A 53,531-nucleotide genomic window follows, 5' to 3' on the forward strand; every position below is an offset into this window, starting at 1 on the left:
CACGCAAAGTGACAAAACATTTGAGTCACCTGAAATGCATGTGCCCAGCTGAGGTTGTACACCACCGCATTCGGCCTTCTTCTTTCATCTCTGATACTGTCAACAAATCTGTTGCATGCCATGTTTTTCACATGTTTGTGCTTTTTGATGGCGATTTCACGTTTCAATGGTCCCCAAGTAAGTGCAAAGTGCTGTCTAGTGTTCCTAAATGCAATTACGGAGAAAATGTGTGTGTTAGATAAGCTTTGTTCAGACATGAGTTATAGTGAGGTTGGCAGGGGGCTCAATGTTAATGAATCAAATAGTATATATATAATATAGTACATATACGATATTATACACACTATAATACATATATTATACTATGTATACTTTACTATCATACGTATATTATTTATATTGTATACTATATATTATATATACTATGTCACATAGTAATCCTGTATATATACTAAATATAGTACATAATATATAGTATTTAATATATTTAATATAGTATTGGTTATATACTATATATGCTATGTAATATATACTATGTAATGTATATATAGTATATAATATAAATAATATATAGTATTAATTATATACTATACATACAGTATATAATACTACAATACTAATTATATATAGAATAATTATATACTATATTGTAACAGTATCTATAGAATATAATAATATATAGTAAATAATATATAAACAATACATAAAATGATATAAATATATGTATTATAGTATATAATATAATACATATTATATATCATATATTTTATAAATAATGTCTTTAAACAGAAACACTTATAAAGGAAGGTTATATATTGATAGATTGATGAAATTGTGACTAGAAGCTCACAGGAACTGAGCCTAGTATTTCCACTAGGAGCCATGGCTCAGTATTCCCTAACTCAGTGTGTGTGTGGCAACTTTGTAGAAGCTAACTACTGCAAGTAACGGGAATCAGCTACTTCTCATATCCTCTACTCACAGGTTTGAAATTGAGCTATTCCTTCTCTGCTCATCACTCATTAGCAATCCATCCCCTGGATGAACACACATACACACACACACACACACACCCCTACCCAGAGATGGTTACAAAGTTTTCAGGATTCAAAGCAAAATGAAAATGCAAGACCCCTTGTTCAATAGTTCCTAAGAATTTCAGATGGCAGGAGCAGAGGATTAAAGAAGGTATTGGGCTTCGTATTCAGGTCGCATGCCCCAGAAGCCAGCCCAGTTTTTCCCTCCACCTAATCAGTCGTGTCTTCACTTCAGCACTTGTGCCTCTTTTTTCCCTGGGATCAAGAAATAGGATCATTGTTTACCTTGCCTCATTTGAGATAAGGAGTTTACCAAACCATTCGTATCTCTGGGGAAGAGGATAATGAGCTCACAGACGCACATTCTGTGACCTGGTGGCGGAAGGGTTGGTTTGGCCTTTGGCCTCCTGGAGTCCAGTGACTTGGAGGGGTTTCATTTTCTCACTGACAACCAGCCAGAGACACATGGGCTTGCATGTCAGAGCCAAACAGAGCTGCAGAGCTCTCCTCGGCCTCTCATGAGTCTCCTGGGCCACATTCTCTGAAAGAAGTCTCCTGCCTGATTTGGGAGGTCCCAGTTTAGCCTCCTTGAAGTTCCTGGACAATGCACAGGTCTTGGCAGCCTCTCGCAAGCAGCCTTTGTTCAGGGACTGTGGACTCTCCAGCCGGAAGGCGAGACTTCCAGGACAGAAGCAGAGGGAGGGCATGGCAACAGAGTCCTGAAGAGGATTCGCTTGGCTCATGCCTTTTACAAAAGTTGGGGCTCGAGTTTTCAGCAAGGAAAGGACAGGAAGGGAAGAGTAGACATCAAAAAGCAACTCACTGAAGACAGATCCTGGAGTCAATTTCCTTATCTCAGCTTCCCTCACTCCTGCTCTTTCTCTGACCAACTAGGAGTGGTACGAAGCGGGGAAATGCCTTGCAGGCTTTCGAGGAAGCAGTCTTGGCTTCCTTTTGGAAGGGAGGATGCAGGCCAGTTTGCTGGGCTTATTAATTGTTCCCTTGCTGTTTGCAGCTGTCTTCATCTCTTTCTCTGCATAGGCACATCTCACACAGCCTTCAGAGCTACCTTTCCTCTAGAAAGCCTTCTGAGCCTTGGTCAGGTCAGGGGCTGCATTTGTTTCCCAGGGCTGCTGTTATGAAGCCCCGCATACTGGGTGCCCTAGAAAACAGGCATTTATTGTCTCACAGTTCTGGAGGCCAGAATTCTGAGATCAAGGTGTCAGTGGGGTTGATTCCTTCTGCAGGCTGTGAGGGAGGATCTGTTCCACGTCTCTGGTGATTTGCTGGCCATCTTTGGCCATCTTGAGTTTTCCTTGGCTTGTAGATCTATCACTCAGATCTTTGCTTTGAGGACCATGTGGTGGTCACCTTGTGTCTCTGGTTTCAACTTTCCCCTTTTTATGAGGACACTTGTAAGGCCCACCCTACTCCCAAATGACCTCATCTTAGCTTCACTAATAACATCTGCAATGAACCTATTTCCAAATAAGGCCATATTCCAAGGTATTGGGGGTTCAGACTTCAACATATGAATTTTGGGGAGGGGACAAAATTCAACCTGTAACAGAAGCCATGGTGGAAGTGAACAACACAGGTGAGATTTAGCAAGGTCGGTGCTAATGGAGATGGGCCAGACCAGAGTGCCCAGAGTAGATCTGGAAGGGATGGGACCTGGAGTTTGACAGAAGCTATGGAGGCAGACTGTGATTATTTTTAAAGCCAAGCACAGCAAATTCAGACTTGGTGTGGAAGGCAAGTCAGAGCCACCGTAGGTTTTTGAATTGCATTGTAATACTGTAAAAATGGCATTTTGGGACAATGACACAGACAGTATCATAGAGGATGGATTGAAAGAAGATGTCAGTAGAGTCAGGGAAAGTAATTGGAATCTGGGCTATAGTGAGAGTGGAATAGAAAGGTTGGGAGAGTTTTTAAAGGAAGAGAAGATGGTAGGATTTGATGACAACTGGATTCAGAAGATGACAGCATTAACAGTGGGGACCCGGATTGACAGTAAAGTTCAGAAGGGAAAGGTGGGGATCGAGGGGTCTGTGTGTGCATGTGCATGTGCATGTACACACAGGAGGAGATGGAAGTCTTAGTTTGGGATGTGCTGAGTTTAAAATGATGTATATAGCATATAAGAGGACATGTGCTCTATGGTCAGCAAATTCTTTCTATAAAGCGCCAGTTGGTAAATATTTTAGGCTTTGCAGGCCATGTCAGCTCTGTTGTAACTATCCAAGCTTGCTGTTATATTAAGAACGCAGCCACAGACAATGTGTAAGTGAGTGAGCATGGTTGTATTCCAATAAAACTTTATTTACAAAAACAGGCAGCACTCTGGATTTGGCTCAAGGGCTGTAGTTTGCTTATTCCTACACTACATAATGGGAAATGTGATATAATCATAGGTTATAAGGAGGGAGAACATAAGTCCTTTAATGGCTGGTTTTGTGAGGTGTTTTTTTTTTTTTTTTTTTTTTTTTTGAGACAGAATCTTACTCTGTCAACCAGGCTGGAGTGCAGTGGCATGATCTCGGCTCAATGCAGCCCCACCTCCTGGGTTCAAGTGAGTCTTCTGCCTCAGCCTCCCAAGTAGCTGGGAGTACAGGTGCATGCCACCACGCCCAGCTAATTTTTGTATTTTTAGTAGAGACGGGATTTTACCATATTGGCCAGTCTGGTCTCGAACTCCTGACCTTGTGATCCACCCGCCTCGGCCTCCCAAAGTGCTGGGATTACAGGCGTGAGCCACCGTGCCCGGCCTGTGAGGTTTTTAGAATGATGAATATTCAACCTTCAGTGGGAATCTATAATACCAATGGGAACTTATTCATGCTTGTAACAAACATGTTATTGAGAATGAAGGAGGGGCCAAGTGTGCTCAAATGTTATCACAATCACTCTCCACTGACCACTTTGTGAGTGGGTAATTCTTATTCCCTTTTGACAGATGAGATAATGGAGTAAACCCTCAGTAAGGTAACTTGAGGCTGTTAAACTTTCCTCCTGACTAGGAAGTTTAGTCAATCTCTAAGTGGAGGACTTCCACTCAGGCAGGAAGGCTTTAATAGTTTGCATGAGTCAATGTCAAATTTAATATCTGCTTATATGTTGTCAAAGTTTTAACTCTGAACTCAACAGTTTTCAGGATAACTGCCCTCTGTGTTCTTGCTAGAGAGTAAGGTCTTGAAATTGTGTAATAGCTACAACCTGTCAAGTACCTGGAAGAGAGGAAAATTGAGAGAAGATAATTTAAGGCTCATGTAATCTCCTCATTTCTCTAGATTACCTATTTTTTTAAATTGATCAAGTTGATTGCTGGGTCCCCCACAGAATAGTCATCATGTAATTTAAGACAAAGCATTGATCTCTTTGTTATAATTGAAAATGCTTTATAGATTTTGCTGTTTTAGCTGAGAATTATTATTGAAAATATTATTTATTACATCCCCCTATATATTGTTTCTTATGAGAAAATTATCTCAGAATTTGACAGAAGAATAATTCTTTTCTCCTGAGAAGATATGATTCTGTTCTTCAGCTAGACAGAACTGTGCAACTAATTGTGTTTCCCTTTTTGATTGGATTTCCAGGAAGCTCAGAGCTAGGTTTAAGGCGTGAAGATAATAGCTATAGTCACTTACCATCAAAGTACTTTCTTATGTTTTCCAGGCTGCATCACCTTTTTAGTTCCAATTTTATTAATTTTTCTTTTCCTCCCATAAGCTGCTTCAAATACTCCTTGGAGAGAGATGAGTAATTTTTTTTTTTTTTTTTTTTTTGAGATGGAGTCTCACTCTTGTAACCCAGGCTGGAGCACAATGGTGTGATCTCGGCTCACTGCAACCTCCACCTCCTGGGTTCAAAGGATTCTCCTGCCTCAGCCTCCTGAGTAGCTGGGATTACAAACACCCACCACCTGGCTAATTTTTGTACTTTTAATAGTGATGGGGTTTCACCTTGTTGGCCAGGCAGTTCTCAAACTCCTGACCTCAGATAATCCGCCCGTCTTGGCCCCCCAAAGCGCTGAGAGTACAGGCGTGAGCTATTGTGCCTGGCCAGAGATGAGTATTTTTTAAAATTAAATTTAATTGATTCAGAATCAAGATAGAGAGTATTTCAGTCAATCAAGATTGTTACTTAAGTTTCCTTAGACTTGGGGAAAAATGTTGAAAAAGAGTTTATGATTAAGAGCAGATATTTGCTTGGGTGACCGTTAGAGGACATTGACATTTGCTCAATAATGACCAATTATTTCATATCTGTTGAGGGATCTTCCTAAATGGACTATTATACACATTTGCCTTACTATTAGGCAAGCATTGAGGAGCTGAGGGCATCAAGCAAGCATAAGATTTGGAGTTAGAAGATGAGGACTTGTTTTGATTCCGCCACTAAGTACTCAGGTGACTCCGCATAGGACACACAACCTCCGCTGGATAATTTTGAATGTCCCTTCAAATGTAGCTTTCTATAGGAATCTGTTGTCTACCTTCCTGCAGCTGTCTGCCAATCACTCCCTTGCATATTTCCTCAAGTAAGTAAGTCTTATTTTTCTAGGAAGACTCTAAGCATCAGGGGGGCAGGAGCTATATGAATATGAATATAAGGCATATAAATTTATTTTTATATTCATTGAATCGTAATACCACCTTATTCCAAATAGATTCAAGGTGGCTTGCAAAGATAAATGCAATAAAATAAGATAAAAATTTAAACTAAAGAAAAAGTGTTCATGTGGAAGGAAAACAGATTAAGACTAGAAAGATGAGCAGGTAGGTAGGTAGGTATTAGGCAGGCACCTGTAGAAAAAACCAGTCTCCATCTGTCTCCAGAGGGCACATTTGGTTTCTGCACAAACACAAATTGCCTTGGAAACTGAAGCAAAATGGAATGAGTGTGAAGAAATCTCTTTGTTTTAAATTAAATTTAACCATCACATGATGGAAACATAGTGCATCTTGATTGAGTGTTAAAAATCAGGTGCCGAGTCACTGATCACTAAAGGTATTTACTGGATGTGGTAAATGGAAATTCCTTCAGACAAAAAGAGCACTACAGAAGTTCGGGAGAGATTTGCTACAGTGGGACAATGGAAAAGAAAGATTTTGCTTTAGAAGGAAAGTGTTTCATGAGGAAAAAGTCTTGGTTCATTGATGCCTTCCTGTGGTTTCCAAAGTATGAGGGGCTGCTTTGGGAGCAAAACAGATAGCAGTGAAAGTGCAAAACAAGGCAAAAGCAGGGTGGAGGAATTTAGCAAACAGCACTTCTTATGAAATTAGTGAGTAATAAGGTAATATAGGGGGCTGTTCCTTTTTATGGGAAATATTCTCTGGTGAGTTCTTCAAATGAAATATTCTCAAGTACTGTAATGCACTGATATGAAAGATTTATGTAGCAAGAGGCCTTAACCGATAGCAGAAGAAATTTGAGGCTATGAAAGTTGGCAGTACTGTCATTAATACTTCATTCATTTAACAAATATTTATAGAGCCCTTACCATGTACTAGATACTGTGCCAATCACTTTAGGGAGTGAGGGCAAAGGAGCAAATAATGAGTAATTCACCATATTTGTCTTAGAGAAGCTCACATCCTAAGAGGGAGATGACATCAAATGCATCCGATTAATTCATTAAAAGCACTTATTGAGCACCTATGCTATACCAAAACTAGTTCCAAGTGCTAGGTATGTAATGCGGAAGTAACAGAAACAGGATCTGTTTTGAAGTATTATGTTAGAAATCAGCAGGGTTTTTTTTTTTTCTTTTCCTGCTCAACAGAGAATTAACACAAAGATTTTGACTGCTGAGAACTGCAGAGATTAAACAGAATTAGAGAGAGTGCAAATAGTATATAATAAAGCAATAGAAAAAGAAACAGGCCACAACTTACAGGTTCCCTTTCACTCCTGAGCAATTTCTTGGTAGACTTATTACTAATACATATTTATCTACATTTAAATACATAGTAAGATTTTCTTGCTTCTGAAGATTGAGGTCATTGGTTACCTAAAATAATGATCTTGTACCTTATCTAGTGGCGGAGCCTGGAAAAATGATCTGAGATCCAGAAGAGAATCCAGAGATAGCTGTTATATAGTAAATGTCACTAGACCCTGTGCTGCATGTCTGTGGCAGACATTACTAATAGATCACAGCACTTCTTCCTGCTATGCCTGGATGTAGCCTCAACATTCTCCCTTTGAGAGAGTACCAGGTGGCCAGAACTCGTCTTGGCACGTAAGACGAAACCTTCATGCCCTCTGAAGGCCCTTCACTCCTTTAAATATGTTCCAACCCTTTTTAATGTAAGAAACAACTGAATACTTTGGGTTTCTTTGGGGCTTCTTCCTTAACTCTCTGTTACATTCTTGTTTCAAAGTTTGGTTGAGATTGCTGTCTGATAGTTGTTAAAAGGTGATGACAATATATTATTACTCAGGACTTTCATAGCTTTAGGAAATAATAACAATTTTTATTTTTTATAATATGGAGTAATTTAAATAATTTTATGTAATTATAACATTTATTATTGTCATAATCCGTGGCATGAATTAAACATATATAACCTCCCATGCACTATATTATGTGCTTTACCTGCACATTTTATTTGATCCTCACAGTAACCCTGTGAGGTAGGTGCTGGTAGTGTCTTCTGAAAAGAACTTGCCCGAGGTCCCACCAATAGTAAGTAGTGGAACCTGAATTCCAGTCCCCGGTATTTGATGTCAGAGCTGAAGATTGTTCCCGCCTGCAGTCAAGACTGTGAGGTTCTCTCTCCCAGGAAGTATGGCTGTTCTTCTCCATGAAAAAAATGACCCTCTTCTTTATAAAATCGAAGGCATCATCTGAATTTTCAGGAGAAAGAATAGAACCAAGCATGCCCTTAAACTTACGTTCCATCTTCTTAATCTGACAGAAGGAAGAGGAAGCAGGTGAAGTGTCTGTCCTCAAGAGTTAGTGGCTAGTCCAGGACCATCATTGCACACCCGTGTCCCCATGGTCTCCACTGCCCACGGTCATGGCCATTATGGGGAGGCAACAGCTGACACAGAACAGCGGGTCTTGGGGAAGGGGAGTAAGTGGTTGGACTGCTAATATATTTTTCTTCGTCCAGGGCTGTTGATGAACTGATTTGAATTTCAAGTTTTGTCCTGTCCTATACTCATTCTGGGATAAAATGGACAAGAAGTCAAGGTAGGCATTAGAAAAGAGAAACAATAGACATGGACTCAAAGAATAATAATTCCCAGATAATCAAGGGTTGACCTTAAAGAGGAAACATCTTATTTTCTGAACAACTATTCACAGGGTTAAGATGTGGATTGAATGAGATAGTGTAGGAAATAGCAAAAATAATACTATTTATTGAACTCTTACCATATGCTGGGTACCTCTTAAAGTGCATTACATGGATTTTTAAGAAAATTGCATGACTAGGTAAGGGAGATATTATTTTTTCTCTTTATAGTTGGGGAAACTGAGGATCAGAGAGTTTACGACGCTTGCCTAAGGTGATACAGCTATAAAGCGTCCACCCAGGTCAAACCAGGGTTCTGCTATAACTTAGGTTCTTAATTAATCTGTTAAATTTGACCTATGTGAAAATGGTCTACAAACTATCAAGCATCAAAGAGTGAATTCATCATGCAGTTATTAAGTTTAAGCTTCAGGGACCCTGGCCGGGCATGGTGGCTCACGCTTGTAATCCCAGCACTTTGGGAGGCCAAGTGGGTGTATCACCTGAGGTCAGGAGTTTGAGACAAGCCTGGGGCCAACATGGTGAAACCTATCTCTACTAAAAATACAAAAAGTAGCCGGGCGTGGTGGCAGTTTCCTGTAATCCCAGCTACTAGGGAGGCTGAGGCAGGAGAATTGCTTGAAACCAGGAGGTGGAAGTTGTGGTGAGCCGAGATTGCACCATTGCACTCCAGCCTAGGCAACAAGAGTGAAACCTTGTCTCAGAAAAAAAAAAAAAAAAAACCTTCAGGGACCCCTCACTTGCTAGGGCCTTTTCTAAGACCTCGGGAGGGGCCTCATTAATATTTATAATTTTGCATTTTTTTTTTAACTTAAAGAGCCCCCAACCCCACCAATTATGTAAACTTTGGGCCCACAAAACTTGCATCTGGCCCTGAAAATACCATATTATTTCTAGACTAGATGGTCACATGGTCCTTCCATTCTTATCACCTACCACCCTGTGGAGAATGTGGTATGAGTAGAGCCTTCTCTTTAGTGTTATTAATCATTCAAATTCCTGGTATTTCCCTTCTCTGGAACCTCATTTTATTTAGACAGCAAGCTGTGTTGGGGACCAATAGCTTCAAGCCACTCAGCAGAAAAGTATTAATCTTTTCTCTGGCATCTCACATGTGACATCGCCAATGGTGTGTTTGCAACCCCTTGTGAGAATGTCCAATCTTCTAATTATAGTAAATGCAGTCAAGGAAAAAGGGCCTTGATTTTAAATAAAGAGCCATGAATTCTGCATTTGCATGTCATGCTCTGAAGTAATCTTTTTCTGAGTCATGGATTATAAATTATCAATTTAGATCAAGCCACAAAAAGCACTGTGTTTTGTTAATTTGGGGCCTTTGGAAAGGGCAAAAAAATTCTAGTCAAATATCCTAAGAGATTCTGCACTCTTCAAAGTAAAACATCTTGGTAAGTCACTAATAGTTCTTGAGCGACTACACATTTAGGATGAGAATGTATTTATGCTAAGTGAACTAAGTTTCTGGAGCTGTGACAACGTAGAATATGTGATTACTAGAAGATTCAATAAACACTTGAAAATGTAGAATTAATGTAAAACTTGATTTGGAAACTAATTTGGACCATATGATTATTGGGACAAGACATATTTTTTGTTTTCTATAAAACTAAACCCAGATATGTGTAAGGGAGTATTTGTTTGAGCAAAAGTAATGTCACTAATAATCCATGGGACTTTAGATTGCAATGATGATAATAATAATGATAAAAAGTTAGCACATTGTTTACTAGGTCAGGTACTGTGCTAAGCACCTTATATCCATTATCTCACTATTCCTTACAAGTCTGTCATTGTCCCCATTTTTCAGACGAGGACACTGAGGTAAAAAAAAGTTGAGTGACTTGCCAAGGTAGTTTGGTACATCATGGACCTGAAATTTGAGTAAAGTCTGTCTGATAGCAGAACACAAGCTCTTAACCACTCTGCAAGCATTTTGCCTCTTTGGGGTTCAGCTTTCCTATCTGCAAAATGAAGGGCTTGGCTTTCCTGATCTCTGCCATTTCTTTCAGCTCTAAAGCTCTAGGGTGTTATGATTTCAAGTTACAATCCTCTGGCAGCAAAAGAGCTCTTGGTATTTCACTAATATATTTGTTTTTCTAATTGATCTCTACCAGCTCAGGGTAATTAAAACCCCACAGTTCTTACATTCCCCAAACAAACAGAAGCGTGCATATTCACCACTCCTCACAGCAGTGCACATGGCATTGTTTATGCATGGCACCTAAGATAAAAACCAAATATATGGTGGAAAGTAGCAAGCTTTGTGAGAACAGAGGAGTAAGTGTGTGTACCTTCCAGTCTAATGTTCTGTAAGTTTCTGCTTATTTACCAACAGTAGTAAGTGTTGACTTGATCCAAGGCTCCCATCAACAACCTCAGATATTCTATTAGTGAATCATACTTCACATTCATGGTAAATATATGATAGAATGATGGGTTTAGAAATTTAGAATACCGTTCAGCGGCTTGTGATCCAGATAACCATTTATTATGACCATAATAACAGAATTATCAATACGAGAAAAAACATTCAGCCTTTCTGGATTAAGATACTCTCATGGCCGATTCCTTTGTGCACAGCCTTAGTTACCATGGGGATCACGATGCAGAGTGTTCTAAGTTCTTGGCATTGCTGCCTGGTGAGTGCGTCCTTACCTTTGGGGTAAAGTTATGTGCCTGAATGAAGACAGAAACAACAGGATTTCCTACAAGGAGTGTGGATGACGCCATCTCTCTATGTAGCCAGAGCTCTTCAAGTGCAGTCTGTCAGGACAAGAAGAGGATTCTTTGTTCATTTCATGAAGTTACTGATTACTTCCTTTCCTGGCTTTGTGTTAGGTGGCATTGTAACCATTACCATGCAGTATTTGAGGCCATGCCCTCAGGAGCTTATAGTAAGGGTGAGAAGATGTATGTGAAACTCTATCTGTAGGCTTACTACTGCACAAACTTCTTTCTCTAACTTGTCTTAACTTCATGATAAGGTAATATTGGAAATAGGCCTTAAGGGATAAGAATTTGGACATACAGAAATTGGGGTAAGGATGTAGCGGATGAAAAGGCAGGAGGAGAGGTTAGGTGAGGCAAGAAAAGGAACAATCTGGGCCTAGGACAAGACTGTCTGTATTTTTCCTTTGTAGCGTCACTGTAGTTGTCATTTTTTTGCGTTATTATTTGCTTATTGACTGTCTCCTAGATTGGAAGATAAGCCCTTTGAGTCAAGGACTAGGGACGAGGTCTGTCCTACTCATTGATGTATGCCAAGTGCCTGTGACCACATATAGGTACATAAAGGGGCTCAGAAAATACGTATCATAAAAAGGGAGGAAGGAAATTTGGAAAGGGACTGGCCAATGGTGAACACATAGCTAGAATCTCAAGATCAGAGACATAATAGTAGTTTAATTGCCCAGAAAGTTAGAAAACTTTTTTTTTTTGAAGTCAGAGTCTTATAGTGGTCATAATGCTAGCTAGGCAGATAGCAAGAATTTAAAAAAAAAATGGAAGAGCAGGCATTAAGACTAGACAACAGGGGAGAGAATGAGGGCATTTAATTCAGCTCAGCAAGCAGGTACCACCTACAAGCCAGGCATTATGAAGTGGCAAGGGTATGAGTGTGTACGAGAGAGGTCAAGATCAGCTTAAATAGAAGTTTGAAGGAGGGAAGATTGTGTCTTTGGGATAAATAGTAGCTTCACGGAAGAGGCAGTGTTTCAAGTAAAATTTAAATAACCAAATTTTATAATTTTTTCAAGAATGCAATCCAAAGTCCAATCTTGGATTTTTCTAGAATGGAAGTGGAGAGGGCATTCTAATAAAAAAATAGAGGTGGGAAGATAAATAGCTTTTATAATGAACCTGTGTGCCAAATACTTTGGTATGTGCTTTACTTAAATCATCTTACTTATTCTTTGCAGATCCAATGGAGCAAGATTATAGGTGAGCAAACTGACCTTTTTAATGGGTCTGGGACTTGAATCCAGGTCTGTCTGACTCTAATCTGGCAAGAATGATTATAATAATAGTTAATCACTATTGAGCTACCTACTTTCTTATCCGCTTGGGAATCTCTTTTCTTCATGAATCAACTCAAGCATGACTACCCTGATACTTTCCCTGTAAACCTCTGCATGGGGTGCTCTATATGTGCTCTAATTAGAATATTTATCTCACCATATTGCAATTGTCTAAAAACACCCATTTGGAGCACACTGGATTGTGAACTTGATGAAGAAATGGACTGAATATATCTACTGCCTTCTAAAGATGAACTCCAGGTGGCCCTTCTTCGTGTAACCAACAATTGAATTCAAAATCTCATGTGGGATCATCAGATGAACAGAGTCTGGATTAAACGGCTGTGCCCTAGCTGAAAGAGAGGCTGGAAAAGTGAATTCCTGATATCAATTTTGTGATAAGGGACTAATAACGTGGGGAGTCTCCTGTCATAGGTGTGGATGTTCAGATGAGGTAAACATCCAAAAAAGAAATACAGAGAAGGCAGAGCTGTTAAATTATTTCCTGAAGCAGCTCTGAGTAAAAATTAGACACTGGTTTGAGTGTGGGTTATGGAAAAAGGAAGAATGGGAGAAATGATAAAGGAATTAGCATCATTACAATGATGCAGGTGAGCCACACTCTGTGGGGGCAGCAGGTGGCAGAATTTACCATCTTGAGCTCAATATGGGCATCAGTGGTGGGACATCAGTGATCTTAAGGGTATATGAACATATTTAAAAATATTTTAATAGTTATTTTAATGTATAACAGCAAAATAATTAGCACATCAAACTTGTGAATTCACAGTGTTATTGCTTAGGAGAAGGTTAAGGTTAAGTTCAGTTTAAAAAGAGTTATTCAATATTAAAATGACTAAATAAATAATACAGCAGGTGGCACATAGCTATGGCATGATTTCTGAAGGTAGCATGGGAATGGCTGAAGTTTGGGGAAGTTTATACATGGACACAGGAGGCCAGAGCTTCACTCATCACCTATGTGTGTTTTATCTCACTGGGCCTCGTTTTTTTTGGGTTATCTATCTATCTTATTTATTTGTTTGTTTATTTGTAATTCAACTTTTAAGTTCAGGGGTATATAGGCAGCTTTATTATATAGGTAAACTCATGTCACGGGGCTTTGTTGTACAGATTTTTTCGTCTCCCAGGTATTAAGCCTAGTACCCATTCATTTTTTTCCTGATCCTCTCCCTCCTCCCACCCTTCACCCTCTGATAGGCCTCTGTGTGTGTTGTTCCCCTCTGTGTCCATGTGTTCTCACCATTTAGCTCCCACTTATAAGTGAGAACAGGTGGTATTTGGTTTTTCAGTTCCTGCATTAGTTTACTAAAGATAATGGCCTCCAGCTCCATTCTTTTTCCTGCAAATGACATGATCTTTTTCCTTCTTATGTCTGCATAGTATTCTATGGTGTATATGTACCAGATTTTCTTTATCCAGTCTACCACTGATGGTCATTTAAGTTGATTCCATGTCTTCACTATTATGAGTAGTGCTGCAGTGAAAGTATGCATGCATGTGGCTTTATGATAGAATGATTTATATTCCTTTGGGAATATACCCAGTAATGTGACTGTTGGGTGGAATGGTATTTCTGTGTTTAGGTCTTTGGAGAATTGCCATACTGTCTTCCACAATGGTTGAACTAATTTACATTCCCACCAACAGTATAAAAACGTTCCTTTTCTCTGCAACCTTGCCAGCATCTGTTATTTTTTGACTTTTTAGTGATGGCCACTGTGACTGGTGTGAGATGGTATCTCATTGTGGTTTTGATTTGCATTTCTGTAATGATCAGTGATGTTGAGCTTGTTTTCATATGATTGTTAGCCACATGTATGTCTTCTTTTGAAAAGTGTCTACTCATGTCCTTTGACTGGTTCTCAATTTTATAATCTATCAGGGCCTCAATTTTATACTTTATGTTTTATCTCACTCAGCCTCAATTTTATACTTTCAAAGGGGTCACCACTATCTTGGCTTCCTGAAGTTAGGGTCAAGACTAGACTAGACTTATAAGCTAGACTAGACTTAGAGTGTCCAAGTGACACTTACTTGGTTTGCCAAGACTAGTTGTGAATTCTTAGGAATTTGATCTATTTATTCTCGTTATTCAGCCAAGCCTGCAAAATGTCAGAGCTCTGAGTTATCACTCTTTAAATGCGAGACTTCACCTGAGTGGCCTTTGGGGAAAGTGGGTCATCATAGGTGGGTGTGTTTCTCCATTTGATAAGTGATTTAAGCTCAAATTTTTATTTGCACTAGACATGGGTCTGTTCCCTGGCTCAATGTGGCCTCTTACAGCTTTTGCATTCACACATCCTCCTGCTGGGTTACTGGCCACTGTCTTTCCCTCTGTGAATTACTGAAAAGTATGCATTCTCTTCTCAGTGTCTAGCTGCCAGTCTGGTTCACTGTAGGTCCCTGGTGAACGTAAAAATAAAACCCTTGAAAGTGGACATTATTCTACCATGTCAATTTAGCTCTCGGGAAATTGTATGGACTTTAAAAATGTCTCTCCCAAGAATCATTTAGTTACTTATTCCTTAGGAACTACTGTGGTTCAGCAAGACCTGGTGCTTCAGGAAGCGAGGTTAGAAAGAAAGAGGGCTGGGAAGAGCAGCATGGGATGGGTGCTGCGGAGCATGTTGTCATTGTTAAGATGTTGGAGCAGCTTTGGCATGGGGAGAATATGGCTGAAAATGAAGTCATAGCAATGAGGACAACCTGGACTCACTGTTCTGAGCACTTGTGCAATGGTAGCTGGAGCTGTCTCTTACTGGGATTTGTATATAAGAGAAACATGGATAGTTACCTTGAATGTAGAATCTACTTAGAGATTATTCTTAAATATAGCTTAGATTGCATTGGCAGGGGTTTTTTGACTCTACTAGTTAAGCTAGGTCAGCCACTACACTAAATAAAATGAGGCTAAAGATTATACCTTCAGTTAGCGACCTCAAACATAAACCTTTCCATTCATGAATAAACCTAGGATGAACCATTTGGTAGGTTACCTGCCTCATTTTATCTTTGAGTTAGTAACAGCAATGTTGATAGTATTACTGCTCACCAAATATTCCATTTTTCTTATGGTACCTTTTCTGCAGGGCAGTTATACATTTCCACCTTGTTAAACTCACAAGCAGCAATATGATTTGCCTTAGCCATTGAAGAATGGGCCAAAGCAATGTATAACTCCCTGTGCTGAGAATTTTATATGTTCTGTCTCATTTAATATGGTAGCAACCTTGTGAGATAGATACATTTCTTCAATGTCTAGATGAGGATGCTGAAACTCAAAGAAGCTGAAAAGGTTTTGGTAGTCACATCACCTGCACATGTGTTCAGGATTTGACCTGGCCCTTGCTCTTAACTGCTTCACTTTATTGTACATCCCTATCCCAACAACTTTTGTTAAGCTGTCATCTAACACAAGTGCCAAAGACTCTGATTCTCAGATCCCTCAGGTACCAATCTTTGCAGGGAACAAACCTAGAAAAGTAAGGTGTAGCCTTTCATAATCTGGGGAACAAAAGAAGAAAATGTAGCTGATCTATTGGTGACAACCTACTATTTATTTTATAAGAAAAGACTAGAGCCACATACACATAAAACAATGCTCTATACCCATAAAAATAATCTAGTAATTTTATTACACTAACTTGATGACGTGTTGGAAATTATATAAAGAACACAAATTTATCACCAATAAAATGTCATTGTACAAGCAAACTTGGGGGAATATAAATATATAGCATATATGTTTACACAATAGGTTTATATTATAAATGTATACAAAATTTGCTTTGGAATAATGGTCTGGACGATGCATATTTAAATGTCAATATATACATGTCTTAAAGTTTAGTGAAAAATACTGTTGGTGCCAATATGCACCATTCACACAGCAGGGTTCCCCAAACAATGACAACAAACTAAATTAATAATGTTGTAACTAAACCACAGTAATGTTTAATTGAAAAACAAGGACAGCAGCAATTTAAAAACCACAACCAACTAACCCAAGATAACACTGATAATATGCTGACAACAAAGGATTCATGCTGTGACTTGGAAATTCCAGCTGTTTGTTTGTGAGCTTGTGTTGGAACTGGCAATGTTGCCAAGCATTGTGTAGGAATCAGAATTGTTAGCAGAAGCAATGAATTTGTGTGCTCAATAAACTAGTAATGTGCTAACTTGAATTTATGAAGACTGAAATTTAGTGACCTAATTGCCCACTTACTGCTAGTCCTCATGTCTATGAATTAAACCAGGATCAGTTTCCATTAGGTCAAATGGCAGCCAATCAATGGTCTCGCTGGTGCAGTTTGATAGTCATTCTTCTAGAAGTCAGCTTACCCAGCTTTTCACACTTAGACCCTTATTTTGATAAATCTTCTGGCAAAATGCAAAAAGCTTCCCAACTGAGGCTCCAGGCATGGGTCATCCACTTCCCATACACTTTCAAAAAAGTCATTGAGGATCTATTGCTCACCTTGTAGAATGCACTTGGTTTGCCAGGTGCTTCGGGTCTGAGAGAGAAGTGTCTTGTGTTGAAGGTTTGCACAGTTTGCCATGGTCCAGTGGGTACCATCGTGTTTCCTGAAGTTGGGAGAATTCCAGTCCTATTGTTTCATGACCGATAGGACCATCCTATTGGTATGACCAGCTTCTTTCATACAGTGCCAAGTACATGGTGTTTCAGGCCCTGGTGGAGAAGTTTTTTGGTTCCTGGCTGGGAGAGCCTGGCTAAAGGCCTTTAGGTGGCTTTTCCCCAGGGCTCCTGTCTGGACCACTATGCAGGTAACTTTATTAGCTTCCTCTCACTTCTCAGTCTTGCACCCCTACCTACTAATTGCCCTCAAGTAATGAAGGGTAATGAATGACTTGGAGACTTTTCCGATGAACATCACCTTTCTCAACTGAAAGCTTTTTTTTTTTTTAAGTTCAAGTTTGGTTACTCTCAATTTAAGGTACCCTGCTAGTACAATTTTCCTGTGGGTTTTCTCAGCATGTATTTATAACTTATGATACTCTGTGTTATGGGTTGAACTGTGTGCCTCAAAACAGACATGTTGAAGACTAAGCTCCCAGCACCTCAGAATGTGATCTTATTTGGATATAGAGCCTTTACAGAGTTAACCAAGTTAAAATGAGGTTATTAGGGTGGGCCCTAACCTGTCATGACTGCTGTCCTTATAAAAAGGAGAAATTTGGACACAGAGACAAACATGCATAGAGGGAAGACTGTGAAGACACAGGGAGAACGCCATCCGCAAGTCATGGATGTCCGAGGCTACCAGAAGCTAAGAAGGAGGCCTGGAACAGATTCTCTCTTAAAATGGTAAGAAGGAATCAACCCTGTCAGCATTTTCATTCAAGACTTTTAGCCTCCAGAACTCAAACAATAAATTTCTGTTGTTTCAGCCACCCAGCTATGGCAGTGCCAGGAAACTAGCATACAATGTTACTTTGCTGGCAGTATTAATCCATTAAAATTGAATCCAGTTTTTGCAGTGGCATGCATCTATAGTCCCAGCCACTTGGGAGGCTGAGGCAGGAGGATAACTTGAGCCCAGGGGTTTGAGACCAGCCTGGAAAACATGATGAGAGCCTGTCTCTAAAAAAATATTTAATTCAATGTAACAAATGCCTGTAAATGAATTCAGGCAGAGGTGGTAATAGTTGATAATGGTGTAATGTGCTCCTCCCTCCTCAAGCTCTCCGCATCTCTTCCCCACCGAGACCCACACTTTCCTATCATCTTTCCACTGTCCCTCCTCTCCTCAAGGTTCTTGGTTTACTCTCTACCCAGCCTAGACTCCTTGGACCATCATTATCATCACTTTATTGCATTCCATCAACTAGTTCACCCTCTCTCTCTTCATTATTTTCCTCTGGAAGACCCCAACCTGGATTAAATTACACTCTCTGCTTGTTCCTGTGCAGTTCAATGTGGCGGGAGAAAACACACATGCTGAACATCACACCTTAATTAATAACCACTAGGGCTGCCAGAACTGCCCAGTCTAGTCTTTCCCTTCCTTTACTATGAACAATTTTACTTCCCTCTCCTCGAAATTCTAGTATCCCTTTCCCTCCTCTTCTGCTCTCCACTCTCAGCTAATGATTTTGCTTCCCGTTTCACACAGAAGTAATCAAAAGATGTCTACATGTTCCAATTTCCACACCTTCCTGAATCTGTGCTGTTGGGCTCACTGGCCTCTTCCACATGCCTGTCTAAGGCCAGCCCCTCCTACTGGCCACCAGACCTCAGCTCTTCTCCCTATTCAAGATTTGGTTCTTGGGCTGTTTCCTTCTTTCTGGTATCATTAATCTCCCTGTTTATTTGTTTCCTAGATATTTCCTATTAGCATACGAACATGCTGTGATTTTCACATCTCAGAGAAAAAGAACCTCTCCTGACACACACCTCTTCCAGCTGCCACTCTATTTCTCAGATCTTCTTTACAAGAAAACGAGTTGAACAAATTGTCTTTATGTTTTTATCCAATCTCTCTCCTTTCATTCTCTCTTGAAGTCACTTGAATCAGTCTTCTGCCCCCAACACTCCACTAAGACTGATACTGTGAATGTCACACAATGGTCTCCAAACTACTAAGTCCATTGGAGTATTCTCAGTCCTCATCTTATGATTACTTCCTCATCATTGAAACATTTTTTTTCCTTTGGTGCTAAGACTCTATACTTACCCATTTTCCCCCCATCTCAATAGCCACTCTGTTTGCAACTCCTTTAATGGTTTCTCTTAATTTCCCAAACACCTAAATGTTACCATATTCCTATACTCAGTCCCTGGAATTCTTATCTTTTATACCTACTCTCACTTGGTAGGTGAGTGTGGCACCTTTCTCAGGGTTCAAAGTACCTACCTGCTGATCATACCTGTATTTATCTTTCAGTTTTCATCTCTCCCTTGAATGCCAGATTGAGGTGCCCACTTGACAACTCCACTTAGATGGTGAACAGGGTCTTCAGTTTAACACAGCAAAGATGAAACTCCAGGTCTCCTGTCCCACCAGTAATTTTTTTCTTCCAGCAATGTCCTTTTTCTGTTTTATATGTATTCTTTTAGAGACAGAGTCTTGCTCTGTCACTCAGGCTGCGGTGCAGTGGCTTGATTATAGCTCACTGCAACTTCAAACTCCTGGGCTTAGTGATCTTCCCACCTCAGCCTCCTGAGTAGCTAGGACTATAGGCAAATGCCACCATGCCTGGCTAATTTTTCTATTTTTCGCAGAGGCAGGGTCTCTCTATGTTGCCCAGGCTGGTTTTGCACTCCTGGGCTCAAGCAGTCTTCCCATCTCAGCCTCCCAAAGTGCTGGGATTACAAGTACGGGCCGCTGAACCCAGCCAGCAATGTCCTTTTCACAGTACATGGGAACTTTCACTATCAATTGCTCAGACCTCAAACCCGACATTTACCTCTAACTCATATTTTTATGGTCAATTTCTGAGAAAGGAAAGATGTTGACTCATCCTTCAAAAGGAACACAAAACTCAATGACACTTTCCACCTTCACCACTCACTTTTTGGTCCAAGTCACCATCACCTCACACTTGGTTTTTGCAACAGCCTCCTAGTTGGTTTTCATGCTTCTGCCCTTGAAACTCTATAGTTTTACCAAAGCAGCCCAAATGATAGACTGATTTTTAAAAATAACACTTTATTGATATATCATTCACCTACCATATAATTCACCATGTAAAGTGTTCAATTCTCTGATTTTTTTTTTTTTTTTTGAGATGGAGTTTCACTGTTGGTGCCCAGGCTGGAATGCAATGGCATGATCTCGGCTCACCACAACCTCTGCCTCGCAGGTTCAAGCAATTCTCTTACCTCAGCCCCCCGAGTAGCTGGGATTACAGGCATGCGCCACCACGCCCAGCTAATTTCGTATTTTTAGTAGGGATGGGGTTTTTCCATGTTGGTCAGACTGGTCTCAAACTCCTGACCTCAGGTGATCTGCCTGCCTCGGCCTCCCAAAGTGCTGGGATTATAGGCGTGAGCCACTGTGCCTGGCCCGATTTTTAATATGTTTATAGATTTGTGCAACTGTCACCATAATAAATTTTATAGCATTTTCATCACTTCTAAAAAGAAACTCCATTACCATTGGCAGTCATGTCTTATTTCTTCCTAACCTTCCCTGCCCCCTTAGTCCTAGGCAACTGCTAATCTACTTTCTGTTTCTATGAATGTGCTTACTTTGGACATTTTATATGAATGAAATCTTATAATATTTATCCCCTGTGAGGCTGGGGCTGGTGGCTCATGCCTGTAATCCCAGCACTTTGGGAGGCTGAGGCAGGCAGGTCACTTGAGGTCAGGAGTTCGAGCCCAGCCTGGCCAACATGGTGAAACCTTGTCTCTACCAAAAATATAAAAAATTAGCTGGGTGTGGTGGTGTGCGCCTGTAATCCCAGCTACTGGGGAGGCTGAAGCAGGAGAATCGCTTGAACTTGGGAGGCAGAGGTTGCAGTGAGCCGAGATCATGCCACTTCACTCTAACCTAAGTCATAAGAGTGAGACTCTGTCTCAAAAAAAAAAAAAAAAAAAATTATCCCTGTGACTGGCTTCTTTCACTCAGCATAATGTTTTTGATGTTTATCCATGTTATAGCATGTATCAGTATTTCTTTAAATTGTCTAACAATGTTCTGTAGTATAGATATGTTACATTTTATTTATCCATTATCAGCTGATGAACATTAGGTTGTTTCCATTTATTGGGTATTATGAGTAAAGCTGCTATGAACATTTGTGTACACGTTTTTGCAAGGGCATATGTTTTCATTTCTCTTGGGTATATACCTAGAAGTGAAATTCACTTCACGAGGCAGCAGGAAGGAGAAGTGCCAAGTGAAGGGGGAAGAGCCCCTAATCAAACTATCAGATCTCCTGAGATCACCATTATCACGAGAACAGCATGGGAGAACCTCCCCCGTGATCCAATGAACTCCACCTGGTCTCTTCCTTGACTCATGGGGATTATGGGGATTACAATTCAAGATGAGGTTTGGGTGGGGGCACAAAGTCTAACCATATCTCCAGAGGAGAGGTAGTGTTAGAAATTTGGCTCCATTTGTCCCTTAGATTCCCCAAAAGATGGTGCCTCATAACTATCTGGAATAACAAAAGATGATGGGCATGTGTCTATATGTGTGTGTGGGTGCCCATAAGGCAAGGGTTCTAATTTCTGCCATGTCACTAATTTGCTGTGTGACCCTGAGTAAGTCACTTAGCCTTCCTGAGCATAGTTTCCCTGTTTGTAAAACAAGGAGGTTGGACTACATGATTTTTGAGCTCTTCCCATCCCTGAAAGTCCATATCCTGTCATACTTTTTACCTAATGAGATATTAACTCTGGCTTCATTTTAGGACTTAGGGTCCTGGGAATTGGCAGCTATCAGCAAATAATCTCCAAATGAAATTTGAACACAGTGGAGCTTAATGTATTTTTGTATTTGGGCTTTGGGAGATCAAACTTTGAATTGGCAATATAGGGAATTCAGTTACTATTTTCGACAAACGGTTGGACTTATTGAATGATACATTGGATCTGGCAGCATTACTAATGAATCAAGGAACAAGGACAGAGTTAACATTTTCAAAATAGTTGAAGGGCCTTAAAAAATTGACCCTAATGAGGACACTAGATTCTTTTTAGGAACCACAGAATTTGCCTTGCAAAAACCCTCATTATGCAGAATGAGCTACTTAAAGACAGAGGAGAGAAGTGGCATGAGGGGAGGAGGGTTAGAAGGAGAAATAAACTTTGGGGATGATGGGAGCTCAAATTGTCTAAGCAAGAGGACTATTATTTCGCTCACAATAGATCAGTTAGATTCTTACTTGTGTTTGTTTGTTGGGAGAGGAGGAAAGTGGCCCTCATGAAATTGTGAGGGTAGGAAGGTAGGGTTTGTGGGTCTTTGTGATGCTTGTGGAAATAAACGATTTTCTTTCTGTACAGCAAAATTGTTATTAATGACACAGAAAAATCAGAGCTAATTTGCACTAATGTGATGACACATCCTAAGATCAGCTTTTTGGGTGATAGTCTGACCCTGTGTGATTGTTTGACGTGCCCTTGGGTTACCTCAATCTAGAGGTTCCCTACTGGGTCGAGTTAGGGATGGATGGGGCTAGAACCTAAGCTATGGATGAACTCCCTGGCCATAGCCTACCAAGAGGCAGAGAGGATGAAGGGCATTGGAGAAAGTGGAAATACGGTCTAGAACTTCTGCCTCAGCTGCTGAGTGTCTCCGTGATCTTACTGCTGACAAGGGATCCTGGGGTGTGTATACACAAGAGTTGCTGGAGCTACCCTGGCTTGTGAGTCTTCATGCATGGCTCTGCGCATGAAATTGTAGTGTAGCCTGTGGATGCGAGAAGGGAACTTTCATTCCAGATCATGGTGTAGGTTTCATGGCATTGTCAACACGGATTAGTCAGTAGTGATTTCCTGGAGCACTTTGTTGAGAGGATTCTAAGTTTCATATCTAGGTTTAGCCTAAAAGAGTACCTTCATGCATTAGCAATGTCTGCCACAAGTGAGAAGGGTAAGAAGTATGTGCTAGCCATGTATTTTCAATATCTGACCCAATTTTGGAGACAAATTGAGGCCAAAAGAGGGGAAGTGACCTATCTGAGGTTACACTGCTAGTTAGACAGCTGGAGAATAAACCCAGGTCTCCTTTCTCTGATGCCAAAGTATTTTTCATTTTGCCATGCTGGGAGCTACTTTCATAAAGTCTTCTGTTCCATAAGGATAGTCACTAAGTATGTAGGAAAACATAAAGCCAGGAATGACTGGGCATGTGATAACATATAAACAACCCGCTTTGAGCCATATTGTGAACTCTGCTTTTGTTCTTGGTACAACCGGGCCCAAAATAGCACGTGTCTGCTTGCATTTTCTGTGAAAGCTGCAGTACTGTGGAAGCCACAGAAACACTGTTCTTTGAGCAATTAACCTTTTTAAAGGAAAGTTCATTATTTTATAGAGACACATGAAGTATTTACAATTCTTTCCAATATTTTACCCTCATAGCTTAAAATTTGGGGTCTTTGCCCTTTGGAATTCTTAGTATCTGCTTTTCTCCTAAAGGTGAAGTTGCTAACTTAGGCTTTGGAAGGTTTTCATTTTATTACAAAGGTTTGTGTCTAATGGGCTCTCTAATGCTGATTCCCTCTTCATGCCTCCAGCTGCTGGGAGTGTAGCCTGTTCTTCAGGAATTGCCTTGGTGGAAGGGAATTGCCTTGTTCATGGTGTGCCCTTTGTCCAGGGGCAGTCTCCATTTAGGAACTGTCAGCAAAGGGGTTCAAAAGCAGCTCTGAAGAGCCATTCTGGCTCCAGTACTCCCCATGGGGTCAGCTGAAGTTTCTGTTGCAAGTACATCAGTTAAACTTTTTCCTGTGCTCAATCCTGCTTGCCTTACCTTCTTACAGGCATTGTTCCTGAGAGCACACACCAATAAACATTTTGTATGTATATCACCATCTCAGAGTCTATTTGATAGAATAGTTACCCAAGCTATTCTGGCTTCTGAAAGTGCTGAACCAAGGGACAGAAATATAAAGTTGGATAATGGAGAATTTACCCAATATGAGAGCATTTTTCCCTGGACACACAATTTTAACACATTGGCAAAGACCCCAGGAGACAGTGCTAGAATGGCTCTTGGAAACTTGGAGAATGCAATGACCCACACCAAATGAAGTAGAACTGTCAGAACTGCCCAGGTAGATGGTGAAGCCATCAGAAGGCTCAGAGAAGAAGCCCTGCTGGAATATTTATATAAGATAAGGCCAGAAAAATGTTTAGTTGACCATTTTCCATAGACGGGCCAGGAGAACGTTCTTACCAAAGTAATAAGGAATATGCTAGTGAAGTGAGCGCTGATGTGGCCTTGGATACATACACCAGTGTGTGGTCATTGATCTGGTGAGTGCATTTATTTCATCTCCAATTGTATTAGTCAGGGTGCTCCAGAGAAACAGAACCAATGGAGCCAATGGTATCAGTCCCTGTCTGAGTCCATAGGCCTGGGCGTTAGGAGCACTGATGTCTGAGAGCAGGAGAAGATGGATGTCTCAGCTTAAGCAGAGAGTAAATTTGCTCTTCCTCTGCCTTTTGTCCTATTGAGGCCCTCAATGTATTGGATGATGTCTACTCGGAGAAGGGGATCTTCTTTGCTCAGCCTGCCAATTCAAATACTAATCTCTTCCAGAAGCACTCTCATAGACATACCCAGAAATAATATTTTACCAGCTATCTGGGCATCTTTCAGCTCAGTCAAGTTGACACATAAAAATTAACCATCACAAATTCACCCTTTATCAACTTGGCACCCATATACATTGCCTTAAACAATACTTCATCTCTCCACAGAGACAATAACAAGGTCATAATTCTGTTTAATGTGATAAAACTAACTCTGTGTACAACTGAAAACCTACTAATCCCTTCCCTAGAAGATGAGGTAAAGTCCTTGAATAGTGTTTACTCTTCTGCTGATATTCCATAACTTAAATACTGTGATGTAAAATTAACAATACTTATATACTGACATAAGGTCAACATAACTTATATTACATGATAACATAAGAGGAAAGAAAGCAAGGATACTTGCTTAATGTATGTATATATACACATAAATGTGTACGAATAAAAAATTCCTCATAATGAATAAAGAAGAAATCTTTATGACAACTACAGTCCTTGCCCCTGTAACTGGTCAAATATATGGTCATAGCTACTATTTATAACTGACTTCTTCTATCACTCATTCGGTATTCTCTTTGCTTTCAGCAAGCATTTCTGCTGATTGTAGTTCTTTACCTGGGATACTTAGGGAAGAGTTACACAAACTTTCATTCCTGAAGGGTCTGGACCATTAGTAGTCTTGCCTGGATTGGTTTGTTGTAGTTTTCCATTGACCTTAATTAATCACAGGACATGATAATACTAAGAGATGCCCTAAGGGAAATCCTGCATTTCAGACAAACTCTTCCTCACCTGCATTGTGGAATAATATCCCAATTTACCCTTGGTAATCAGGATCAATCACCCCTGCCAACAGTATAACTCCCTTCTTTCCCTGTTGATTCAGAGGCACAAGGAACCCAAAGTGGCCGGGTGGCAATCTTAATTTCTAGTTTAATGGAATCATTATTGTGTCTCCTGCTAGAGGCATTCCTCTGACCTCTGGGCCAGTGGAGGTCAGCGACTAAGACCTCTGAACCAGCAGGGCATAAAGTTGTGGGAATACGAAGCAACAATTTTGTTAGTTAGTCCTTAGGGGTAGTGGTGACTGGTACCACCCCACCTTCACCGTTTGATTCCTGGACCCATTAATCCTGGATATGGGAGACACAGAACCATATACTGGATACTTATTCAGAGAATCTATCAAGCCAACTGCTTCAGGCTGGTGGAGAACATGAAAAAAGCAGTGAATTCCATGAGCGTAGGGCATTGCCACACTCCTTTTGCAGTGAAGTGAATTCCTTGATCAGAAGCAATGTTGTGTGGAATATCATGATGGCGTATAAGGAATTCTGTAAGCTTATGGATAGCAGTTTTGTCAGAAGTGTTGCATTCAGGGAAGGCAAATCCATATTCAAAGTAAATATATATTATAATAAGAACAAAACATAGCCCCCTTCATAATGGAAGCAAGTCAGTGTAATCAACCTGCTACCAGGTAGCTGGCTGATCACCCTGGGGAATGGTGCCATATCAGGGACTCGCTGTTGGTCTTTGCTGTTGGCAGATTAGGTACTCGGTGGTGGCCACAGGCAAGTTAGCTTTGCTGAGTGGAAGTTCCTGTTTCTGAGCCCGGCCATAAAGTCCATCCTTGCTACTGTGGCCACCTTATTCATGAACCTATTGGGTGATGACAAGAGAGGCTGACCGGTATTTTATCCACTTTTGTTGAACATTAACATGGAACACAAATATCTTCACTTTTCTGCTCATTCAGAGTCATTTATCCACGTACCCTTTCTCCATATTTCTTTGTCACCAATTTTGCAGTCATGTTTCTTCCAGGTCCCTGACCATCCAGCAAAACACTGGCTACGGCCCATGGATTGGTATAGAATCATGTCTTTGGCCATTTCTCCTTCTAAGCAAAGTGCACAACCAGATGCACTGCCTACAGTTCTGTCTACTGAGAGCATTTTCTTTCAACACTGTGTTCAGGTATGTTCCAGAAAGGGACTGCAGTGGTATAGTAGTATACTTTTGAATGGTTCCTGCATTTCATGCAGAACCATCTGTAAGTCTGGCTTGAGTGTTCTCTTCCTCTGTCAGCTGACTATAGAAAACTCCTCATGTGACCATCTCAGTGCAGGCTAAGAAACAGAGGGCAGTGTAGCTGTAGCAGCAGTGGGGACCATGGGCGTTTGGGCCACTTCTTCATGTAACTCATTTGTGTGTTCGGGCCTGCTGGGGCCATGATCACATATGTACCACTGCCATTTGATGATGGAATGTTGCTGGGCACACTCATCTTTATGGCTGGATGGATGTAGGTTTGATAATCTCCATCATAGCATTTTTTTAATTCACCAGTCTGACTCCCACCAAAAAACTGATGGATTGTGGTGGTTGACAGTAGACCACTGTAGCTTCAGACAAGTAGTGATCCCAATTGTGGTTGCTATGCTGGATATTGTATCTTTGCTAGAGTAGGTTAACATAGTTTCAGATATGTAGACCAGTGTGTGGCTATTGAGCTGATGAGTGCATTTTTCCCATCTCTATCAATAAGAAAGATCAGAAGCATTCTCATTTATGTGGAATGGACATTCTTTCCCTAGGGATTTGTTGTTTTTTCTTTTTATTGTCATCTAATAGTCTGAAGAGATCTACATCCTAGGGACATTGCACAGAGCATCACCTTGGTCCTTTACATTGATGACATCATATTCATTGGATCAGATAAGCAAGAGACAGCAATTAACTGGAGGTTTTGGTAAGATACATGTGCTTCAGAGGGTGGAAGTTAAACACTAGGAGTACATAGATGAAAGCTGGTGACACTGATGAAAGTTTTAGAGTTCATGTTGTCTAGATTATGCTGAGACATCCCCTCCAAAGAAAAGGAAATCTGTTTAATCACTTCCCTCTACGACTAAGAAATAATAACAGATTTTAGTTAGGCTTTTTTGGGCTCTGGGGCAGAATATTTCACCTTTGACAATACTGCCTCAATCCATTTATATATGACACGAAATACTGCCAGTTCTGAGTAGCATCAAGACCAGGAAAGAGCTCTATGGCAGATCCCATCTGTAGTGCAACCAGCCCTGCCACTTGGACCATTAGACCTGGTAGGTCTTATGGTACTATAAGTCTGTATGGTGGAAAGGACTCTATGTGGGGTTTATGTCAAGCCCCAATAGGAAGATGACAATGTAGACCTCTAGGATTCTAGGGTAATGCCATACCATCTGCAAAAGAGAACTATATTAGCTTTCCAAAAGTGGCTCTTGGCATGCTATTATTCCCTGGGTGGACAGGCCGTCTGACTTTGTACCATCAAACAGCTTTGTGGCCAGAGTTGCTTATTATGATCTAGATTCTTTCAGATCTACTAAGAATGGGTAGACCCATCATGGTCATCACCACCATCATCACTATCATCATCACCTGGCATTGGCCATGAACAGGGCCAGAAGACACAAGTAAGCTGCACAAAGGGTGTCCAGACCCTTATGCCATCCTCCACTTTGGCTCTAGGCCCTCTTTCTCAGCACACACTTATAGCCACATGAAGGGTTCCTTATAACCAGTTGACAGAGGAGGAAACTGTGGAGAAGAAAAGACCAGATTGGTCAGCTCAGTATGTGAGTGGAAGCCTAGAATGGACTGCTGATGCTGTACAGTCCTACCCTGTGAAAGGGAATAGTGAGGTGAGATCATCTCAATGGGCAGAGCTTCATGGGCTACACTTGCTTTTCCACTTCGTGTAAGAAAAGAAGTGGCCCAAGGTAAGAATACATGCAGACACATTATCAGCAGCAGATGCTTGGATTGGTTGGACAGAGGCCTCGGAGCAGGAAGATTAGAGGCTGAAGGACAAGATCTGGGGAAGAAGTATGTCAGCGGACTTGTAGAAAGGGACAGTATGCCTGAAGACCTTTGGATCACATGTTAACCCTCACCTACAAGCATTCTCCCTAAAAATGGCACTAGCAACCAAGTGTCTTCTTATTGTGAAATCTTGGCCTTTGGCCAATAGGTTGGCTGGCTTATCATTTGATTTTAAGGTTATTTGCTACGACTCCAGAGAGAACTTTTTTGACCATCTTAACAAAGGGCTTTCCCTCACTGCTCTATCACATCACCTTTATTTTTATTGTTCTTACATAAAATAATTTTGTTTATAGTATGTTATCTATGGCTTTGATTAGTCTCCAACCATGGAAAAGGGGTATCTTTGTCCCATTCATCACTTTATTTCCTATGCTGAGAACAATTCCTAACACAGAGTCTGTATTCATTATATACTTGTTGAATGAAAGCATAGAAGCAAACAAGGTTAGGTAAAGCCATACAGCTAATAAGTGTTGGAAATGAGGTTTGAACCCAGGTCCAGAGTGCTAGCTTTGTGACTTTGGACAAGAGACTAAACATCTGTCTTTGTGCCTTAGTGTCTTCATTCCTGTATGCAGGAATGATAATAGTATCTATTTCTAGGTTATTGTGAGGATTAAAGGAGTTTGTATATAAAAGTATTTAGAATAGTGTCTGGCACATATTTGGCATGGGGGAAGTGTTTGCTGTTATCAGGTAGTGGAAATGTGATTGAACTTGGGTCTGATTGGCTCGTCAGCTTTGGTAGACCCTCGAAGTGGCATTTTTGAGGGTACTGGGAACTTGTAGGAAAAGGAACAGTGGCTGATAAAAGGAAAGGATAGATAATTGTAAAGTTACCTTTATAATCCCACCATTCCTGTGTGTTGAGCATGTAATCTACACAAAGCAAAGTGTTGGGCACTATGGGAAACTCAAAGACAGCTACAATATGAGCTCTGTCTTCAAACAGGTCTTGCCCTAGGTCACAATTCCTTACAGCCACATCACTGAGTCTCAGGTCACTGGGGCAGTGCTGAGGCAGGAAGTGTCCTTCTCCAGGGCCGAGGATAAATAGCTATTGACACCTGCTGCCATCTCGCCTGGTTTATATACTTTCCCAGTCCAGTTGTATGAGAACATCTGTAGAAAACCTGCGAAGCCTTCCTCTGACATTGACTCCAACTTCATTTTGACTTGTGTCACTGAATTTGTTCTCTAGCCCACCATAGGTCTTGTCTGAGAAAGAAGGGTAGCCTTCCTGAGAACCTTAACCTGACCGCTTTGGGCTTGACTTCTGGACTTCTGAGCACAAAGGACTTTGAGTACTGGTTTAGGAGGAATTGGTGGGCCAGGACCGCTTGGGTTTATACCACTGGCTGATGGAAGCCTGTGGCCACGTTTTCACTCTTAACACTGAAAACTTTACCCGAGTTACTCTTCAGTGAATTGTATTTAACTTTGCTTAGTAGTTTGTGCCAGCATTGTTTACTGCATACTATAGTGAGTGCTGAGCTTATATTTATTGCATAATATAACTGTTAAGTTTTATCATTTGGGTTGAACTTCATGCATCAAGGTAAATAACAAGGTCCATTATGTCTTAATTTTGTAGATTCGTTCATTGCTACAGGCACAGTGGATTCTCTGTGTCTGACAGTGGCGGCTGATTTTAACGTAGGATGCTAGGAGAGTCCTTGCTTTGCTAATATTAGAAATAGGGTCTTTTCTAATGTGAATATGTGTGAAAAATTCTGATTCAACAACTTACATTGCTCTTCTTTTTGCTGCTGGCAATGTATTGTTGGCGTCTCCTTTGCTCTTGGTCTCAGGAAAGGTTATATGTTGTTTCAATAGCATGTGTATATAATGCCCATTAGTACTAATGGGATGTATTCTTTCATCAGGACATAATCGCCGACAGCATGCAAATCAGCACATTTGTTCTTCTTCAACGTTTGCTGAAGGCTCTGTTCTTGGGCAACATATGGTCTCCAGTCACCTCCTCACTTTGCTCTGAAAATTTTCCATTACACATCTTAATCACCAATTTTTCCTCTCTGTTTAAGAAATGAATTAAGGCAATACAAATTGGAATGATGACCACTTTTAGATTGAAAAGAACCTTTCTTTTGGCTGCCAAAACCTAGTGTTACATTTTTATTTTTCATTTTTTAAATTTATTTTTTTACATCACTAATTAGCTCCTCAAAATGGTTTTTATGTCTGGCGTGCACGGGGTGTGAACTATAAAAATTATAGTTTCTAAGCTTTTTTTGCTCTGTTCTGTGGAAAAAATTTCCTTTATCAAGCAATTTCATAGGCACAGGGGATAGTAGTTTAAGATGCATCATGGACAGCATTTATTCAGACAGTCAAAGTAATTTTAGAAAATGATAACAGCTAATCTGATGAATACCCAGAAAGAAGAAATTAATATTGAAAGAGCATCTACTATGTGTCAGACACTATATATCATTTAATGTTTTTAATAGAGAAGGCATCTAAAATAACTGGCCCAGATTTACTCATTCATTTGAACATGACTCTTTTACACACACACACACACAATTACTGATTTCTACTTTATTCTAGGTGTTGTGCTAGGCACTGAGGATAGCATAATGAGCGTAACAGGCTTGGTTCCTGCTCTTATGGGGTTTACAATCTAATTGTGAGGACAGATAAAATATAGTGAAACAAAGAAATAAATCAACAAAAAACAAATGATTGGTAAACACTCCAAAAGGCTATAAATAGGATGTGGAAATAGAGGATAACTGGGGTTCAGTGTAGAAGGCCCTCCTTTGATCTTGAATGCCATACTGCAAGTAGGGACAAGAGGCTTGATACAAATCCAAGTTTGTCTGCTCACCTGCACCGGCTGAGCAGCTCCCTTCTGAGTTTTGATCATCTCTATGATTGCTAAAAGTTCCTGAGTCCCTACTATGTGACAGGCCTTATTCAGTTTTGTGTGTTGCTTTAGCTACCTTATGAAGTGGGAATAATTTTTTCCCTTATTTTGCAGATGAGAAAACTGAGACTTAAGAAAAATCTGCAACTTGCTCAAAGTGACAGTGCCATTTTCTTGTCAGTTCCAATGCTCATGTTCTTAATAGAGAGATTTTGCAGCCACTCTTTTTTCCCAGGGCCCAAGGGTTTTTACTGTGCTCCTTGGGAACAGACACTTAGGCAATGCGGACTGGCTTATGCGACATTCTCTCTCTCTTTCTTGCTCTAAAATAAAATAATAAAATAAAATAAAATAAACCACCCTCACCCCCCAGCAAAAAAAAAAAAAAAAAAAAAAAGCAACAAAAAACCCCTAGATGCTGTGAGTGAAGAATAAAATATATTTTGAATGGTGCTTTACTTCTTTAAAAGCAGCATATATTTTTTAGATTAAAAAAGTGATATGTGTTTATTATAAGCAATTTGAAAAATAAGAAAGAATAGAAAAAATGTAAAGGCAAGAATAAAAATCACTTAAAGTTCTACCACCTGGAAAGGGCAGTATTTTGGTTCTTTGAAGTATTTTTTGAATGTATAGTAGCAAAGATGACTGACCCTTATGTAGCACTTACTATTTGCCAGGTGTAATTCCACACATTGTACATATATTAACTCATATCCACGGTAGCCTTACATAGAGGGTATTATTATTATCCCAATTTAACTGATGAGAAATGTGAAGTAAAGAGTGATTAAAGTAACTTTCCCAAGACCACAGGGTCAAACCTACTCAAACCACACAGCTTGGTTCTGGAACCCATGCTACTCTTCTCCTATCTCACTTCTCTCTATAAAATGTATATTCACATTATCTATCTATCTATCTATCTATCTATCTATCTATCTATCTATCTTAAAAACCTGAAATCAAATTTTACTTACAATTTTATTATTTTTATTTTTATTTTTATTTTTTTGAAACAGGGTCCTGCTCTGTCCCCCAGGCTGGAGTGCAGTGGTGCGATCTCAGTTCACTGCAGTTTCAACCTCCCTGGGCTCAAGGGTTCCTCCCATCTCAGCCTCCTGAGTAGCTGGGAGTACAGGTGTGGGCCACACCCAGCTAATTTTTGTATTTTTTGTAGAGGCAGGATTTCACAATGTTGCCCAGGCTGGTCTTGAACTCCATGGGCTGAAGTGATCCTCCCTCCTCAGCCTCCCAATGTGCTGGGATTACGGTCATCAGCCACTGCGCCTGGCTATATTTTACATACAATTTTATATTCTTTTTTTTTTAACATAACATTATTCAATGGGCATTCTTTCAATATCCTTAAATGTTCTTTAAAATATTTCTAATGACCATATAGACATATTTTATGTAGGAATCCCCATCATTGCACAGTTAAGTTGTTTCTGATTTTTGTTATTATAAAAAATGATGTGGCCAGGCCAGGTGGCCCATGCCTGCAATTCCAGTGTTTGGGAGGCCAAGACAGAAAGATTGCTTGAGGCCAGGAGTTCAAGACCAACCTAGGCAACATAGCTAGACCCCATCTCTAAAAAAATAAAAAATTAGCTGGGTGTGGTGGTGCACTCCTGTAGTCCTAGCTACTTGGCAGGCTGAGGACCTGTCTTTTAAAAAAATTCAGTGAATGTCCATGTTTGTAAATCTTTGATCAGCTTTTTGATTATTTACTCAGGACAGATTCCTGGAAGAGGATGACTTGCTCAGTATTTTGGCATTTGTTTAAATCTTTGGTGGAGTGGAAAAAGGGTTCAGATGTGTGGCACAGATTTACATAACATAGAAACTCAGGAAAGTTAGAGATCTGAGCAAGCAGAGGAAAAAAAATCGTGGAAGCCTTCTTTGAGGAGGTGCGGCAGAGCATGAGCTGACCTTGGACAATGGGAGCCTGCTAGGGAAGGGCGATTCTCCAAGACTCTTGATGCCCTTTTTCCATAAGTCAGTTGACACAGGCACTGAGCTGGTAAGACAAGACTTCATTGAGCAGAGTCTTAAAGGACAGAAAGGAATTTCCAAGGCTGACAAGGATGTGAGGGGAAGAGGTAAGTGGGCCTCTTAGGTGGTGGGAACCACGTAGGCAGGCCCAGATGTAGAGATGTGAGAGAACCTGGAGGGCTTTGAGTTGATGCGGGGAGGGTTTGAGAGATGCTTAGTAGAAGCAGGCAGGGGCTAGATGGAACCTCATAAGGCCCAGCACATCATTTTAAGGATGATGGATTTTTAAATGTAGGCAATGGATAGTTGCTGAAGACTTTGAGCTCAAAGAGAGATGTGATGACATTTGCATTTCTGATAGACCACTGTGGGGCCAGGGAGTAGACAAAGACAGAGGAAGACCCTTGCGGGAGGATGTTTTGGGGACCTGGAGGAGAACGCTGCCCCGACACAGGCCTGCTTCCGGTTGCTGTGCCCACAGCAGGGCCCACAGCCATCTTCATCATTCCTCATGCCTGGAGGAGTACAGACCGAATATTTATAAAATACTGACATGGAAATGAAAGAGCTGCAGAAACAAAGAGCACAAACATTTCCTCTATTTTGTTGAGAGTTAACATCCATGAAGAATATGCGTGCATGTCAGAGCAGAAAATAATGAGGCAATATACTTCCTTAAACAGATTCAGTTCATCATCGCTGGGGCCTGCGCAGGGGAGGATGGTTGGGGGCACCTTCCGTTGTCGGTGTGGCGGCTCCTTTCCGAGCAGACAGGTCACTCAGTGCTTTCTTCCAGGCAATTATTTTCGAGATGACTGGAGATTTCGATCAACCAATCAAGCTTTTATAGAAGCCACTTTCCTTGATTATGTTCCTGATCTTTAACTCAGGGAGAGATTTTCCTCAGTATGGCTTGACAGCCTCAAGTTTTCAATTAATTTCTCTCTCCTGCATCTTGCTTTTGCTTTCAGCTGGGCAGCTGGCATGTTCACAGGCTTATGTGAGCTCCTGACATGGTGTGTGTGTGTGTGTGCACACAAGTGCATGTGTGTGCACGCGAGTGCATGTGCGTGCTTTGAAGGCATCAGAAATCTCTTTCTGGCCTTCGATGAAAAATGTCCTGTCAAAGAGCAGAGGGACTTGTGAGCAGGAAGCTGGATGAACAAGGGGAGTCGAAAAGAGGCACTGTGGATGTGGGGGATCCTGATGCCTGGGGTGGCTGCATTCAGGACCAGCCCAGGGATATGTAGAATAAGGTAGCATGGATCAGTGCTTTCAAATGCAGGAGCCATATCCCTGCTTCCAAATATACTGACAAATATTTTGAATCATAATCAATACATATCTATTCTAGTGTGATTTATTCCACAGAAATGATTGCTTTTATTTCAAAATAAAATAATTTGAATAATATATAAATGACTTAAAGGTATGTATAGTTATACTTAAGGTATATATAATCTATAATAACTTGCATAATATTCAAATGACTTAAAGTTTTGGCAAATACTAATTCAGATGTTATGTGAAAGTTGGTGAAACTCTTGAAGGTGGCACATGTATTTCTTAAGATGAGGAGATCCTGGTGTTATGGAAAGAATTTTAGAGTCAGAGAGACATGGATAAAATCCAAGATCTGCCTGTTACTAAATGTGTGCCTGTGGGAAAATTACTTAATTGCTAGACCTCAGTTTGTTAGTCTGTAGAATGGGCATTTAAAACCCACCTTTCAATGTTGCTGCGGGGTCTGGAGATTCATTCATGTATTCATGCAACCTTGAGATATTAACTGTCTGTTATGTGCCATTCACTGCTCTGGGCACAGGGAATACAGCAGTGAATCAAAGTTCCTGTCCTCATGGAGCTCTCATTCTAATGGGGGAGACAGACAATAAATATATAGATAGTTACGTAAGAAACTACGAAGTACTGTGAAAAATACATCAGAGTAAGGGAGAGGTTATAGGAAAGCCTCTGAGACAGGAGTGTGGTAGAGATGTTTGAGGAAAATCAAGGTGGTCACAGTGTGGTGAGAATGAACAGGGAAAGGGAGAAAGGAAGAAATGAGGTGAAACAGGTAGTCAGGTGCCAGGGCAGAGAGTGCCTGGTAGACTAAGGTGAACCTTGGGTTTTACTTTAACTGTTGATAGAAGAAGATGATCAAAAGGTGGTATCTATTAAAAATGACATATTCAATTAATATTAGAATAGTTTTATACCTTGTGCCCAAGCTGTGCAGAGCACCACATTAGGCTCCTAGGTTTGGGGCATACCAAGATAACCTGGACAGAGGAGCTCAAATTCTTGTTGGGGGAACAGTAGACTCTAATGAATTAGTATCTGACGTTCATTAAGTAGTTGCTATGTGCCAGGCACAGTTCCAAGTTTTCCTTTAATGGAGTAGCTTGTGTAGTCCTTATGAAACAAAAGTACAGTATATAGTCAATTATTATCCCTATTTTACAGTTGAGGAAACTGAGGCACAGAGAGACTTACCATTATACATACTGCCTCTCAACTTCCAAAGAAAGCAGAGTGGTCTAACGGTGCTTCCCTTGAGGTTGGAAGTGCAGTGGGAGCACAGAACAAACATTACCCCGAAGAGGGATGCCGTAGCCACGGGACTGCAGATGCTCTGGAGGGAAGCCGCCCCTCCTCACTGTGACAAACATGTTGCCTCTCCTCTCTGTGCTTCAGTTTCCTCATCCATAAAATGGGATCAGCAGAGGGTATCCATTCTATAGGCTAGGCATGATGATGAGATGAGACAGTGGATAGGAAATGCTTTTGCACAGAGCCTGCCACATGTCAAGTGTCATTTAAGTCTTAGCAATACACCTACAAGAGATTAGGCAGCACTTTATGAACTGGCTCTCCTGGGCCTGGCCTTGAGGCATGAGGAAGACTTTAACAGAAAGCAAAGGTAGAGAAGTAATTTTAAGTTGATGGGGAATATTTCTGGAAATTAATAGAGTGTTGAAAGTGCATGGTGTGGCTGCAGCACGGGACTTGTGGTGGGTGAGGGTATAGCAGATAATTCTATCAGCCTGTGACATTGAGGAGACCTGAACTGCCATCGGAAGAGCAGTGGAGCAGTCTGTGAGGGGTGCCATAACAAGATACCACAGACTGGGTGCTTAAGCAACAGACATTTATTCTTACAGTTCTGGAGGGTGGAAGTCCAAGACCAAGGTCTTAGCAGGGTTGGTTTTCTCTGAGGCCTCTCTCCTGGGCTTGCAAGTGGCCACCTTCTCACTGTGTCTTCCCGTGGTCATTCCCTGGGTCAGCGTGTTTTCTGTGTCTTAATCTTTTCTCCTTATAGAGACACCAGTCCTATTGGACTAGGGCCCATCCGTATGACCTCATTTTACTTTGATTACCTCTTTGAAGGCCCTATCTCCAAGTCCAGTCATATTTTGAGGTACTGGGGGCTAGAACTTCAGCATATGGATTTGGGGGGGCACATAATTCAGCCCACAAGAGACAATTCAACATGGTGGGGGTGGGGGCTGTGATGTGCCCCATGCTGTCATAGACATGTCCAGCAACAGCAGGAGCAGAAGAGAACACTTTCCCAGGTGGCAAGTCCTCCAAGTCTGACTTGCACAATGGAGAGAGGGTGGAGAAGAAGGTGAGGGATGAGACATTTCAGGGGTGGAACCTACAGGGCTTGGATGCTGATTTCTCTGACTCCTTGGAGCTATACGGAAATAAACACAAAAGCAAGAAAATCCAGATTTGCCTTACCCTGGCCTCTTTCTCTGTCCCCCAGGGATGAGTCTACTTATAGCTCCTTAGTTTTCCCATCTGTTAAGTGGGAAAAATAAAACCAGGATCTCATGGCTCCCAATGGGATATAGTCATATGTTACCGTAGCACTGAGACTTTGTACAAATGCAGACTGGTTTCGTTCTCCCTGCTAATAAACTGTCTTTCTACCAGAATACAGTACCAACAAACTTATATTTTCTGGATATCAGAAAGCAATGGTTTGGGTTTGAGCTATTCATTCACTTATGATCTGAGCTTATTCTAAAAAGGCTTTGCAGCTTAGTCTAATTGGGTAATTGGGATGTTTCCAGATGAAATTCAACTTGTAGTTTTAAAAAATGCTTTGAAGAACTGGTTGCCATGGCGCTTTTCTGCTGACAAGAGCCTTCACTGGCTCCCACTAAGCAGCAATAATGGGCTTCTGTCTATTCTGTTTCAGGTTACCCCACCTGAACATCATCCTGGGAGGAAGCAGGGCATGAATCCGAAGGAATTAGCGAAGTCCTTCCATAGCCATCCTTGATGGCGGAGCGGGGGTGTGTCTCAGCAAAAAGGTTTGTCATTGCAGGGGCTGGAGGGCTTAGACCTAGTAGTGGCCCAGCTGTCGTGCTGGGGCTTCCCAGACCACTTCACTCCTGGGCAGCTGGGAGTTGAGGAAGAAACCACTGTGCATTTGTCACCGTATAAACCAGATGGCTGCTTCAGGATATGAACACTAATCCCCTCATATTTGTGGGCAAATGAGTGTCTGGCAGAGAGAATTGCCCTTATTTTAAGAAATAACATGGTCTTAAAAATTAATATTCATGTTTTTATAGTATCACTGTTTTAAATTTGAGACGGTCTTTGTTCAAAGTCAATTTTTCAACCTATTGGACACCATTCTTACCCCTCATCCTTAGACTTCTTGTACCCGAGTGTTTATTGTTAGAATGTGAAACATCTGCCCCAGATGCAGTATTTTTGGCCTCATTAAGAGTTTTTCTAGTTCCTCTTCAGTTATGTCAATATTTACCTTGGACAATGCTTTGTATCCTTTTGTTTATAATTCCAGAATTCTCCAAGACAAACTGATTATTCATGACTCTCTGGCCTGGGTTACAATTTAAACATACCTTATGTTGATGTTTTAAGAATATAAGTCCCCCAAACTATTTCTACTACTTCTCCTAGATTCATACTTCATAATCTTTCATTCTCACTTCATACCCTATATTTTTCCTCCTTCCAGGTATCTTCCAAACATATCCTTTTTTTTTGTGGATTATATTCTTAGAACATGAGATGCAAAATTTTCCTCCTTTCCCTTTAAAATCCCACGATCCCGGCTGGGCGTAGTGGCTCACACCTGTAATCCCAGCACTTTGGGAGGCCATGGCGGGTGGATCATCTGAGGTCAGGAGTTCAAGACCAGACTGGCCAACATGATGAAACCCTGTCTCTACTAAAAATACAAAAAATTAGCTGGGTGTGGTGGCAGCACCTGTAATCCCAGCTACTTAGGAGGCTGAAGCAGGAGAGTCACTTGAACTCAGTAGGTGGAGGTTGCAGTGAGCCAAGATCACGCCATTGCACTCCAGCCTGGGCAACAAGAGTAAAATTCCGTCTCAAAAAAAAAAAAAATCCCAGGATCCCTCTCTCCTGCCAAGGATGTTTTTATAACAGTGCATTGTACCCACATTCTTCGAACACTTCCATTGTTTTCCTAGAGAGCACAGTTTTCCACACTGCCTGCTCCCTCTTATTACATTTCTGATCACTGATATAAAAGACACATGACCCTTGTCTCCCCTGTCTGAAGACTATAGTTTAACCTCACACAATGAGTATAAGGAAGCTTAGTGGGTAAATAGACATCAGAAAGCTCAAGCATGTTTTTCTCAAGTGACCCAATTATACAGAGCCAGTCATCTTTCCTTAATCATGCAGGATTTATGAATCTACATAATAGTTTTAGTTATTGACGTGTGCCTTGGAGTTGTAGATGACTTTAAATTTACTATTTTACCTATATTATTACATTTGATCCTTATAACAACATTATGAGAGAGACCCAGAGGATTCAAGTAACCTGTTTAAGATTACATTGTAAGCGGAATAAGAATAGTTTTTGCCCTTAAGAATGTTTATATTAATAAACGATTTGAGTTTATACAAGTCTTTCTGTTCCTCTAAAATACTATACTGTTTCTTGATTTGGGAGACATTGCTTGTGCTGTTTCCTTTGCTTGAACTACCTAACTTCTCTCTTTGATTAGACAAACTCTTACCCATTTTTCAAACCTCAACTTCAAGTTCATTTCCTCTAGAAGCATTCCCTGATCTCCCAAGGCTGGGCTAGGATTCCTTTCTCTGTGTTCTGTAACACCCTTAAAATTATGTAAATAAATTCATCACAGTGTCTGCCACCTAATGATAAATATTAGTTGTGATGTCATTCCTTATCCTATCTTTTATCATACTTTATATATCTTGCTTGCCACTGTATCCCCAGTAACTAGGTCTGGGGAGGTGCACAATAGTTGTTGAATGAATGAGCAATGCACTATGAGTTTTCTAGTTGATGTAGTCTTGGGTCTTTGAACTGGAGAGCAAATGCCGGAGATGGCACTGAGATTGTCTAGAGAATTTTAGGCATTTCCAAGTCTAATCCACAGACTGCCATCTGAGTGTTGGTAGCTAAAATGGTTATCTGTTGTTTGTCTGCCCAACACCCTTTTCCCTTATTTTGCCATCACTCTCTCACTTTTCCTTTGGGGACTGTCCCCTTCCTCTCTTTTGATCAGTGCTGTTCAGGTGGGGCTCCCAACACCTCTTGAACAGGAATAGGTCTAATAGGCACATTCCATCCCCTAGGTGCAGTGTAAAGCTTATGGATGGCATTCAACCCAAACTGGGCTGATGCATGTAACCCTTGGACTTCTGCTGAAACTTTTAGAGGAGAGGATCTGTTTTTTTTTCTTTCTAAGATTGCAAGCAACAGAAACAAGCCTGGAACTATAGGTTCTTTGGGAATTTGTGAAGAGATCAGTGAATCCAACACAGAACATCCAGAGCCAGGAGATGGTGATAGAGTGAAGGCATAATGAAGACATCATTTGAGTATCTGGGATTCAGTAGTATCTGAAGCAAGATTGAATTTCCAAGTTTATGAACTGATAGGTTCCCTTTCTGGTTGCAACTAGTTTGAGTTGCATTTTTGTCAGTCACCAATAGCTGATAGTGTTCTGACTAACTCAGTTGGAAACAAAATATCATGGTATTTTTATTACTGTCATTAGGGCTTTTTGTCCCTTTGTGGATTTGCCTTATGCTTTCACTTTTTCATATGTGTTTTGCTTCCATGCAACTTGTCTTAAATAGTTAATCATGAACCAAGTAAGCAAGCATATTTTTGACTTACTTTTCCGAAGTCCAGTGTCATGTGACAGGCTCATTGGATGTCCCCCAGTTCATATTTGAGCTGAGTACATGCTTGGGATTCTTTTTCTGGGAATGGTTATGACTTTACACAGATTCATCTTTCACCCTCTCACACTCTGCCTGTTGGACTCCTGGGGTAAACTGTGGGAGAGTGAATTCACTGGGATCTCGGAGGGTGACCTGTGATCTCAGAGTAATGTAAGCAAACTCCTGAGCCTGTGGTGTCAGAGCCTCAGAGCTGAACCTAACTGAGCTTTGCATCCAGATCTGGGCAGACAAGGCCTTCAAACTCTCTTTGGAGAAACTTCACGCCCCCTTAGGGAGGTGGAGAATCAAAAGGAATTGCAGCCTATTTGGTTTTCATGGTTGGTGGACACTGGTCTCTAAGTGCTATGGTGACTTCATGCATGGGCTTCTTTGTCCTATGAACTGAAGGATGGATACATCCCTTTTTGCCACAAGCCCTCTATGAAATGCCAATGAAGCTCCCTATGGTGCTTGTTTACCATAATCAATAGATGAATCAATTGCTTTCTATACCTAATTCAAGGAAGTAATTAAAGCAGGGAGGCAGGGGTATCATTAATAGAAGTTCAATCCTCGCTATTTGCCAAAATCTATTTCTGGAAACTAGATCATTGAATGCATCAGTGTATAATGGATAATATATTCCCATTCAAACAGTGTTATATTTGGGAATTGTGTTCCCAAACAAGGCCACAGCTTCACATAACTCAGAGGTGACCTTTTGTTGTCCTGAAATCCAAGATACAAACTGCAAAGTCTTAAGATAATGAGATTAGGATCTAATTACCATTAAATTGCAAAAATGTAAAACGACAAGTTTAAAATGGAATTATATGTTCCATACCTATTGTTTATATAAGGGCCTGTATTATCCATGAACTATTCATATATCATTTAAAAATGTATTTGACTATCACAATTTAAACAAAAGGGCAAGGTACTAATTATAAAAAGTATCCTTACTTTAAAAGTAAATTAATATTACTTGTCTTCTTAGGATTTTGAAGGGTTTTTAGGAGGATAATTTAGATGGCTTAGATCTCTTTAAATGACCGCTGCGCTGGCCTTCTCTTTTACATTTCCCTTCAGTAAGCACCGGTATGCTAGTCTATTGTGGAACCAACTGTGCTAGAAAATATGTGTTTGTAATGATGGCAATGATAGTAATTTAGTGGTGTTATATTCTCTGAATCTGGTAAAGACATGGAGGAGTAATATTCAAGTCATCATCTACATAATAGAGTAAAATTTCAATTAAAAAGGCATAAAATTATCCATGAGGTGAAACCCATTTTTGCCGTGAACCACATTTATTATTAAGGGTGAAATCTGCTTCTCTTCTTCAGAAGGCTGAAGTAGGCAGTTTAGCACTCACTTCCATGTGGCATATTAAGCAAGGATATTTTGCACTTTCTTCTCATTGTAAACATTCTTTATTTGCTCTTTTCCTGTGATGTCCTAATAATAAGATTTGACTTTAGGCACATGGGCAGGGTGAGGACCTAAAAGTCCTGAGCTAAGGCATAGGCTCCAGCTAACTCTATCAGAGAGCTCTACCTAAAGGCCTGGGACACAAACACAGCTGACAACGACGTATTATTTGCCTTCTTTTTGTCAGGATTTCTTTTGCATATGACTTCCCAAGAAATTTCCTAGGAACCTAGGTCCCTGGGTCTCCAGGACACCATCATTTCCATTCCATCAGTACTTTATAGGATTCCTACTAGAAACAAAAAAAGAAAAAAAGTTTTCTGCTTAGCCCCAGTTAACCTGAAAATTCAATTAAACAGCATCCTCCAAACACTACAGTTCATTGACGATTAACTATGCACGTTCTTGGAAAGGCCAAACTAGATGAAACTGACATTTTGAGAACTGTATTTTGCACTGAAATAGAAATTGAAGTAGGAATATGTTTTTCCTTGCTTGTTTTGATAGCATCTTACTGATGGGAAGTTTGGGGAGGCCTGAGGGGGCAAATATTGAGCTTTTGATTTATTATCAGTGAACATTTGCTCCAAATTGTACCCCATTGCTTCATTTACAAGTGATGTTTATCTTTTTGCTTTGGAATTTTATTGGTGCTTTTTCTCTTGCTTCCCTAGAAGATCGTTGGATATATAAGGGCTACAGTCACTGAGGTTAGTGTTGTGTTCTGCATTGGAGGAATTTTCTTGACTTTATCCCAGAATTAGTGGATCCATTCTACTTGGTGACACACTCCTGCCAGAGCAACTGGCAGATGGTCTAGTGTGGAGGATTGCATTGGAATGGGGAAGATGCTGTTAGGAGAGTGAGTCCCATTTATTTAAAGCCATAATCCTCCATTTTTCTCCTGATATTAAGCATTCCTGCTTCATAACTTTGTTCCACCACTCTAATTAGGCAGGCAGCCTTCCTCTGCCATTTTATTTTATTATTTTATTTTAATTTTGAGACAGGGTCTCATTCTGTCATCCAGGCTGGAGTACAGTGGTGCAATCTGGGCTCACTGCAGCCTCAACCTCCTGTGCTGGAGTGTTCCTCCTGCCTCAGTCACCCGAGAAGCAGGGACTACAGGCGTGTGCCACCACTCCCAGCTAACTTTTGTCTTTTTTTGTAAAGACAAGGTTTCTCTGTGTTGCCCAGGCTGCTCTTGAACTCCTGAGCTCAAGTGATTTGCCTGTCTCAGCCTCCCAAAGTGCTGGGATTATAGGTGCGAGCCGTCACATCTGGCCCTCCTCTGCCATTTTATATTTCCACTTGGTTGTACTTCATTTTCAAATTCAACATTTTTATTCCTGACACAGAAAACTTTGCCTAAACTACTCTTGGGTGAATGTCTGGGGGCGTTATTCCATAAGTCTACAGCTTGATTCAATCTCCTGCTGAAATTATAAACGGGAAACAGCAGAGTCAATGAAAGGTGACAAGTGGTGCTAACTGAGTGACAAAGGTAATCTCATTCCACTACAGTTTTTCAGACCGGTGATAGACTAGACACAGAGCACATGCCCTGTAAGATGTGTGTGGTGCTGTTTTGTCTTTGGATTGTATTACTGTGCCTTGAATGACATTAGTTCTTTTATATCTTACGTTCCTCTCAGAACATTATTCTTAGAACATGCTACCTTATGTTCTAGGCCCGGAAGTGTAAGAAACCTATGAATAACATATTTCTGAGTGTCTAGAAATCCAGATATTGTTTTTTGTTTGTTTGTTTTAAAGTGTTCTTGATGGAAGGAAAAGGAAGCCTCCATTTGCTTCTAAGGAAATAATAATTTCTTTCCTCCAATGTCTCTTGGATAGCTAATGGCTCTAGAGACAGGCATGGACATGTCTATGGATATAGTCATATGAGCTCAGAATTTTACCTTTGATTTGCTGGGAATCTTTTCTTTAGAGCCCTTTCATGGACATTAATTATCAATTTTTATTTTTAAGCTGTGGATAGTTTACTCACCCTTGAGAGAAACTTTCTTATGTAAAAGTTGTTTTCCACGGTCCCAAGATGGAAAATGACAACTCTTTAATCAAAAGGCTCTGAGGTACTGGTGCCACCTTTGTCTGTGGTTCCGAAAGAATGTTCTTGGAATCCTGACACCATAAGGAAAGTGTGGGGCAGCAGGCCTTAAGGGAGATTGTTAAAGCAACACCCACATCTTCTGTGCATAGCCAATGCCTGCTTTTTCTCCACCATCTTCTTCCAAGTGGTTATCATTCCTCCTCCATGGAGATCCTGCTTTTGCTGCCCTTTCCAGCCTTTAGCTGATACAGGGAGTATGGAAAACGTAGAGTGTTCCTTTAATGGTTTATAAAATCAGACCTTCTTAGGAGGTCACACCGAGGGGAATGTTGCTAAAAACAACTGGCTCTTTGGCAATGCTAATCTGCATTTTCCTAAAACACATATCCAAGAGGGAAAAAGTGCATGTGTTAAGATGAAGATGGAGAATGAAGTTATCGATCTTCTTAAAGTTCATAATGTTGGAAGGGTCATGAGAGGAACACACTCTCAAACTGAGTAATAATCTACAAAGAGTTAAAACAAAAGTTCCTCCAGCCATAGCTGCACCAAGAGAAGTGGGACAGAAGTTCTGATTGAGAACTTTGATTTCCCACAGATTGTTTGAGTCTTACATGAAATTTGGAAAGGTTCCCTGACATCAAAGGCTGTTTCTTTTGGCTAATCTATTGAGTATGTTGTACCTGTCCTCCCATGAGCCCCCCCACGACTGGGAACATATGTCAGATTCTTCTTGTGCCAGTAATTTAGAGGCTCGTGACAATAAAATATCCTTTTTCTAAGTAAAAAAGAAAGGGTGGTCCTGGGGAATGTTAATGCAGCAGAGAATAGCAATGATTTACTCCTCCCTGGAAAAAATATACCAAGTCTGATAGACCCATATCTGAATATTATCTGCATAATTTGAAAATAACACATAGAAGGAAATAGGCCCAATCTCAGTATCCTGTTCACATTTACATCTGGAACAGCTGCCAGGGCCTCTCAGAGTTGATTTTGTTCAGTTCTGCAGGGCCGATCTGAAACCCAGGCAGAAAATGAAAGTGAGCAAATTTACCTCTGGCATTCAAAGAAATGCTTTTGGTCAAAGTGAGTATTTCTGACCATGACTCATTTTCAAAAGAAGCATTGAATTCGCTTTGTCATCTTTGCCTGGATCGGGCTCAATCAGCCCTTTTATGATTTTTAAAATATCCTATATAGGCGGGATGGCATTTATTAGGCTTCAGTTATTCAATATTGCATTTCAATGTATAAAAGTCACTGTTCAATTGAATATTGAGTTTTCTGAGGAAGTAAACCTACAGAAAAGAAATTTGCAAGAATCTAAAATAAATGAGTTTGAGAAAGATCAAACTGCCCTATGGCTGTTTCAAAGATCAAAAGATCTCTCTTTTATAGAAATCAGGAGCAGTTTGAATAGCCTCTTTCCTCTATCGCAAAGCCCCATTTTTTCACTATCATTGATAGCTTGGGACTGCACCATAATGGTATGAAAGGCCCTGGGGAGGAGGGAAGACGATTTTATTCCCAAAAAGGACGCAGGACTTTTTCGTCTGAAATAGCTGGCTTTTAATTTAATTTGATCTGGAGCCCAGTAGAGTGAGCAAATGAAAACCTGTCCTTAGCTCCTTCAGGAGGAGCAGTGGCCTTGAGGGGCATGAGAGGGTCTCCTGATAATTGTTTTTAAAGGCTGCCGTGTATCTTTGTTTCTGCTTCTAGGAGAGGCTGGATTATATGGTAGATCGCTATCTTTGAGTTCATGTGTTATGCATAACCTTAGGAAGTTACTTAATCTTTGTAGATCTCAGCTGCTTCATGTGTAAAATGGGGATAATAATATGTACCTTATTCTTGGAGTAAGCTCCTTCCAACTCAGGGCCTTTGCTGGTGCTGTTCCTTCCACTGGACTAATTCATGCTTGGCCCCAGAACCCAGCTGGAATAGCTTTTTTCTGGGAGGGCTTCCATGGACCCTCAGACCAAGTCATGCTAACTCCTCCTCCTCCTCCATTAGACCATGTGCTATGATTTTCCTTGTAGTACTTGCCTCAGTTATAATTGAAAACGTTTTGTGTAAGTACTGATGTCATGTCTGGCTCCCTCTATAAGGGATTAGGAAACCTAACTTATTCATCTGTCTCATAAACTAGAACAAAAACAAAATATTTATTGTATGAATGAAATCAACAGAGACAAAGTCTACTAGCAAACGATAGGTGATTAAGAAATGGCAATTTCCCTTGTTCCCCTACACTGTGAGATCCTGGAAGCCAGGACAAGCCTTACCTCTTTACCAGAAGCACCTAGGGTGGGGTCTTGACAAAGTAGCTGATTCAGGAACATCTGTGGATGTGCAGGTGGACATTGTCAATCATCTCTGTCTACCTATTTGCCTTCTTCCTCAGCCTGTTCTCTGTCTTCTATCTAAAAGTGCACTATCAATTTTCAGAGAGATGCTAGAACCCTTGTTCATTTTCTTATATGGCAAGTTTTCTCTGTATAGTTTCATGAAACCTCCATATATGAAGTTTGCAGTGAGAGGCAAAAAACTGAGTCGTGATCATGGTGTTTTTAGCCCCAGTTAGAGGGTTAGGTGAGTTGAAGTTGTCAGCCCAGGGAACTTTACAAGTGAGGACAGCTTTTAAACATCACCGCCGACATTATCATCATCAGCAACAACTAATAACAACTTCTTTAAATTTAAAAAAACCTTTGCCTTCTTGCCTAGGAAAAAAAATCTCCATCAACATCATAGACCATTCATGGTTGTCTACCATTAGAATCTTTTGCTTTGATTAAGGCCATTATTCATAGGAAGTTGCTATATTAGTCACTGACTATTTATTGTGAATTAGTTTATCAACCATTTCATCTGAGAAGATGAAGGGCCAAATATTAAGTCACTTGGTTGCCTATGTGGGAAGGAAGTATTTCTGTCAGAGTTTAGTTGTACATAACAGAATTCAGTGTAGTCATTTTTAGCAGAAATGAGTTTCATACAAGGAATAAGAGCTTACAAAGATCACTAGAAAGGCTAGAGTTCTTTAAGCAGAGCTTCCAGGAATCACACCTCAGAACAACACCTCAGGGCTGGCCCACGGAGGCAGTTGCTGCCTCTGCCATGATCAAGTTTGTGAATAAGGAGGTCGCCTCTACAACTGCTGGCTCTGCACCTCACCACGTCTGTCCAACCTGCACTTGCCTCTCAATAGCCACAATGATAGGCTCTGGACCCTGGGGGCTCTGTTATAGTTTCCACATGTCTCCACACTGTGCTGGTTAGCAGAAGTAGTGGGGTGCAGCCTCAGCCTTGATGTCTGCTTCTATAGTCCAGCTCTCATGAGGGAGCGTGTTTGGCTCACGCTGGGTTTCACATGGAACCTAAGCAGCAGGGGACTCTGGGAAATGAGGTCTTTAGCTTTTCTGACTCTTGAGGGCCATACAGTAGCTATAAGGAGGGATCTTGCAATGGAGTGAAGTAGTCTGCAGATCTTATCGCAGGGGTTACATAGTGGGTGGGGTGGGGGAGGGGCGTGGGGGCAGGGGAACATTTTTGAGAGAGACATAAATGGAGAGGGGGCTGAAAAGAATCTTGACTGGCCTCACAACTTTGCCTAGAGCTGGTCCTGGTTATTAAAATGAGGCATTTTGGGAATGCCACATCAGGGAGACATTATTGTTTTCCTTGGGTAAGTGGTTTTGAGGTCTGTATGTAAAGTTTCTTGAGTAAATAGGTTCCTTCTTCTATGCTCCTGACATTTATGGTGGGGTGGTTTTAGTTTCCTTCTTAGCAGAGACGGAAAAGTGTTCCTATGCCCTGTTCAGACACATCTACTACTGGGTAATCTTTCTTCATGCTAGTGTCCATCTTTAAAAACGTCCCCATGACATCTAGTGAAGACAGAAGCTTTAGATGCTATCCAGGAGTGTCTGACACTTTTATCTACTGGGTAAATTGCTATTTCCCTGATGAAGAGACCCAAATGAGGGCTGGAAGTCAGTTATTTTGGATGGATCATGGGAGCCCCTCTGGGTTTTGGAAGCAGGCAGTCAGTGGCGCTATCCTGCCATCTTCTTTTTAACATTCCATCTAGCAAACACCTTAAGCTTTAATAAACATCTTCTCCTTTAATAGTGTTGACTCCAAGCTAATAAGGCAACTAACAAATCCAGTGAAGGTAAATTTCTCATTAACAATTTATTTAACTTTGTTGAAGAGAGCAATTCCAACTTCTGCTAATTGAGTTTGTAATAAAAACATGGATCCATTTTACTGCCACCCTCAGGACCTTAATCAAACTCCAGGAAAGGTAAAGTCGCTCTCATTAGCAGACTAAGAGGCAAAATCCAGGATGGAATGGAAGGTATCAGAACACTGTTAAATTCCAGAAACTTCAACAGGATTATAAAGCAGCGGCACAGACTGGCATTTCACAGTGTTTTGAATTTTATTTGCCAGAGGAAGAGCCCTTTTGACATGAAGCTAAAGCTGTGTGTAAGACTTTGAAGATACTGGCTTTAGTATGTGGGTGATGTGTTCAGTTTCTCCCCCTTTATTTAAGATCTCTCTGTGGAATATGGAAAAGTCTGCTGGCTAGACCTGTAAGAGGACTTGCCCTTTTTTCAGTCAATCCAAAGCCTTTTTCTGTGCCTCCAGGAGGTGGCTGTAATTTAGGAGTTTTATAAGGAAACACTGAGGAAGACCGCCTAAAGTGACGGCCCTGTGGGCAGAGGGACATGTGGCATGTCTGTGATCGGCCAGCGATTGAATTTGAAGGGATTTAATAATTCTTCATGAAATTCTCTTCTTTTTCTTCAGACTTTCCTCTGGAAGCCTGATTAAATGCATATTATTTCTTCTTAAGTGATTTTACAGGTCGTTTATTTTGGATTTATGAGCATCAACACATTTTAAAAGGTATTAGCAAGCTGTACTGCTTTATACTTGTTCGGTAAATCAGTAACTCTACTCACTATCAGCATCAGATAATAAGAAATCCTTCAAATTATTACTTTTTTTCTTCTTATATATTCATTCAGGCAACAAATATTTTAAAACACCTACTGGGTGCCAGACATTGTGCTAGGTTCTAGAAATACTCCAGTGAACAACATAGACATGGCCCTTGCTCTCAGTACATTGTAAAAAAATGTTTAAGTTTGGTGTCCATATTATTGTGAAATTATAGGGAATGAATTTGAGTTAAAGTTCTTTTCCCATTCAGCACTCTTCGTCTACTGAGTCAACATCTATATGGAGAGGCATGAGCAGAAGATGGTTCCTCTGTGTTTTTGACATATGCTAGTATGTGGTTCCATTTAAGATAGGAATAAAAGATGAGTGGGGGGAAAACTTCCCCTTCTCCCCATCACCTTTTCCCAAGGTACCTGTTCCGTAGAATTTGAAATTGTTCAGTGGGTCCAAGTTTTTGCCCCAAAAGAGAAAATGCCCGAAGTGCTGGTAGAAGTCCTTAAACAGCCTATTTTTGGGGGAGACATCTCAGTTCCTACATCTGCATATAAAACTTTGTTTGTCTGTGTCCCATTCACAGGGCTGAAGTATAAGGTGCTGGGACCAGTTGTCAGTAAAGGCAGTATGATTCAATGAATCAATTAAATCAGGATGGAGAAGGGAAGCAAAAAGTCCAAGCCAGATAAGTGGAACTACCCATGAAACTGGAGGGTGTGGTGAACAAAAGCAAAATGATTAGTCACAAGGTCAGGAGCAAGGTGAGTCAAGGGGAGTGGTTCAGAAAGTAGACTGTGAGGAATGTTGGGAAGTGGTGAATGGGGGTGGCTGTGTTTTATCTCAAGCCCCACTTCTCAGTGTAATGGGTAGGGGGCTGTCAGCTGAACAGCTCTTATTAGGCCACATGCATGGAGCCCACTGGAGGCAGTTGGCTGTGCAGCAGCTGGAAGTCTCCCCTAGGACAACTTGTTCATTTCACCCACAGCATTGGGAAACCTGGATGAAGAAGAAGGTGGGAGAAGACAAGGAGGCTACCATTTTCTCTGCAGGAAATGGTGGTTAGCTCAAAGCAGAGGAGAATTCAGCAGTGTAGATGAAGCTTGAGACTTTACAAAGTACTTTCCCATCCTTTTCTTTTGTCCTTCTCAGTGGCCCCGGGATGAAGAAAGGTAGTTAGATGGAGGATGGTTCTCCTCATTCCACAGATGATGAACTTGAAACCAGTGACAGTGAGTGAGTTTAAGGTCACATAACTATGTAGGGTCAGGGCTTGACTGTAAATCTCATTCTAGCTGTAACTCTTTCCATTACGATTTACTAGTATTCAAACGATATGTAAAAAATAAGCAAATAATGAAACACAGCATTTTGCAAGACATAAGGGTAAGATTGTAACCACGTCTCTGCAATTCTCATGGAGACTTTGGTATTTGCCCTTGGCCACTTCCTTTCCTACCCTTCTGGCCCTGATTGGGCACTGGTGAAAAGGTGTCTGTGAGCATCTACCACACCTGCCTCCCCCAATACACAGACTGGCATTCTCTCTATGGCCACAGTCCTCAGGGTAATTAAGGTTGTAGAGTAACAGGAAATATTTTATTCAGTAAGATTGTACTCATTTGCTTATTCAGTTGCTGAACTATCTTCCAGGAATACATCAGAAGGTTTTACCATTCTATTTGCCTGCCTTAGTTGGGAGATCTGAAGGAAATGAGTTTAATTCACCCTTCACATTTCTAATTAAAACTTTTTACATTTCAAGCTTTTTGACAGGAAAAAAAAAGAAAAATTCTGTGGAAGGCAGCTTCGAGAAGACATAATCCATGTGTGATTGTTTGAGAGCAAGAAGGGTTAAAAAAGGCAACAACAAAAAACCTGCTCATTTTTGCTGCTTGCTTAAGAAAAAAACAACTCAAGCCATCTCCAAATGTAGTTTAATCCATTTTCAGACTCTATACATTATGCATCAAGATTTTGTACAAAAGGAATTTGAGAGGAGTGTTTGCATGAAACCACTTCAGTGGATTAAATTTGCAGTTCAGCACATTAGACTCAAAAAGTATACAAGACATTTTGAGAGTCCCTGTCTCCTTCCTTTATATGCATAGTTCCTACTTCAGGTAAATAAGTTTTTAAGAATGAGTGGATTCCAGCAGCTGTCTTTAAGGGAAAAATTAAGAAAGGATTTGGTCTACCTTCCACTTAGCTTCACAATGATTGCAAATGTTTGAAGAACAGAAAGCCTAGTTGAGAAGCTGGATCTAAGCTGTTCTATGGACCTCGAGATTCCTTTAGGCAAAGCTGCCCTCTCCAAGGTGGAAAAGCTAATGTGAAAAGACATTCTCAATAGAAGGAGTTCACACAGCGATGTCATAACTGCAAACCCCACCCACCTTCAGTTCAGAGTTGAGATGCCACTTGCGTAGGCCACCCAGATGGTAAGCTCAGTCATCCAGATGTCTTTATCTAGTGGAGGCCAAACATCACTGAGACCACATCTGGATGTTTAGTGGGCCAATGACATTTTTATTTCCTGCTGTTTAAGTAATAGATTTGGGGGATCTTGGAAACATAGTCTTTATTTCCTCTTACCCCAGAGTTGCTCTGCTGCAGGAACACACTTTATGACAATCGGGTCAAATCAGGAGCAGCCAGAGAGCCACCCGTTTCTGGGCTGTTAATGATGGGAGGTCCTATACTGACAGGCGGAGTCTGACGTCTAAACATCATGACTGTTATAAACCAGGAGGTGTCCAAACAACCTATGGAGCACCTGAAAGTTTCTATAATAACTTGTATTTTTTTTTTTCAAGTGTTGAAAACTTCCTAGCAGTGTGGCTGGTTGCCTGGGCTACAGTGTTGTGTTGACAGCTCTGGTCCTTTTCCTGGCAGCCAAGGATCTGCACAGTGACCAATGAGAGGGGAGCATTCTGCTCTGAGCTTTCCATTAGGCTGATGATTCACTTTGAAATCCACACTTTATGAATGCTGTGAATTCAATGTAATGTAGCTGTTGAGGTGTCTACATTCAAATTGGATTCCATTAACTGTACGGTGTGATTAAGTGTCTGAATCATCAGGACTTAGGATTGAATTTATGTGCCTTCTGCGAGCCCTTTTGTAGACTGGTAGTTTTGATGAGTGTAATTTGATGTATGGGATTGGGAGAAGAAACCTAAAAAGATATCACCTCAAATATAACAAGGATCTGAGAACCCAAATTTGAGCGTTGAGGTGGGTGGTCACTCTCAGATGTGCAGAGTAGAGCTACTCTTCAGCATGCACACTTTTTTCTTTAAAGAACTTGATTTTTGGTGTTAGAAGGGACTTAGAGGTCCCTTCTAAGGGACCTCTAAATTTGGCTTTCAAATTTTAAAGTACTTAACTATTAATTAGTGTGCTTCTTAAAAAAAAAAAACGCCGATTTCAGATCGTGCCTTCTGATTCTGAAGGGCTGGAATGGGATGCAGGAATGGAATTATAGACCTCCCTGGGAGAAATGCTGACTTAGTTGTTTTGCATCTGGGGGAGTGACAGGCCTCATCCATGGCCTTCCTCACAGCTAGTGGTAAGAGAGTCAAGCCCAGAACTGGATCTCTACATGTTTCCTCAGGGGTCATTCATCACGTACTTAGTTCATGCTCATGCGAATTGACATTTATGACATGGAAATTATCGGTAGTAAGAAAGTGAAAAGAACATGGAGTGGCAGAGAGTGTGGCATATTGCAGTTTAGCAAAAATGAGTTCTGAAATCTCATTTGAAAATTTTAAGTTCTCCTTAACACATAGGGGTTAAATGGGAGATGCACAATGCTTCACATATTTAAGTCAATTTTAGGCAGTTACTAAGATAGCAGTGTACAAAATATTTTTACGTTTGCATTTCCCTTTATAGATTTCTTTGGACTTAAATACACTGAAATTTTAATTTAAATTCTCCATGTATTTAAATTCCAGAATTGATGAAATTAAACACTTTTTCATTATTGCTGACAATTTGTACTTATTCTTTAATTCTTTGTGAATCATTTTTCAGATCCTTTGTGAACTTCTCTACTGAGTTGCTGGCTTTTTTTTCTGGTATTGTTTTTAAATAGATGTTTTTTATTAAAGTTATTAACTCCATGTCTGTCATACAATTCCCTGAAAGTGTTTTTCTGTTTTTTGTTTTATGTTTATTTATGGTTACTTTTCTTTTATATGGAGCAGTTTAAAATTTTTCTACAGAAACATTAAAATCCTTCCTTTTTTCTGTTCTTTGTGATGATGTTTCATCAGTTTTATTTGTTAAAGCTCTCCCTATTACAAGATCAGGAAAATAATTACTTATACTTTCTTATAGCTATTTTGTAGTTCTAATATTTACTGCTTTCACTTGTTGGTATGCTTTGTAAAATGTAACATACAAAATATAAATATATAACATATAAACATTATTCCTCAAATAGTGGTCCTAGCATC

At 40.6% G+C, this 53,531-nt stretch overlaps 1 long non-coding RNA gene across 2 annotated transcripts; it reads left to right on the top strand.

Moving 5' to 3' along the window:
* The first annotated feature begins 11,011 nt into the window (after nucleotides 1–11,011).
* LOC129525058 (uncharacterized) lies at nucleotides 11,012–50,375 on the top strand. 2 transcript variants are annotated; one of them, XR_008669087.2, is made up of 5 exons: nucleotides 11,012–11,226; nucleotides 12,244–12,265; nucleotides 37,582–37,696; nucleotides 49,652–49,829; nucleotides 50,218–50,375. It is a non-coding gene; the product is annotated as an uncharacterized lncRNA (long non-coding RNA). The 2 variants fall into 2 exon arrangements; XR_008669085.2 differs by lacking the exon at nucleotides 11,012–11,226 and adding an exon at nucleotides 11,565–11,610.
* Nucleotides 50,376–53,531: the final 3,156 nt, after the last annotated feature.

Source organism: Gorilla gorilla, chromosome 8 (genome assembly GCF_029281585.2).
Source record: "Gorilla gorilla gorilla isolate KB3781 chromosome 8, NHGRI_mGorGor1-v2.1_pri, whole genome shotgun sequence".
NCBI lineage: Eukaryota > Metazoa > Chordata > Mammalia > Primates > Hominidae > Gorilla > Gorilla gorilla.